The 70,842-nt window shown below is 31.2% G+C and overlaps 7 protein-coding genes across 12 annotated transcripts; 5 read left to right on the top strand and 2 right to left on the bottom strand.

Moving 5' to 3' along the window:
* The first annotated feature begins 11,371 nt into the window (after positions 1–11,371).
* On the top strand, positions 11,372–16,228 carry LOC107425381 (chloride channel protein CLC-c). The gene is made up of 7 exons (XM_016035383.4): positions 11,372–11,766; positions 12,570–12,770; positions 12,990–13,167; positions 13,319–13,581; positions 13,833–14,102; positions 14,507–15,635; positions 15,927–16,228. The coding sequence occupies exons 1-7, from the start codon at positions 11,600–11,602 to the stop codon at positions 16,017–16,019; spliced, it is 2,301 nt and encodes a 766-aa protein (XP_015890869.2). The 5' UTR covers positions 11,372–11,599; the 3' UTR covers positions 16,020–16,228.
* A 1,614-nt stretch (positions 16,229–17,842) lies between these two features.
* Positions 17,843–33,101, top strand: LOC107425373 (dynamin-2B-like). Of its 3 annotated transcripts, none has more exons than XM_048478975.2 (23): positions 17,843–18,262; positions 19,409–19,459; positions 19,574–19,694; positions 19,855–19,947; positions 21,141–21,202; positions 21,771–21,888; positions 22,035–22,374; positions 22,952–23,099; positions 24,019–24,120; positions 24,276–24,395; positions 26,289–26,372; positions 26,468–26,595; positions 27,109–27,193; positions 27,394–27,526; positions 28,269–28,345; positions 28,893–28,949; positions 29,934–30,075; positions 30,236–30,384; positions 30,675–30,788; positions 30,903–30,970; positions 31,397–31,569; positions 32,346–32,402; positions 32,567–32,705. In XM_048478975.2, the coding sequence occupies exons 1-22, from the start codon at positions 18,116–18,118 to the stop codon at positions 32,354–32,356; spliced, it is 2,523 nt and encodes an 840-aa protein (XP_048334932.2). In that variant the 5' UTR covers positions 17,843–18,115; the 3' UTR covers positions 32,357–32,402; positions 32,567–32,705. The 3 variants fall into 3 exon arrangements, with proteins under 3 accessions (XP_048334932.2, XP_048334930.2, XP_048334931.2); XM_048478974.2 differs by lacking the exon at positions 32,346–32,402 and adding an exon at positions 18,527–18,738 and having other exon boundaries at positions 18,122–18,262; positions 32,567–33,101; XM_048478973.2 differs by lacking the exon at positions 32,346–32,402 and having other exon boundaries at positions 17,845–18,262; positions 32,567–33,101.
* An 823-nt stretch (positions 33,102–33,924) lies between these two features.
* Positions 33,925–41,826, bottom strand: LOC107425382 (uncharacterized). 2 transcript variants are annotated; one of them, XM_025076655.3, is made up of 12 exons: positions 41,659–41,826; positions 40,929–41,075; positions 40,646–40,810; positions 39,643–39,737; positions 39,322–39,520; positions 38,313–38,434; positions 36,709–36,775; positions 36,499–36,549; positions 35,771–35,823; positions 35,420–35,630; positions 34,699–34,869; positions 33,925–34,263 (listed from the first exon to the last, which is right to left on the bottom strand). In XM_025076655.3, the coding sequence occupies exons 1-12, from the start codon at positions 41,722–41,724 to the stop codon at positions 34,204–34,206; spliced, it is 1,407 nt and encodes a 468-aa protein (XP_024932423.3). In that variant the 5' UTR covers positions 41,725–41,826; the 3' UTR covers positions 33,925–34,203. The 2 variants fall into 2 exon arrangements, with proteins under 2 accessions (XP_024932423.3, XP_015890870.3); XM_016035384.4 differs by having other exon boundaries at positions 39,643–39,725; positions 41,659–41,820.
* Positions 41,827–42,699: 873 nt separating this feature from the next.
* Positions 42,700–45,988, bottom strand: LOC107425383 (NADPH-dependent pterin aldehyde reductase). Its single transcript, XM_016035385.4, has 5 exons — positions 45,623–45,988; positions 45,364–45,433; positions 43,882–44,075; positions 43,121–43,293; positions 42,700–43,038 (listed from the first exon to the last, which is right to left on the bottom strand). The coding sequence occupies exons 1-5, from the start codon at positions 45,842–45,844 to the stop codon at positions 42,969–42,971; spliced, it is 729 nt and encodes a 242-aa protein (XP_015890871.2). The 5' UTR covers positions 45,845–45,988; the 3' UTR covers positions 42,700–42,968.
* Positions 45,989–46,102: 114 nt separating this feature from the next.
* Positions 46,103–50,220, top strand: LOC107425379 (serine/threonine-protein phosphatase 7 long form homolog). 3 transcript variants are annotated; one of them, XM_048478977.2, is made up of 8 exons: positions 46,103–46,263; positions 46,868–47,262; positions 47,386–47,508; positions 47,587–48,234; positions 48,316–48,479; positions 48,559–48,646; positions 48,829–49,123; positions 49,378–49,511. In XM_048478977.2, exons 2-8 carry the CDS (start codon positions 46,888–46,890, stop codon positions 49,401–49,403), a joined length of 1,719 nt encoding a protein of 572 aa, XP_048334934.2. In that variant the 5' UTR covers positions 46,103–46,263; positions 46,868–46,887; the 3' UTR covers positions 49,404–49,511. The 3 variants fall into 3 exon arrangements, with proteins under 3 accessions (XP_048334934.2, XP_015890866.3, XP_015890867.3); XM_016035380.4 differs by having other exon boundaries at positions 46,105–46,263; positions 48,829–49,263; positions 49,378–50,220; XM_016035381.4 differs by lacking the exon at positions 46,103–46,263 and having other exon boundaries at positions 46,873–47,011; positions 47,085–47,262; positions 48,829–49,263; positions 49,378–50,220.
* A 1,204-nt stretch (positions 50,221–51,424) lies between these two features.
* LOC107425372 (putative F-box protein At3g21120) lies at positions 51,425–52,979 on the top strand. Its single transcript, XM_016035373.4, has one exon. It carries the CDS (start codon positions 51,488–51,490, stop codon positions 52,769–52,771), a length of 1,284 nt encoding a protein of 427 aa, XP_015890859.4. The 5' UTR covers positions 51,425–51,487; the 3' UTR covers positions 52,772–52,979.
* Positions 52,980–57,318: 4,339 nt separating this feature from the next.
* On the top strand, positions 57,319–62,472 carry LOC107408288 (uncharacterized). Its single transcript, XM_060819105.1, has 8 exons — positions 57,319–57,440; positions 57,601–57,643; positions 58,104–58,164; positions 59,898–60,019; positions 61,543–61,609; positions 61,788–61,838; positions 61,992–62,025; positions 62,129–62,472. The coding sequence occupies exons 3-8, from the start codon at positions 58,153–58,155 to the stop codon at positions 62,191–62,193; spliced, it is 351 nt and encodes a 116-aa protein (XP_060675088.1). The 5' UTR covers positions 57,319–57,440; positions 57,601–57,643; positions 58,104–58,152; the 3' UTR covers positions 62,194–62,472.
* The last annotated feature ends 8,370 nt before the right edge of the window (positions 62,473–70,842 follow it).

The following is a 70,842-nucleotide window of genomic DNA, read 5'->3' as shown; positions in this document are numbered from 1 at the left end:
TATTTATATACAATTTTGATATGATAGGAACTCCATGCTCATGTTAAAGCTCGTCATATAAGCTACTATATAGGAAATAAAAATTCAATAAATATAATATTTAATAATGGATCTCATACAGATTTTATATATCATTGTTTCTCTGTTTAGTTTTATTTTAAAAAAATTTAAATAATGTCATTATTCAACTAATGGTGATGTTGCTCTCCAAAATTACTTGTTGAGTTTTATAATATCAAAACTATATATATACGTGTTTATATATTTTTTACATAGGAGTTTTTATATTTGTTATCATTTGATAATGAATACAAGTAGAATTTATTATAGAAATAGAGAATATTAATAGAATGTATTTAATTATATTTTAATCTTTTATGTTAAAAAATAATATAAAAAAATAAATTTTTTAAGTAGCTCATAAGATAATAGCATGACATATGATTTTTACTAGTAACTATTACGGATATATTACATTACATATTTAAAAAAAAAATTAATTACAATTAGATATCTTTATGAAGTTATAAAAATATAAATACAAAAATATCCAATTATAATAAAAAAAAAACTTAAAAAAATATACAATGTAATATATTATTTATTAACCATGGCAATGAAAAAGAATTTTCTTTTATATATTATATTATATAATATATATATTTGTATATATATTTTATGAGAATGATAATTTTATATAGGTCAAAGTGGGCTCGAGTATGATCATTATTAAGAGAGAAATGAGTGGTTCTGGTTGACGAAGGCAAAGCGTGCGAACGTAGCATGTCACTTGTGCTTAAAGTCTAATATTTCGTCCTCCTCAGCCAACCGACAGAGAGATGGCTACTCTTTGATAGGTGGGAGGTATGTATAGAACTCAATTACATCAAGGTAAAAAGTGGGAAGGATATTAATAAAATGAAAATGAATTTATTAGTTGTGTGATTTTTGCATTTTGTCAATAATGCTGTATTCTTATTAGCCTTTTCACTAATCAATTTAACAGTTAACGTATAAAAAAAAAATTTACCAATTAAATGATTTATAATTATTGTATTTATATTGTTTGGAATATATAGATTATTTGATGGTGGTTGATAATTTGATATAAATGATATCACTACTCAGAGTTGCTTATTTAATTTTAAATACCAAATAATATGATTTTTTTTTAATTATATTTTTCTGAACAGATAATCTTATATACTTATATTTAAAGACAGAATCAGAATCTCAATATTAAAGGGTCAAATATTAAAAAATATATATATAGACAAAATTATTAAAATAAAGTTACATAGTTTCCTAATGTAAAAAGTTAATCATAAAGTCAATATACATCAAAGATGATGAGAAGAAAAACTATTTGGTTTGTTTATCATTTTTCAGTTGCAGATTGTAAAGTGATATAAGTGAAGGAGAAAAAATATAGTTTGTTTATGTTCTAAAGTAACAAATTAAAATTGATTGGGATATAATTTTAATAATAAATTTTTCAAATGATAATGAAGAGTGATGCAAGTATGGAAATCAATAATATTTGGGGAGCCCATATTGATAAAGTGCTGCAACAGCATAAAAAATAAAGTAAATCTGTGTGATTAGCTGAATATTACATTCCTCGAGAAGATTAAAAGGAAATTGGGGCCGCCACTTTTTCGCACAAACTCTCACACTGTGTGACCCAATCAGGGGCTGCGGTCTCCGTTGGACCAAGTCTGATCTGATTGATGTACGTTATGTTTTTTTACTTTTTCTTTTATTTATTTTTTCAAAAACTTTTTTTTTTTTGGGGATAAAGCAGTGAGTTTTGCTTAACCAATGCAGATATTTTTCCTTCATTTATTTATTTTTCAAAAACTGCTCTTTTTTTTTTTATATTTATATGTATATATATATATTTTTATTTTTTTTTCTTGCTTGATACAATAAAATTCATAGAATAGATATAAAAAATAATTCTAATATTTTTACTTTTTTAATGTTAAATTTTCCAATAATTATTTTAATAAATATTATTATTTAACTTATGTAAATACTATTGTTAATGACAGTAACATAAATTAATTTAATATAACACGGATAATGTAATTATTTAAAAAATAACTATGATAATAAAAAATTTAATTTAATTTATTTTGAACAATATAATTATTTTAAAAAAATAAAGTGAATAATGATAAAAGATCAATATATATATATATATTATAATGTAATTATTTAAAAAAGTATGTGAATAATAATAATAATTTTTTTTTGTTAAAATTAACTTTTAAATAAAAAAAGTTATAATACAGTATAATCATCCACCAAACAATATATAATATTAATATATTATAGTTTAATACAACACAATTTAATTCAATATACTAACAAAATTAATATATTAAAGTTTTGCGCACCAAATCTAACCTCATGCCACGATGCGGTTCTACTCTGGCTTATGTCTCACTTATTATCAACTACTAAGTCCCTGCTTTATATTATTTGGGTTCTAAAATTTAATTATCATAGTAATACTCATAATCTTATTGCTAGGCTGCTTTTATATATTAATTTCTCGCACCATCCTTAAAAAAATGTTTGAAGCCTCCATAAGAGTAGTTTACTAGCAAATCTACTATTTTCTTCCAATTTCAATTTCTCCTGCCCGGTATAAAGAAAAGAAAAGGACAATATTAAAAGGGGGTTACGGGTTGTTTAAACATAATGAAGCCGGCATAATGAATTTTAACCATTTTTTTTAATAAAATTTTATTTGGAAAGTTTCAAAATTGAGAAAAAAATTAATTTTCAGGATTTAATTTTTTAGGATTTAATTTCCTAAGAATTAATTTTTCTCTTAGTTTGTTTGGTGAATAATAGAAAAGTTGGAATCCATAAGTAATTAAATTTCATATTTTATAATAAATTAAAGGTATATGTATTTAAAAAAAAATTCAAAACTTTTATTTTTATTTTTAAAATGACATCTATATAAATAGGAATAATTTTTCCATGTATTTTTCTACGTTAGTGGAAATCTAATTCTTTAGATCCACATTTTTCAACTTTACAATAAATATCAAAATAAAAAAAATTATTACTTTTTCAAAAAAATTAAATTTCTACTAAATTTATCTTTATCCAAATATACCATAAAAAAAAACTAACTTATGGCCAAAAGAATCATAAAAATTTGAAAATTAATTATATTTAAATACTTTTTTAGTTTGAAAATTTTGCAATTTGGGCATTCAGTTTTAAACTTCATCATTGGAGTTATCAATTTTCAATTTGTTGCAAATTACGAACCATGATTAAACTCAAATTTTAAAATATTTTTATTTATAAAAAAGCAACGAGACCATCCCCTTTTCAAAAAATTTTAACTTTCAAATTTTTTTAATAAAAACAGTCAATCATAGCTCAATTTCCAACAAATCAAAAACTAAAGATTTAAGATGGTAAATTTTAAAAATAAAGACTAAATTTATAAAAATTTAAAACTAGAATACCAAAGTGCAACTAATTCAAAATTATAATTATAAAAGTTCAAGAATGAAAAGATTTCAAACAAAGTTTCCCAAAAAAAAAAAATACTCTAATGAGTATAACGAGACTACCTTAAACTACTCGTAGAATAATTTGGAAAGAGTTCAAGATTATTTATCTTTCCAATTGTTGCATATCGATAACAGACAAAATTATTATTATTATTATTATTATTATTATGTTATTATTTATTTTTATTGGCAGTAAAATCTGCCACAACGAATAGGCGGTAATTGGCAAAACGCAAGAAGGGCAAAACCGGCTTTCTCTCTCCTTTCTCCTCTCTCTCTCTCTCTTTGTATTTTTTAATTTAAATAAAGGGTATTTACGACATATTAAGTTCATACATGGTCGGTACTTTATTTCTGAACAACCATAGCTATAGGAGTACTCTATTATTTTTTATTATTATTTTTTTTTTTTGGGGTTAACATAGGAGTACCCTAGTTATAATTCATTAATGCCTCCCTTTAGTGTCAACTATCCAAAAGTAAGAGATAAGACATTTTTAAACTTCTAACTCAATACTAAATCTGAAACTCTTTTTTTTTTTTTTTTCCAAATCAAGATTGTGTTATATGGCTTTAAAAAGAATCAATTACTCTGCTTTAATAAAATCATCTTGTTATTAGATCAAATCTGTATGCAATCTGGGTTCTTTAGTGGTGACCTTGTTAGTGACTCATAAGTTGCAATGCAGATGATTAAGGATACTAATGTCTGTTTGGGTGCAAACTGATTCCCAATGGAAGACATTTAGCATTTGCCTTCTTTAAATGGAAAGTGGACAATTTAAATCTTATGCATGTGGCTGACGAGCTAGCTCACCATTCATTGCTTTCAAAGATTGGATCTAATTGCACCCCCAAAATATCTTTATACAATCCCGTACATTATTAAACTAAGATACTCTTAAGCATTTTATCTTCCTTATGGGACCAAAGCCCACCATTTATCTCCTCAAAAAATCACCAGCAATGGCAAGCATCATCATGAAAAGTTTCCTTCAAACTGAAAATACTCACAACCAAAAAGCTGTCTTTTTTTTCTTTTTTTCTTTTTTTTTTTCCCCCCAGTAGAATTTTGTTTTAAAAAAAAAAAACGCTGGCCGGTGATGGAATGTTGGTGGCTTATGGAGATCTACCTCTGGCCCTCCTTGCATGCCGCTGACATTCCTTCCCACCAGTGGCTGATGGTTACGGTGGAGGAGGCATAATTTGAAATTAAAAAAAAAAAAAGTTATTTCTATAAATATATATATATATATATATGTTATAAAATTTAAAAGTTAAAAAAAAAATCAAATATTGATCTGTTGGTAAATCAACTTAAAAAGAGGTTATATACAGTTCATTTCTTTGATGAAGGACATAGTTGGCTTCTTCACGCTATCCATGTATGTAATGATGTTATTTCTCAATGAAGGATGTTTCTTTTTAATATACATGTATATATGAAAAATATTATTTGTTTGGTGAATGATTTTTATTAAGATTTGCATATCAAATAGTAATTTGAATGATTAATATTAAAGAGTTTAATTATAGCATTTTAATATAAAAAAATTGAATTAAAAGTTTTAATTAAAATTTATCATATAAGTTGTCAGTCATCGTTATTAGTGACAAATAGCAAAACTATATATATAGTGTTAGACTCAATTAGATCAATCTAATTATTTTAAAATCAAGTATTATTTTATTAGTTCTGTAATCATTTGAAAGGTTGAGATTTAAAAATCAATTAATATAATTTATTAATATATAAAAATCTTATTTGGAATAAATAAATCCTGTAAAGTCTCAAACCATAAATGTATTTTTGAAATGTAATTTTCAAAGTAGTCATTGATTAGTGCTAATTTCTTTACAAAATTTAGAATTAAAAATAAATTAATTGAATGATGCTAATTAAATTGCTAATTGATTACTCCTCAGGTTAAAAACAAAACAAAATATAAGCAAACTAGCATATAACATATTTCCATGATAATTATTTCTTTATTATGTTTAGAATTAAATAATAAAACAAGTTAATCTAAAGTTAGAGTATATCCAATGGAAATATGAATTATGAAAATAGAAAATGATATATAAGTAATATGAATAGTGTCTTAAAAAATTTCTCTCAAATAATGTCTAAAATGATTATCAAACTAATATGATCTAAATAATGCTATAGTGCATGTCTAATTTAGGAGATTTTATCAACATTTGAAAGTATTCTTAAAACAAAATTTTCTTTCAAAAGTTAATTTTTTTTCAAAAACAAACTTTATAAGAATATATAATTAATTAATAATCACAAATAATCTTCTTTATACTATATATTTATGCTACCTAAACTATAAAATATCAATTTTTAGATCATAGACAATAATCCATATAGACATGCTCTTAACTTTCAAGATCTTTGCCTTTACAACATGTATAACTCATCAAATATGAACTTTGAGGATCCAGTATGTGTGTGTGTATATATATATTTAAGTTAGAATTTAAGAATCTAAAAGTAATGGTTGTATTTGTACAGGGAAGCAAAATAACTTTCATGCATCTCCTCAAGATTCAAGATTTCACCCTGACTTTTTCAAATATAGTACTTACAAATTTATGTACAATTAGCTCTATATATACAATACATATATAAATATGTTATATATTCTACCAACTTTGCTTTTAATTTATTTATTATTTAATTGTAAACATAATTAAAAAATAATTATCATGAAATTGTTATTATATCAATAATGATATAGTGGGCTATCTACTCACTTTATTATTGATTATTTAAGGCTAAGAATGAGAAATAATATATGAAAATATTAATTTATAATATATATATATATATATATATTTTTTTTTTTTATGTGTTAATACTAAAAATTTTATAGAGGAAACCTTTTAACGGAAATTTATTAAATTATTAGATGATATATAAATAGTACTGAATTTTCGTTTAAAATAATTATAAATTTTCTACATTTCCTTTTTGTCTCCATTTAGCATTTCGTCACATAAATATCATGCACTATAAAGTAAATTAGGTAGCCCTGACAGTCAAACTAATTGTTGTATATTATTTTGATTATATTTTGCAATTGTTTTTTTTTTTCCCCTTAAAATTAATGAATTAGCAACTCAATTCTAGATTGCATGTTTTATTAAGTTATTTTTAATTTTAAGTCATATCAGAAAACCAACACCGATCAATGATTAATACCAATAGATTGTTTCCAAATTAATGATGATTACATAGAATAACTCTAACCATCAGGTTTAAATAATTAATAAGTTATAATTTAAGTTAACCCAAATTGAGATCCTTCCTTTTAAATGAAATGTAAAAAGATCCTTGTCCAGAAAATTCACAAGGCATTAATATATATGTATATATATATATATATATATATACCTAAATTTTTAATGATCTAAAAGCAATTAACCATTAACTCATTCGAAAGTTAAGATTATTTCTCTTTCTTTGTAATTTTAAAAAACTTTCAGATATAGTTAGTTTTTCAATAAATATATATTAAATACATAAGTAAATAATGATCAACTGCCTATTAATTATAAAAAAAAATAATAATAAAAACAAAACTATGGAATAATAAAAAGTGTTTTAAACATTCATATGAATTTGAGAAGAAATATTTTCTCAAACTTCTTTTTGAGTATGAGTGGCATGATAGAAGGAGAGACGGGTTCAAAAACCTCAAAAAAAAAAAAATAAAATATATATATATATATATATAAAATTCAAACTGAATGAAAGAATTTTTAAAATTTGTCTTAAAAAATTTGAAAACATATTTGTTTTCAAAAGAATAAAAATTTTAAAATGTGTAGAATCACTAAATTAATGTTTCCAGCATAAATTAAAAATAATTACTCATAACTAACTTTAAAGTACTCCATTTTAAAGTGCACTTTTATTATTAAAGAATTTTTTTAATAACTATAAAATGTTTAAGTATTCAACGTTTTTTATATTTTATAACTTTTTATTAGATAATTATATTCATAAATATTATTATTATTACATTTTTTTAAAAGTAGATTCTTGATTAATTTTATTTTTATTTCTATCCGTGAACCTTTAAAAGAAGTAAAGAAAAAAATTGCATTAAAGGCTAAACTTATGCATTTATTATTAAATGTTCTTATTTGAAAGTTAAACTAAAAAGAAAGAAAAATATTCTTGACCATACAATAGAATGTCCGGCGACATATTATTATGCCTTTAAAAGTTTAGGTAAAATTCAAATTAGGAGAGGATCTATATCTTTAATATTAATAAATATTATATTGGTGGCCTATATTTCAAGTATCGAGGGAGGGAATTAAATAGAAGAATATATATATATATTTATTATAGTGGTGTTTATCTATATTGATATAGATGTTTATAGGGAGTATAATTAATTTAGAATTTAAAATTTTTTAAAAGAATTTAAAAATCTAGAATATTCGATTTAAATTTTAAAAAATTTATAGAAATTAAGAATTACTAAATTTAAATTTTATTGAATTTTATAAAAATTTATTAAAATATTCGTACATTTAAATTAAAATTTTGTATAAATCTTTTAAAATATAAAGATATTTAAAAAGTTATTAACTTTAAAAAAATTTTACAAATCATAGATTTAATGGATTTAGAGAATTTTTATAAATGAAATTGTAAAGATAAATGTGAAATATAGCTTTAATTCTAAAAATTTCATTAAATTTTTATAAATTCTATATAAAAACTATGAAATTCTATAATAATTTATTAAATTATTTCAAATTTATAATTATTTTTAAAACTATTAAATTCTAAACTGAATTCAACTCTTTTAATGTCAAACAATATATTGTGGAACGAATTTATCAAATAATAACATATTCAACAATGTTCTTTATTTTGAATAGTATATATTATATTACAGATAGCATCTTGTATAATATTTAAAAATAAACTATAAAACTTATAAAACTACTCCATCAACACTTTTTAATTTTTTGAATTTGCATAAATAGATGTAAAATAATAATGGTGCATAGAAAATGTAAGAATTTTCTCTCTCTTTTTTTATTGTTTTAATAAATATAAAATGATATTGACGTATAGGAAAATGAAATATAATAATTGAAAACATTCAAATTTTAACTTTGAACAGTGAGTTTAACTCTCTAGATTTAAAAAGTAAAACCCACAATCTATTTTAATTTGTAAATATCAAAAGTTTGTTGGAAACTTAAAAGTAAGAGTTAACTTTTTATTGAAGAAAATAAAATGAATAAAAATTGCATTGAAACTGTTCTAATAATATATTATTTTGACAGTAGATACCCATATAATAATGACTATTATAATGAAAATTACATATATACACATGTACGCTCATACAATAATGGAGAATAGGTGGCTATTATAGTAAAATGACATATACGCGCGCGCATATACACATACATGTATGTGGGTTCAAAATATTTTGCCAAAAAATTGCTCATGAATAAATGGGATTGCAGGGAAAAGCAACCTGTGGTGTAGCACAAGATAAATAGAGAGAAAGCTAAGTTTCTTGTTATTATTTGAAAAATAAATAAATAAATAGAAGAAAATTCTAATAAAAGAGAAAGCATTGTTTCCGATTAGAGAAAAGTAATGCATTCTTTTTTTTTTTCAAGAGTAAAAAGGTCGAGCAATGTTGACCATCTATCACGGCTACAACTACATGACCGAACCTTTGATGTGATGCTTGAATTGCTATAATATATATAGTTCTTGTATTGAGATTTTTAATTAATGTTTTTAGTAAATAATTATGATAATTAAAATGACGTAACCTAATAGTATATAAGAGATAAGAGGTAAAAATCAGTTATTAATTTAAAATTTTTAATTTGCTATTTTTTTTTTTTATTCACCATTAGATTAAACTGTTTTAATAGTTATGATTATTTGTTAAATATATTTGTATGAAAAATCTTATCCATATATAACGAGACCAATGCTAGACATTTTTTTTTTTTTGACAACTTTTAAGAATATTGCAACAATATTGTCCAATAAGGTGGGAGACAATAATGACATAAAACCGCTAAAATTTTCAGGTATAGAAGAGGCATGTCCAAAACACAATCAGGGCTGTCAATGTCATTGCCGATCGAAAATCCATTTAATTTAAAGTAAGATGCCAATGTGCCAGAATTAACTAAGCATCACATTCAGAGTGCACTACACTAGATCTTTTAAATACATAGATTCAATACATAATTCCAAAAATTATAACTATATATATATATAAATCCAAAAATAATAAAAAAGTTATAAAGTAGTAATATATATATATATACACTGTGAATAAAAAAATGAGTTTCCTAGTAGGTATCATCCAGGAGATCTAGGGCCATGGTCTATGCTTTTGGAAAAAATATTATTTGTTATATATATATATATATATTTTTTTTTTTCAATCTATTTACCTTCCATCGGAAACTTTTTAATATAATATTATTTAATTTAGTAAGTTTTTTTTATTATCTTTCCTTATAGATGTTTCAATTAATTTCTCAGTTTTAAAATATTACGTTAAATAGTATGTAATTTTATAACATTTTACCCTAATTTAAACAACCATACTTCTACCATATGAATACATACATTTTTCCACCCCTTTTTCATATACCATTGACCTCTCCATTAACATCTTGCCTCCACCCCTACGCATACAACAAATGCCTTTTGGATGCAAATTGAACATAACTGATGAAATTGAAAAACTTTAAATATGTTTCACGTTGTTAACGTGAACTTACATATGTTTTACGTGGGTAACGTGGCATACTCTATATCCTACCAGAAAAGCCGATGTGATGGATTAAAGTTATAATGGACATTAGGTAATATTTTGAAATCATTTTACTAATCTAATATTTGATTAATATTAGTTGGAATGGTCTATTGAAAGAAGTTTCAATTAAATTGCAAATGACTTGTTTCAATATTAATCTAATTAATTGTTATTTATAGGTACAAGATATTCATAAAATAAAGAATCTTAAATTAATTATTTCTCAAGATGCAATTATTTATCCATATTTAGTTTATGTAAGTTTTAATCAATAAAATAATGACATCACATATCATTACATTTATATGTGTAGCATCTTATATACGATATTATCATGTTTTGGATAAAACAATTAATTAGTCTCCTACAAACTCGATTTGAAGATAAAAACTAAACAAATTTTAATTTGGTGTATACAGCTTTTATACATCCATTTTTTATTATATTTTGGATAAAACGATTAGTTAGTCTCATGCACGAACTGTAATTCGGATTTATAGATAAACATTAAATAAATGAATTTGGATCACAGCAAATAACAAGAACCAAAAAAGACTAAAACAAGAACTAAAAAAATCTTTTTAAAAAAAAAAAAAATGCTGTAATCAAGCCACGCGGCAGCATGTGAACGGGCGGTCAACTACCTAAAGCTGCTGAGCTGGATTACTAGCCAATCATGTGCAAATAGCTATTCGGTGGGCAAGAAAGGATGGATACGACCACGTGACTTCCCGTAACAAATAAACCAAACCGTATTCGCATGAATCCATTTACTTTCTCTGATCCAGTGGTTGCGTCACAACTGTCTAAACCTACAAAAATGATCGGACGGACGGCAATCTACCACTTTGTCTCCTAGTCCATCAATGATTATATATATATAAAAATAATAAATAAATAAATAAATAAAAACCGGGGTTTTTTCATATAGTTCACACAAATTTTATTTTATTTTATTTTATTTATTTAATTTGAAAGAAAGTATTATTATATTACTGTTTTTTCGCATGGAAACATTTTAATTACGTTTCCTATGGAAGAGGAAAAAGGGAAGAAAAGGAAAAGTTAGACTGAAGAAAGAGAGAGACAGGTTTTCCTGGAAGAAGAAAAAGGAATAGGTAGAGAGGATAGGATTGAAGTGGGAGTAGAAGAATCTTGAAAAAGGGTTGTTTGGATGAGAAGAAAGCTTTAGAGAGAGAAAGAGAAGAAGGTTGAAGGAGGATGGATGAGAATGATATTGAGGTACAGGGGTTTGAGAGGGAAGGATCAGGAGCATTGGATACAAAGAACTCATTGAAAGAGCCACTTCTTAAGAGTAGGATCAATAGTACTTCTCAACTTGCCATTGTTGGTTCCAAGGTCTACCCCATTGAGAGCCTTGATTATGAGTATGTTAAACCCTTTTCATTGTTTTTTCTTTTTGTGATTGCTTTTTTTATTTTTTTATTTTTTAAATTTGTTATGGTTGATCAGCGTATTAGGTTCTCTTTAGTTGATGGAAATTATTGGAAAGAAGTAAATTTTGATACCTTCTTGTTTGTTATGTTTTTGTTTCGGATGAACAGTGAGTTGGAAGTTTTGCTGATTAATTGTTTTTAGTTTTACCTTTTGCATCGGGGAGGAAAATTTATGGAAAAGAAGCATATTTGTTCTTGTGTTTTGTGTTGTTTATTATATGTTTTGAAGGCCATAAATGAAAAGAAAAACTATTTATTTGTTTATATTGTTATTATATAGAAATATTGTTGTTATTTTATTATGATCTATAATCAACATAATTGGTATTAAGTTCATGTAGTTTTTTGTTATGGTTCTTAATTTGTTCTCTCCTTATGATTTGCTTTTTTTCAATAGCTCTTATTCTTTGTTTAGAAAAGCAGACAAAAATGACAGAACAAAACAATTTCTGTTTATTTGTTGTTTTGGTCTATTTACTACATCGTTTTTCAGTGTAGTTTCTGTTTGATTGCCAGAAAAATGTTAAAAAGATAGTTCTAATTGTTATGTTCTACCGCTCCGTTTTTAGTCAATCTTCATAATCATATAGTTATATTGGCCTCTGTTGACTGCAACTTTATTGTGATTCGATTCTGGAAATGATATTGCTTAATAGCTTTATATGTGATATTATGTTTTGCCTAATTTTTTTTTTTTTTTTAATTTTTTTTCCTCGCTCTTTTTTTTCTTGTAGGATTATTGAGAATGACCTCTTTAAGCAGGATTGGAGATCTAGGAAGAAAATTCAGATAATCCAGTATGTTTTCCTAAAATGGACACTTGCTCTCCTGATTGGGTTGTCTACAGGACTAGTTGGTTTCTTTAATAACCTTGCTGTTGAAAATATAGCTGGTTTCAAACTTCTTCTCACCAACAACCTCATGTTAAGGGAAAGGTAAGGCTATCTGACACTCCCCGAAGTTTTTTTAGTTTGCTAGTGCATGAGTTCTTTATCTACTTTATTGTATGGATCTCTATAATCTATATATATGTATGTATGTTTGATACACTTGTTTTGGCTTGTTTACTGAGATAATTCATGCTTGGGGCACAGGCATGTTTATAAACTTGTAAGAAATTGAGTAAATATGGCATGACTTTAACTCTAGTGCAGGTATTATCAGGCATTTGCAGCATATGCCACTTGCAGCCTTGTTTTGGCCTCTGCTGCAGCAGTCCTTTGTGCTTATTTTGCCCCTGCAGCAGCGGGGTCTGGTATACCTGAAGTGAAAGCATACCTCAATGGTATTGATGCTCATTCTATATTGGCTCCAAGTACTCTATTTGTAAAGGTGAGAAGTTTTCTAAAGCACTGTTGTTTCTGTGACAATTGAAGTATAAGTTTAGTTAAATACTGAAACATTGGTAGTTGGTGGCCCTCTGCCTGAGCAAGAAAGTACGTTAGAAGCAAATTTGCAATGATATTTGTTCTGAATTTGGCAGATTTTTGGTTCTATTTTTGGAGTTGCTGCTGGATTTGTTGTGGGCAAGGAAGGACCTATGGTACATACTGGTGCTTGCGTAGCATCTTTGTTGGGACAAGGTGGTTCTCGCAAGTATCACTTGACATGGAGATGGCTTAGATACTTCAAAAATGACCGAGACCGAAGGGATTTGATTACTTGTGGTGCTGCTGCTGGTGTAGCAGCTGCTTTCCGTGCTCCAGTTGGTGGGGTCCTTTTTGCACTTGAAGAGGCAGCTTCTTGGTTTGTCTTTTTCTTCCTCTGTCTCTCCATGTGTGTGTGTGTGTGCTGTGTTTTGTATATGCGCAGTGTATGCTAGATTTACATGGTCAGCAGCTATAAATTTTTCACTGGTTTGAAACATAATCACTGTTTTTTAAAATTTTCTCTCGCTTTTGCATATTTGGGTTGCTGAAAGCTGTATTGACAGCTTTTCTTCTACTGCTATATTTTTATTGCTCTTATCTTTTATCTGTCTTATCTGTCTTCTGAAGGTGGAGGAGTGCTCTTCTTTGGAGGACATTTTTCACAACAGCTGTAGTAGCAGTGGTGTTGAGAGCTTTCATGGGAATTTGCAAGGGTGGTAAATGTGGACTATTTGGGGAAGGAGGTTTGATCATGTTCGATGTTAATTCAGCAAACACCATTTATAGCACACCAGATTTACTGGCAGTTACCTTTCTTGGAGTTGTTGGAGGCATTTTAGGAAGCTTTTACAATTTTCTGGTGAACAAAGTCCTCCGCTTTTATAGCTTCATTAATGAGTAAGCCCCTGACCTTTCTCTAATGGTTGTATGTGTCGCCGCATTACTGTTAATGAAATGTACATTGGTTATTGATAAATAAATTGTTCCATCATACATAAACCAATAATTTGCTCTTTTTTTTTTGTGGTTATACATATTGGAAATGTTGTGGTTAGTTGAAGAGTGAAGTGCTTGAGATTATGAATAACGAACAGTGGTGTTTTTTATCTTTTATTTCTTCATGTTAAATTATTATTATTATTATTATTTTCGTAATCACTTTTTAAATTGTCATTATTTGGTGAAATGTTTCAAATTTTGGTTTGGCATAGAGTTTCGTTTATTAGTCAGCACAAAACTTTATGCATACCTAAACTACTCTGTAGTATTTAATGTTGCTCAGTATTGTGAATGAATTGCAGGAGAGGTCCTTTATTCAAAATTCTTCTTGTCATGGTTGTTTCCTTATTGACCTCCTGTTGCTCGTATGGCCTCCCATGGCTTTCACAGTGCATTCCTTGTCCCCCTCACATGGAGGATCAATGCCCCACCGTAGGTCGCTCTGGAAACTACAAGAATTTCCAATGTCCACCTAACCATTACAATGACCTTGCATCTCTCGTTTTCAATACCAATGACGATGCTATCCGCAATCTATTTAGCTCCGGCTCTGCAAAGGAATTTCATCTCTCTACTCTTTTAGTTTTCTTTGTTGATATCTATTTTCTTGGAATAATCACTTATGGAATTGCTGTTCCCTCTGGTCTCTTCATCCCTGTAATACTTGCCGGAGCCTCTTATGGACGCCTTCTTGGCACTCTCCTGGGTTCACTCTCCAGTCTTGACCCTGGTCTCTTTGCCCTCCTTGGTGCTGCATCCTTTCTTGGTGGTACCATGAGGATGACTGTTTCTCTTTGTGTAATACTTCTTGAGCTTACTAATAATTTATTGATGCTTCCATTGATGATGCTGGTTCTCCTTATTTCAAAAAGTGTGGCTGATTGCTTCAACAAGGGTGTTTATGACCAAATTTTGGTACTGAAGGGACTACCTTATATGGAAGCCCATGCAGAACCATATATGAGACAGTTGGTTGCTAGTGACGTTGTTACGGGTCCACTGGTTACATTTTCTGGGGTTGAGAAAGTGGGGAATATATTTCATGCTTTGAAGGTAACAAAGCATAATGGATTCCCTGTAATTGATGAGCCACCCTTCTCAAATTCCCCGGAATTGTGTGGTCTTGTTTTGAGGTCTCATTTACTAGTGTTGCTTAAAGGAAAGAAGTTTTCGAAACAGAAATTGATGACTGGGTCAGATATTATGAGGAGGTTCAAAGCACATGATTTTGCAAAGGCAGGATCAGGTAAGGGAATCAAGCTCGAGGATTTGGATATCACAGAAGAAGATATGGAGATGTATGTTGATCTCCATCCTATTACAAATACGTCTCCATACACAGTAGTCGAAACAATGTCTCTAGCTAAAGCTGCAGTACTCTTTCGGGAACTTGGCCTAAGGCACTTGTTGATAGTGCCAAAGACAACAGAGGTAAGATGCATTCTTTCTTTATTTATTGATGCTTCTATTTGAAACATGCTTAGAAAATAGGATAGCAAACAAGAGCAAGAACTTATCGATTCGTGTATGTTGTCTTCTAAGTAGAAGTGGTGCAGTGTCCATGATTGTCATTCTTGTTCTTGGATAACTTCATTGTTATCTTCATTATTCCATGTTGTTTCTATATCATCTCTAAATTTTGCCCCAACCTTGTCTGTTTTAATGAAAGTTCTCCCCAAAATATGTGAAAGCTAATGTTGTGAAGCTGTTATAATTTTCCAGAGGCCTCCAATCGTTGGAATCTTGACGCGGCACGACTTCATGCCCGAGCATATTTTGAGTCTCTACCCAGACTTCCATCATTCTTATAAGTAGATACATACCAGCTATGAAGCTAAGCATTTTGGCACATTCTGGTATTCACTTCATATGAGTTTTACTGTGTAATTATATATAGTTATGAATCTTATTATGGTAATTATCACATATAGATTTAGGTTGGAGACATAGAAGGGATGTTACCCGAGAAAGAAACAATATTGATAAGAAAATTATAAATGAGTTAAATATAAACTTTTGTCTTCCTTCTTGGCTCTCTTGTTGGTTTATAAATCTTTGGATCAGCATTACCATGTTCACTTATTTTTTTACATTAAGTAAACTTTATTTTTATTGCATTTGAAGAATTATATGTTGCCCATCTCATTGTATAAACAGGGTTCAGAATTGTCTTTGCTTTTCTTCCATTTTTATTATTGTCAAATGCATGTGTATCTTCTTAATAGGATGATCTATAGACAAAATTTGAAACTTTTGGATAAATCATTTTTCCATTGGCTAACATAAAATAGCTTAAGCACGTTCCACAGGTTTTTACAAAATTAATCAAACAAATTATTGTAGTGCAATGAAGAATAATACTTTGCCTCGAAATTGTCACCCATGTCATTTTGTCCTCCAAATTGAAAAAGCAAAAAATAAAAAATAAAAATACATTATCCCATTTTCTTTTGATCTTACTCAAGTCATGTAAATTTAACTGAAGTAATCTTTCAAACCTTATGAAACTTATAAAACTAAATAGTGAGTTAATTTAACATAAAAGAACAACTTAAGAAACAATAATCCTATTGCAGTCACCAAAATTTTAATTGAGATAAATAACCCTACGTTATTTAGTATAAAAAAATTTAGTAAATAAATTTGATTACTTTATAATTTAAGAAAACAAATTGTAATTAACTTTTATTTTTTTAATTTACAGCACAAGGACATAACTGAATTTATCTGCACTTAGATGATGTTGAGAGACCATTTTAGTGCGATGACCCGGAACCAGTTTGTAACGGGTCTAAATTGCCATTGTGCGTGCTGCGTAGGACCTCAAAATGTCCCTATAGAATTTAGATTTTTTTTTTTTTTATATGATCATTTACAATGATTCCCCAAATTCTTATCCATCTCTTTATGTCACTAACTTTTGGATTTTTATTGATTTCTTTCTGTCATTTTTCTGAATATGATACATGTACCGTCTGAAGGGATAGTCCGGTTGTTAAAATAATCCAAATTTGAATTTGAGAACTTTAATATAAAAAAAAGAAAGAATTTGAGCTATTTCTTTAGAAAATTATAAATGCAAAAAACATTTTTATTTCTCTAATTTTCAACTATAAGATGTTTATTTAAAAATAAAAAAATCCAGCTCTTGTACTATTTTTGGATTAGGATTTTAAAATAATATTATAAACTAAATAAGGAAAAAATCTATCATTTTTATGTCATTCGATAAGGTATTGGTTTTTATTTTATTGTACTTAATTGTTTTATAGTTTTTTAGTATTTATTATTGTTAGTATTTATTGATGATAATTAAACATTCTAAATAACCATAACTTTGGAAAAAAATAATATTATTTAAAATTGCTTTTTTATTTTAAACTTTAATTGAAATGCTCAGTAAATTTTTATTGATAGACAAATTACATGCAATTAATAAAAAAAATATAAAAAAACTGATTTTTAATCTAAAAATATAAAAAATGAATTTTTATTTATAGGAAAATATTTAAAAATGAAAGGACTAAGATGCAAAATAGCATAGAAGTTTTTAGAGGGAGAGTGAGGAAGAGAGAGCGAGAGAGAGAGAGAGAGCAAGGTTTGATTTAGAAATTTCTCATTCAAAATAACCAAAAAAAAAAAAAAAAATTCCTATTTTCCTCATCATTACTGCAGAGGAGAAAAGGAGAAAAAAATAAAAATAAAAACAAAAACCACCACCCTCTCTCTCTCTCTCGTTGTTTTTTTCCAATTTTTTTATTTTTATTTTTATTTTTTGAATCTCCGTTTCGTTTCCGTTCCTTTCCTTTGCCGGAAAGCCCTAATATTTCTTCCCATTTTCAGATCCATTTTTTTCTTTTCAATTCCAATCTTTCTCTTTCTCTTTCTCTTTCTATCTCTGCGCTAAATCCATGGAGGCGATCGAAGAATTAGTAGAGCTCGCTGATTCTATGCGCCAAGCCGCTTCTGTGCTCGCCGATGAAGATGTCGATGAAAAGTCCTCTTCCTCTTCCAGACGCCCTTCCACCTTCCTCAATGTCGTCGTGCTTGGCAATGTCGTAAGTTCCCTTTCTAACATGCATGTATTCGATTTATATATATATATATATATATATATAGATACATCTGTGTGTCTGTGTTTTTTGTATTATATCCGTATGGGTTATGGCAGTTTATGTAGGTTGTGATCCATTGGTTATTGAATTATGGATGCCGATGGATTTTTCTCGCATCGAAGGCAATTTTTTTTTTCATTCTTTTTTTTTTGTTGTTGTTGTTGTTGTTGTTGTTGTTGTAATTGTTGTGGTTTCGGTGCGTTGCAGATTGATTGGCTTCCTTTGGAAATGACAGGGTTTTGTTTATTGGTATTCGATGTGCAAAAATTAGAGCTTGTTTGATTTTAAAGTGAGAGAATAAGAAATATACGTCTAGTATGCCAAAACCAGTTGTGTGTTGCGATCCACAAAAGATGCAGGATTTGCAATTATTGTTTTCTCCCTTGCCTATATTCTGGATGGTTGCGTCGGGAAAAATTGTAAGAGAAAGTATATGGTAAAAAGGCCCATAGACTTGTAGAATCGAATCCTGTATTATCATTTGGAATTTTACATTGGTAGTTCGGTCATAATAAAGAATCATGGTAGGAAAAACATTGATTGAAGAATCATAAGTTAGTTTTATTTGTGTGAGTTCTGTACTTGCGTTTTTAAGAAGAAATGGAATAAAATTATTGTGCGCATATATGTCATTGACTAGGAGATAGCTCCAATTTTTTTGGCTTAAATTTTTTGTATTATAATTGAGAATGTTGTATATATGTTCATATTCGTATTCAGGCTTATATTTGTATCATATTTTATTGCCTGGTTGGTGATGCTTACACTTCAAGGCTTAGTCATTGTTGTAAACTGCAAGACTGTTGCAAGGTCAATTCAAATTGATGCATTTAGTTGGTCCTTCTCAACTGAATCCAGATTTGGTGAGGTCACACATAGAACTAGAATTGTGTAAGGTTTTTCTTCCGTGAAAAACTAGATTGGAAAATATATCTTATAAAGTATAATTTGAGATTCTTTATGGTGGCCAGATTAGATATTGACTCTTTTGTCGGATATGTTTGTATGATTATTATTCTTTTATAATTTAATCATCTTTTTCACTGTTAATATTATTTTTTGGTTATTCTTTGTGAACACATTGTCTAGGGTGCTGGGAAATCTGCTGCTTTAAACAGTTTAATTGGGCATCCTGTTTTGGTGAGTTCTCATTTATGCTTCTTCATTCAAATCTTAATTTCTTCTTGACGAGTTTCTCTAGCCATTGCGTTTTTCTTTAAAATGGTTTATTAATCAATATTATCTCATTTACAGCCAACTGGTGAAAATGGTGCTACTCGGGCTCCCATAAGTATTGACTTAAATAGAGATAGTTCCTTGAGCAGTAAATCTATAGTCTTGCAGATTGACAATAAATCACAACAGGTTTCTGCAAGTAAGGCTTGATCACTTACTTGAACTGCTTCTTTGTTGCTTGATACTTTGTTTTGCTGTTATGGAATTGTTCCAAACATATAGCTTCATGGTAGACTTCATTAATTTGGTCTTGTAATTTCACTTTTTGTCCTGTGACTTATCAACTTAGTGCATTGTAGGTGCCCTGCGGCATTCTTTGCAGGATAGACTGAGCAAAGGTTCATCGGGCAGGAGTCGTGATGAAATATATCTAAAACTCCGTACTAGTACAGGTAGCCACTCGTTTTAATTTGTATTGATTAAAACAATAGAACTAATTTGGGTAAGTTAAGTCTTCATCGCTATATCTGACTTTGTCACATATGGCAACTAATGAGATAACGTCTTCATTTTATTTTATTTTTTTCTCTCTTAATGTTTGGGACCTTTTCTCCTGTAAGTTTTAGATATGGTCAGTGCTCACATTGTGTGGTTGATGTATATGATTTATATATTATGAATTGAACTGGCTTGTCTTCATTTGGATAGAATGACTTTAAATTAAATATATTTTTTTAAAAGAAAAGCTGAAATATATCTACAAAATGTCTTGAAAAGATGATATTTTTGTTTCCTATCCATAATTTTGTCTTCGTCAGCTCCCGTTTCAGTGAAACACTGTATGAGAATCATATGCATATGTGTAAAAGTTTCAAAAACAATGTTTTTTTTTGCCCATGGGCACCAATTTCGACTTTCCATGTTATAAACAAGTTGACTTCTTGATCTTAGTTCATTGTATTCATATGTCTGTTAAATTGAAAGAACAAACCAATATTAAATCTGAAAGTCGCGGTATTTCTGAGAAAGTTTTCACTGCTAACTTATCCTTCTCATCAAGGGAATTGAAAACTTGGAAGTGTTCAAGTTTTAGTATTGAAGACTGACCTGTGACCAATGTACAGACTGCATGGGTGATTGTGCCATGAATTTGGTATATTTAGCCTGCCATTTTATCATTTGGATCATATGAATACTCTTCGTATCTTTTAGGATCTAATCAGAGCTTGAATTTATATCTTGTATGGCATAGATGCTGTAAGTTTTCAAGGATTTATTCTTAACTATCCCACATGTGATATTTGAAGAACAACTTATAAGTACGCGGTGGTTTTAATAAAATTGCGTAATAAACCTTTAACTACCTCTCCCTCTCTCTTTGTCTCTCTTACACACAAGCACACACTGTTTAGAAACATTATGCATACCCACACCCATGCACACACAAAAACATACATTATTTCCTAATATAGGCTATCTTTGCTTATCTTTATCATGAATGTAAAGTCATGATGGTGCACATTTTCTTTGTTTGTGTTTCGGTGTGTGCTTATTTGATTATATTATATATATATATATATTTTTCATTCTTGAACCCATGAGATTTACTTTGCATTATTTATGATGGACTATTTTATATGTACAGCTCCTCCATTAAAATTGATTGACTTACCTGGACTGGACCAGAGAATCGTGGATGATAAAATGGTGAGTTTTGAGTATATTTTGTTCGGATGTTTAAAAACCTTTTTTATTTTTTATTTTTTAGTTTTGGTTTTATTGTTTTCTAAAACAAGCCAGTAGAACGGCATTTCTTGACTTCAAAACCAGTTTTCATTAAAAAAAAAAAAAAATTGGAAGAGACCATAATTTTCTCAATCCCAACTATCTTTTTTCGCTAACTTTTTATTTTTATTTTTATTTTTTTTTATTTTTTTAATCTCTTTCATTATTTTCTTTAAAAGTATTGCCTACATATTTTGTAAGTTTACAAACTTGAAAATGCCAAATAATTTCCAATTTCCCTGATTATCACAAAGCGATCTTGTTTTTTCAAATTAATAAACCATATTAGTTTTCTTTTAAATGATGAACCAAAAGCACCCTTAGATTTTTATATCTTAATAGAAAGAATTTACGGCCATTACCACTTGTCCTGTTGGTAAACCATTGGTATTACCTTTTTGTAAGATAAACCAGCAGCTGTGTATTAGTTTTATGCTTATGGCACTCAATAGTTTAATTATGTTATTCATTTTAACTTTTCTTTTTGCAGATAAGTGAATATGTTGAACATAATGATGCTATTTTGCTAGTAACAATACCTGCTATTCAGGCACCAGAAATTTCTTCGTCACGAGCCCTTAGAATAGCAAAGGAATATGATCCAGAGTGTAGGTTTCCTTGGGCTTGCATCCGCTTGTATCCTTGTCAAAAGAAATGTTATAAACTATTATTCTGTTGAATGTATTCTATTTGTTAGTTGCATCCTCATCATGATATTTTTCATTTGATGTTTCCTTTCCTTATTTTGTTGCAGCTACCAGAACTCTCGGCATAATTTCTAAGATTGATCAAGCTGCTAGTGAGCAAAAAGCCCTTGCTGCTGTTCAGGCTCTTCTCTTGAATCAGGGACCGCCCAAAACATCTGATATTCCATGGGTTGCCTTAATTGGTCAATCTGTTTCAATAGCTTCAGCTTCTGGAAGCTCTGGATCAGAAAACTCTTTAGAAACCGCTTGGCAGGCTGAGAGTGAAAGTTTAAAATCTATATTAACTGGAGCTCCACAGAGCAAGCTTGGTAGAGTAGCTCTGGTGGATGCCCTCGCAGGCCAGATTCGTAATCGCATGAAACTCAGGCTTCCAAATCTCCTCACTGGGTACTTGACTCCCTTTTGGCTTCTGATTGAACTGTTTGTTTTCCATTCAGTTTTGATTCTGTATGTTTTTGCATGCCTTATTTCCTTTTACATTTTTGGCCTCGAATGAATTGAAACTTTTTTACAAGTATAAATTAGATTACAACCTTCCAACTCAATAAAATTAGAAATGCTGGATTATCCTTAAACTCCGATAAAGAAGGTTGGTAGTCTATAGATATTGATTATTGTCTTCGAAAACCCTTCCTCTTTTTTTTTTTCCCCCCTTCTCTCTCTCTCCTCCAGCCATACTGTTCAAAAGAAAGCTATTGACTCTTTTTGACCTTTAAAATTACTTGTCAATTGAGATATCAAGAAAATTCTTTAATATGTGATTCTTTTTGCTTTAATGTTGTGTGGCTAAGTTTATTGTAAACTTCTTTTAATATCCTGTTTTATGCCTTATGTATTAATTGGACTTTTGAGTATAATTTATAGTTCTTTATGATATATTTACTTTAAACTCACGTACAGACACATGTCAGTATATTTACACTGTTATCATTTTTTTTATTTTTTTTTTCTTCCTTTATTGCAGGCTTCAAGGAAAGTCTCAAATAGTGCAGGATGAATTAGTAAAGCTTGGTGGACAGATGATTGAAAGTGCCGAAGGTAGTAGAGCTCTGGCTTTGGAGCTCTGTCGTGAATTTGAGGACAAATTTCTCCTACACGTAACTGGTGGTGAGGTTGGTAGCATCATTTAAAAAAGTGTACTTCTCTATTAATATCCAGCAGAAACACAAAGACAAGCATATTTCCATATTTGTAAAATGGATTGGAAATTTATGGTAAAGGAAGTGAGTTTGAAATGTAGTCTGCTAGGAGTATATGTGGTTGTTATTTACGTACTAGGCCTTAACAATGGATGACTACTTGCTTCTCAGTTTTAGGCACACCTTTCAGAATGGGAAGTCCACATATTTGATAAACCCCTAAATTTAGTCCTGGTCCACACTCCTGTCATTGCTTGAACTTTAGAAGCTAAAACATCTGTGTTAATATTTATTAATATAAAAATTTACACATTTTATGCTCATTTTTAATATAAATATAATATTTTTAGAATATAATAATTGTATAAGTATAAATTTCCCTAAATAAAGGAATATATATATAGAGTAATTTATATATAATTTCTAAATATTAATAGCCTTGACAACGTGGATGGAATTCTCAATAACGACAAGTAGATTGCATTTTTCTTTAAGTTTATACGTGCAGAATTACTTTTATGTGCACTTTAATACTGATTTATAATCTTGTATTCATCAATGTTCTACTGCCATATAGGAACCTAGAGTATTTGTATTGTTTGTGGTATGATGGAATGTAATGATGTCCGCTGGGGAAAAATGTCCTAAATATGAAAAATGGTAGCTAGTGATTTTCTTATGACCCATACCCTAGAACAATTTACTATACTTTATTTTCCCTCAACGTGTTATACTGATTTTTGTTCCGTACAAGAGTGGTTGTAGGTTAATTATTTGTCATTCATGATTTCTTATGTCATAATTTGATTTCTCTTGTTATTATGAAAATTGTCTCTAAAATAATTTAGGAATTCCGTTTTCAATCAATACTTATGTGAAAATTCTTTTACAGGGCAATGGTTGGAAAATTGTTGCTAGTTTTGAGGGCAATTTTCCTAATAGGATCAAGCAACTTCCCATTGACAAACATTTTGACATTAACAATGTGAAGAGGGTAGGTTTTCTCTATTAATGTCAATTCTTTTGCCTACCTAGTACATATAATGATTTTACATTCTTTTCTTTTAAAATAAAAACAGCTCTTTATTTTCTTATTTATAATTCTTATCTCTCGCTTTTTTTTTTTTTTTTTTGGGTGGTTTCTTGCAGGTTGTCCTAGAAGCTGATGGTTATCAACCTTACCTTATATCTCCAGAAAAAGGGTTAAGGTCTTTAATTAAAGGTGTACTAGAATTGGCAAAGGAACCATCACGTCTATGTGTTGATGAGGTATGCTAAACACTTTAATCTGAGACTTCCATCACTTTTCTAATGCCCTCTTTGGGATACTTTTATTTTTTTTCTTTTGTGGTTACTTGTTCCTTGTTACTTTTAAGCATAATAGAAGTAGAAGTTATTGCTTCACAGTTAGTTCTTTAGAATTTTGTGTTAAAAGGGTTTTAATTGGGCAATAATGGTATTTGCCATTTTTTAATGGTTAAACTAAGAATTATAAAAGTTTCGTTTGAAGTTTTTTACAACTTCTCTTGTTCTCTATGAGGAGCCTTGTAGATGAGTTCTAGTTTTGGGCCTTTTGGCTAAAAGCTCTTTTGAGAAATTGGTCAAACACTCCCAAAAACTGCTTTGAGCCCTAAAAGCCAAAAGAAAATTTTAAAAGCCATGCTGAATGGGGCCTAAGTATTACAGGGTTTTACCTTCTTTCTATAAAATAAAGAATTGTTTGAGCGCGCACACACACAGTCACAGTCACATTGATAGATTATATGAATTAACATAGAGCACAAGGATGGATATGCCAGTCTTGATGGAAGGCAATGGTGATGGAAACATCAGGAAATTCTTTGGAATGATAGATATTTGGTTGAAGATTGAAAAATTTTAATGAAACATTAGGAATTGCTAAGTTGATAAATAATGCCTCAATAATGCTAGTAAACTTTATAAATGGTGCATTAATGAAAAATCTTTTATTAAGTAAACTTGAAAATTGAACACCGAGGTTAAAGAATATCTTTATTTCATTAATTTTCGTTAGTTGATAGTGCTCATTCACTTTAGGTACTGTCTAAATAATACTAATTAAAAACTAATACGCCTCAGACAACAGAGAAATAAGTTGTAACCTAAATAATATTATTAGAAATTTATTTTACCTAAACTACTGTAGAGGAATTTAAAGGTTATCCATTTTTACTCCATGTTGGAAGGAGGTCTGGTAAACAGTAGGAATGCTACCTCCCTTTTTTTTTTTTTCTTGGTTTAGTTGTTGGTCTTGAGGATTCTTCATCCTCTCAAGACTACCTGAGTGATCTTTTTGTTAACAAAGTTTCCTTTCTTATAGAAAAATGTTATGGAAATAATTAAGGTGAAAACTTACCTCAAGTTATGCACTGAAAAATGAGAAAAATGGGTAGTCTTTGAATGCCCAAAAAGAAGTGAACAACTTAATTTGATCCCAAAGGTAATTAATATCATGAACTTATCCATGAAAATCCTTCCATTTCTTTCAAACCCTAAAACGCAGAGAAAACTGCACATCTCCATAAAGTCTTCGCTTTCTTATCACCTCTGAAACATGATAGACAACCAATGAATAAAGAATAGCAGCATCTAGGATAAACCCAACTTCTTTAAAACTCTAGCCCAAAGAAATGCAGCAACCTCACAATGTAAAAATAAATGATCAACGACCTTGCTGTTTTTACTGTGCATGATACACCATGAACTGGACAAGCTAATATGTGGCTCTCTTCATTCTAACAACTCAAGAGGTACTAATATTTCCATGAGGTAATGCCCAAATGAAAACAGACATGCTTTCCATATGATTTTGGATGGCTTGCAAACCAGGAAACACGGATGATTGGTAAAAAAAAATTAAAAAAATAAAAAAATAAAAAAATAAATTGCATGAAAAGATGTCAAAGGAGTCTAAGAGAGCATATTATTGCATGAAAAGATATCAAATGAGTCTAGGAGAGCATATTATCTTATCAGAAGTATTAGGAAGAGGGATTGCTAATTGTTCTGATTTCCTTTTTTATCATGGAAAATGTTTCTACATATTTATTCTATTTCCTTATGTAACTGAAAGGATATCACTCTACAAGTGATTCTTCAGATACACTTTTTAATTGAAAATTTGAAATTCTAATAATACAGGTGCATCGCGTACTCGTGGATATAGTGTCAGCAGCTGCGAATGGTACACCTGGTCTAGGAAGATATCCTCCCTTTAAAAGAGAGGTAAAAAGTCTGTCCAGACGTCGATGTAGATATTTACTTCCTAAAAATTGTGCATATCAAGTCTGTTTTTGTTTTTTTGGTCATTTTGTAATCAGATTGTGGCAATTGCTACTGCTGCACTTGACGTGTTTAAAGTTGAAGCCAAAAAAATGGTAATTGCTCTTGTCGATATGGAGCGTGCCTTTGTTCCACCTCAACACTTCATTCGTTTGGTGCAGAGACGGTATGCTTACGACAATTTATTATGTGTTGGATTTTTTTATTTTATTTTATTTTTTAGAGCAGCATCTAACTTACCTTTTGGGTTTGCACAACCTTTAATTCTGAAGGTTAAGTAATAATCACTTGGTGGAGTTTCTAAATGGCCATATGCAACCATGCTTAATTTATTAGAATTGTGTAAAATATCTTAACATAGATTCTTTAATTCATGTCGCCATGCTTTCATTTATATTTTTGTAGTTAATTTATTGGAGGTTTCTTTGATGATCCTATGTTGTTTCCTTTGTTGTGCGTTTTTAATTAAAATTTATCATTTGGATAGTATTTTGTGTAAAATATTTTAACATAGGTTCTTTAACTCATGTCGTCATGCTTTCATTTATGTTTTTGTTGTTAATTTATAGGAGGTTTCTTCAACGATCTTTTGCTGTTTCTTCTGTAGCGCATTTTAATTAAATTTTATCATTTGGTTAGTATTTAGTATGTCTATTTGATCCTTATTTCTTTTCAATAGAATGGATAGGCAGCGACGTGAAGAAGAGCTAAAGCATCGATCTTCCAAAAAGGCTACTGAGGCAGAACAATCCATGTTAAATAGGGTGTGGCTTCTTTCTGTTAATAGTATGACTATTGTATCTTATGTGTATAAGGGATTTAGTGTCTCAATTTTTGTAACAAGCATGGTCCTGTTTTGGTTTTATTTATTTATTGATTATTAAAACAATGTCTATTTATTGCATGGTGAAGTCTTTTTTGATATGGATGCTGTTCCATTCATATTTGCCACTTCTTATAATAGGCCACAAGTCCTCAGTCTGGGGTTCAACAAACTGGAGGCAATTTAAAATCAATGAAAGAAAAATCTGGGGAGAAAGACGGACAAGAAGGATCTGTATTGAAGACTGCAGGCCCTGGTGGTGAGATAACAGCAGGTTTGTTCAAAAAATGGTTTCTATGATTGAATTTCAACTTTTGTGGCTTGTTTCATTTTTAGGTTGGACCATTTCTATCCGTGTGCTAGAATTTATATATTCTGTATGTAGCTTAACTGTGGATTGTGACATATTAGATGGCTTGTATGGTTGATGCCTAGGATTTCCATTTAAAAATTGTCATAGTTGAGCTTGAATGCATTAAGAGTATAAGTGTAAGCAATTACAAGAATATTTCTAGTGGAACATCTTTCACAATCCCTGGAGAGATTAGCTACTATCAAGAAAAAGAATATAGGTGTATTAGTATTTGGGTTCCTGGTAGGGAGTTGTTTGTTGGCCTATAAAAGAAGCACCAAAAAATTTTCCTTGTATAGGCCCTTTGATCAAAATATATAAATGTTCCATTTTTTGGTATTAAATTTATTTGCTGTATGCCACATTTTACGACCAATGTTTTCTTTGTATATGTCCAAATTCACTAATTTCATTGGAGCCCTTGAAGAACAGCAATTTGTTTTTCTAATCTAGACTTTTCTGTTTATATTATAATCAAATCTTAAACAACTTAGCATCAACATATGTTTTCGCTGCTTGTGATATCATGTTTGACCTATTTATATACATGCTTATGTTTAAATCCAAACTCACATGTGCATGCATACATGGATGCAAAATATATAAATACATATATAGGTACATTGATATATTTATAGATATGGATAAATTTTTGTTTATGCAGGATTTTTATTGAAGAAAAGTGCAAAAACAAATGGATGGAGTAGGCGATGGTTTGTTTTAAATGAAAAAAGTGGCAAGGTTAGTAGTATTGGAGTGCCTTGATTATGAAATAGGAATAGTGTTACCTTAAACCTGTCAGTCCCTGTTTTGATGTCAAATGTTATAGTTGTACGCTTTTTGAAATGGGAGAAAACATTGCTCAAGTTTTGGTGAATAGCATTGTTGCTTGGGATTTCACTATTGGTGTTGTGCCTAAACTCTGACTGCTTAGCACTGTGTGAGTACATGACTGCAGATTAGAAATGGACAATGATGCTCAATAGGAATGAATGTATGTAATAAAGTAATCTTTAAGCCTCCTATTATAGCAAATTTTTGTTGACCACTGTGGTTCAGTTGAAGACATAAAAGCATGTTATTGATAGTTACGATGAACAAGCTTATTGATTTATTTTCCCAGACAAATATTGATGTGTTTCTTGTTTTTATTTGAGGAAATGATATATTTTCATTATGAGGGCTATGATGATACTGCTTATTTCTATGATTTCCACTCTTTTGGTAATGTAATACATTTTAATTGAAGTCAGCTTTTTGTACCTTTTTTTTTTTTTTTTTTGGGCAGCTTGGGTATACGAAAAAACAAGAAGAAAGACATTTCCGTGGTGTCATAACATTGGAGGTATGGAATTGTGGATGAAATGCAGAACTTATTTTGTGCTAGGAAGAATATCCAAGAATCGTCCATTTTATTCTTTTCTTGTTATATTAAAATTTGCTGGTTTAATTCCCATTTTTGTAGTTTAAATTTCTTTGGTTGAATAGCTGAAATTTTGTTAATTTCTACATTAGACCATAAGTTGCTCTGATGTTCATATTGTCGTATGTATTTCTATAGTGAATGTGTAGCTGACAATATGATTTCATTTGACAATGCTATAAATTGGTGTAGCATTCATATTGTTGTGTGCATGGCTAGAGTGTTTTTTGGTTCATCCTGTTGCATGCACATGTGTTAATGGAGTGAATCCTCTCTTTTGGTTCATAAAATAAATTTAATAGTACCTCGTATAAAAACATATGTGAATAATACAAGTTACAGTTTGGTTCACATATTCCTAAAGAAAGCTATCTGCTTCTTCTTCTTCCTTCTCCCTCTCCTCCTCCTCCTCCTCCTCCTCCTCCTCCTCTCTCTCTCTCTCTCTCTCTCTCTCTCTCTCTCTATAGAGTGACTAAGACTTTTTTTTGGAAATTTTATCAGTTAAAGTCTGGTAGGCTTGTATACCTGTAATTATTGTTGGGTGAATTAATTATAATTAAATCTTTCTAAGCGTAGTCTGTCTTTTCAACTTGACCTTTCTTTTGGTATGTATAACAGCACTTTTCTTGATGCATAATATCATTTTCTTCTTGTTTTGAAACCAAGAAATATCATGTAACCATCGTCGTCATTATTATTATGGTTATTTATATTGTTGTTGTTATTTCTCTTAACCATTGTACCATATGATATTGCTTCTTGAAATGGATGAAGAGAATTAATTTACAGCTACTTGGCCTCTTTTCTCTCTTTAGTTATATCTTGAGATTCAAAATTGTGCACTTGCATCATTTTAAACCATGTGATATGCTGATGCAATTAGCTATCCATGGATAATTTGATCAGGAATGCAACATTGAGGAAGTTTCTGAGGAGGAGGAGACCTCTTCAAAGAAGTCGAAGGATAAAAAGGCAAATGGACCAGAGAAAGCACCTAGCCTTGTTTTCAAACTAACTAGCAAGGTTCAATACAAGACTGTTTTAAAAGGTATTAGTGGTCATGGTCAACAATTTTCTCTTTAGAAAAACACTTACTCTATTCTGTTTGCAGTTTTTTCTTTTCCCTCTTGTTTTTATTTTTAATTATTTTTATTTTTATTTTTTAATTTCAACCTGCATATCTCATAATTTTCATTGAATTTTTGCAGCTCATAGTGCTGTTTTGCTGAAGGCCGAGAGCATGGCTGATAAGACTGAATGGTTAAACAAATTAACGAGTGTTATCCTGGCTAAAGGAGGTCAAGTAAAGGGGGAACCTGGTCCCCCCTTGCGGCAAAGTCTTTCTGATGGTTCTTTGGTGCGTCTATTGCATGATGCCAATTGAATGTTCTTGTCCCATATGATACAATAAGTAGATGAAGATCCTCTCTTGAACTTGCTTTAGATTTTCCCAATTCACTTCTTGCACATTGGAAAATGAGGTCCTTGTTCATTTTAGACATCCTTATTAGATGCACAATTTTCTAGGATGATTTTATGATAATTTTGTGTTATTTGACATATGAATTTCAATGAGACAAATAATCGATTCCTGTTATTTGTTGGCATCAGGCATGTTGTTGACCTTTTTGTTAATATCATTCATAGGATACAATGGCACGAAAACCTGCAGATCCTGAAGAAGAGCTGCGGTGGATGTCTCAAGAAGTACGTGGTTATGTAGAAGCTGTACTTAACAGCCTTGCTGCCAATGTTCCAAAGGTCAATTCATTGCTTGAGTTCCAATCATGGTTTTAATTATGTTCCTATATCATTATGAGTTTTTGTTTCTAAAAGAAGTAAGTAATTTAGTTGTTTTCTATTCTTGTTGAGCAGGCAGTTGTCCTTTGCCAAGTAGAGAAAGCAAAGGAAGACATGCTTAACCAGTTGTACAGTAAAATAAGGTTAGCACTATATTGGATTCCTTGGTGTTTTAGACTTTGAAGACTAATGCAATAACTTTAAAATATAACAATACTGTGCAACGGTTAATTGTAATGAATTTAAAATATGACAATACTCTGCAACGGTTAATTGTAATGAAGATATTTGTGATTTTCTAATGCTTTGATGTGCTCTAAATGCATTGTAAAATATACAGGACAAATTTATGTCAATTTACCCCTATACCAAATTTGTTGAACATTATAGTGGAGAATGGAACCTGCTTGCTTATTATATTTATTAAATTTAATTTCCTATTACTTATGTTAATTATGTAACGTTGTAGCATAGTGGTAGTTTCTCAATTGTATCTTTCTTTTTTCTCCATGGATAAATTGGTTGTAATAAATTAAGTGATAAATTTACACTTTCATTCGTATGGTTAGTGCGCAAAGCTCAGCAAGGATTGAGGAGCTCCTTCAGGAGGACCATAACACTAAGCATAAGAGGGAGAAATACCAGAAACAGTCTGCTATTCTTTCAAAACTTACAAAGCAACTTGGCATCCATGACAATCGAGCCGCTGCTGCGTCTACCTGGTCCAACGGTGGTGGAGCAGGTAAATATAGCTACAAACATTGGTGACCATCTTATGCTTTGTATGTTTTTGTTGGGTGTCTGAATTTGAGATCACATAGCAATGGGACACTAAGGTTTCATTTGGTAACATGATTAATTTTTGGTTTCTGTTTTTTTATTTTTTTCTACTTTAATTGTGTGTAATTTGCTTATGTCAAGAGCTAAGTTAGACATTCTAAACAACTATAAATTTGACCCAAAAAAAAAAAAAAAAAGAAATTTTGTCACATTTGGTGCTTTTATTTATTTATTTTCTTCCCTAACTTTATAGCCAACTTAGATGCCTAACAAACTCTAATTACAACTAACAAAGACTTGACATAAGCAGATTACACGCAATCAGGTAGAGAAAAATAAAAAAACTAAAACTAAAAATCAGCCATGTTACCAAATAGCACCTAAATGGTTCCAAATCAATTTCTTAGGGTTGACAAAATAATTGTTTGTAACAGCATATAAAAAATATTTGCTTTTAGGACTAAATTGGGGCAGCTGTGTTCATATGATTATTTGAAAAAAATTTCCAATTTTGAAACGTGAAAAGGTTATGCATTGTTGAAAGATTCAGTTTGCAAGGCATTCATATAAAGTGCAGAACCTTGCTGTACTCCAGGCCCTTAGGATTTTTAGGTCATTCATTAAAATCTTTTACCGGTAAGAAGTAAACTACAAAAAGGGTTTCTTTTCTATCGAGATTTTTATGTTAAAAGTTTTGTTGTTGTGATTTTGTAATGTATTAGTCTTGTTTAATGATAGAGTTGGGCTGAAAAGTTAGCTCTTCTGAAGCTTATTCCTGGGCAGCATTATCTTCTGGTAAGCGACTAGTATTTGGGATGACAAATTGACTAGTGCAACTAGACTTGTGCTTGGTGACAGCATGATATTGTTTTACATCATGAATTAAGAAAATTCATTAATATTTCCTTTTTTATATTTCATTAATGTTTTATTTGTTTTTCATGAAACCATTTGTACAGATAGCAGCAGCAGCCCCAGAGCTACTTCATCTGGTGATGATTGGAGAAATGCATTTGATGCAGCAGCTAATGGTCCTGACCCCTATGACTCAAGGGGTCACAACCGACGGTACAGTGATGATGCAGGCTCAGGTTCTAACTCAAGCAGCCGCCGCACACCCACCCGCTTGCCACCTGCTCCTCCGCCACAGTCAGGTTCTTATAGATATTAGACGAAGCAACCACTTCAATAACATTCATACATTCTTGTCCAAGGGTGATTTGTTCCAGAAGCGTTTAGCAAGGGCGCATTATGATACATTGCATTGTAAGAGTGGGAATAGGATTGTAGATAGGTCTTGCAGTTTACAGAGATTTGATTCTAGGGTGGGTTTTACTCCTACATGTCATCAAGAAATTTTCCTTTTTTCTTCCATATTGGAATAGTGAGGAGGAGCTTTTTCCATTTTTTCCCTTCTCCAACACTAAGATGTATTTGTTGTATTAAATTTATTTAGATTTATAAATAGATACAACAGGTATGCTAATTCTTTTAGCCTGTGCTGACAATTTATGATTTAATAATGGTTGCTCTTTTTTTTTTTTTTTGTGGTTTTCATTATACAGTTAATGTTGCTACTTTTATCCTATTTATGACTAATCTTTTAATTCACTTTTAACACTGCAACCTTAACGTAGCATGTAATTTGATTTTTATTTATTTATTTATTTATTTATTTATTTTTTATTTTTTGGGTGGTGTGTGGCAATAAAAAATCAAAAGCGAAATCACAAACAAGGATTTACCATAACGGGAAATATTCTAATGGGAAATATTTTAATTGAGGAATGGTTCACCACCGCAAAAAACCGTTCACACTCAACAAATTTACTCATATTAGCCCACTATAAATGAGAATGAAAGTGAATATAATATTAATTATTTATAATTAACTTAAATGTCATCATTTTAAGTATACCCATTATTACATGTAATTGTGGACATATATTCAGAATTACAATTAATAATTATGAATTATATATTAATGACATAAATAATTTTAGTTTCATCAAATATAACGAAAGCCAAAAAAAAAAAAAAAAAAAAAGTAAAATAAAAGATATGTTTTTATTAACAATAATGTTTCCCACTTACTCGTATCTCAAATGAATCACCTTCCAATGGCAGATGTGAAATAGTTTATTGACTAAACCAACCTCAATTAACGTGTAAAGTAAAAGATATATTATTATGATTTATTCAAGTATAAATACTACAATGAGGACTTAAGCGCGCAGGCAACCAAGCGACAAACATGATACTGCACACAGACGACTTCTTTCAAAGCAAATAGATAGGTTGACTACAAGCATACATGTGCATGCAACAGATAGATAGGTTCATATTGAAGAACATGAGAATACAAATTCTTCATCCTTTGTTGCTTAGTTATTTCGTTATCACAGATATTTTGCAAGTTGTTACATTTCAAAATTTACAAATTGTTTGGAATTTTGTACATGATTAATTTGCAATATATCACTGTAGAGTGATTATATTTAAGCAAATGAATAGGAGAGCTACAAGAATACACAAACAGAATCTACGATTTGGGATGAACCAATATGACTGGACTTCAACAATGTATATCAATGATTTAATGTATACCTTCCTTTAAGGGGCCAGAATCTTGTAACATTTTCATAACCAACTTAACCTGCAAAAGAATTAGAAACAATTATATAATACATATCTTAAGTGAAGTCAAATGTTTAACCATGAGATGGAAAAAGAGTACTAAAAAACCATTAAACGATAATAACTTCTGGGCGAAGGTAATGGTATCCATACATATATTCATACACAGAGATTCTCTTATCTCCATGGAAGGTATTAACTTCTGGGAACACGTTGCACCAATGATGTTGTGAAGAAAATTTTTGTATACACTGTATATTAACGTGACATGTATTATATATGCACATGCATAAAATGCTAACTTGATAATGGCGCTGAGGAAGAGAGAAAGAAAACAGTGCAGGACAATCAGTTTCACTCCCTAAAAAACCATGGACTTTCATCATGGATTAATATTGAAAATTTGCTTTAAAAGCAGATGTCTACCAAAAATACTGCTATATAAATTTACTACCTGCGATGATTCACGCTCCAGAAATTCTTCTATGGCCTGCCTGAAGGCATCATTCATGAGGTAATGGCAGCTATAAGTTGTCACGGGTAGATAACCACGCTGAATCTTATGCTCACCCTGAGCTCCTGCCTCTACTGTGTTGAGATTAAATTCAATAGCTGCCTCAATTGCCTACAATGTGGAACAGAGTTTAACCATAATTTATGCATTATTACACATCTATTAACAGTTCTGTTGTCGTTTTTCACATGGTAAAAACTATCGCAGTATCATTATAACTTCCATTATTGCTTGTGGTAAAATAGTTTATCCATGATCAACAATCAATGTTGTTTTTCTTTATTATGTGTGGAACAATCACACAGGTATTGAACCAATCTACAGAAACCTTCCCAAACTTATTTGAGCATGAACTTAGTTCAATCTTTATCATCTTTCGAATTTGATGCCCAAAATGAAGCCAAAAACTTCATTCAATCGCAGATTAACCGATCTATGGTCAGTTGATTGTTTTCTAGGACTCCAAAACTTTAACAGACAAGCATATGATCCATAACTTAAACATCAAAAAAAGATAAATAAACTGTACCTCAATAAGATCATTCATAGGTAATATCAAAGGTGACGAGGAGAGCAATGTGCCTCCTTTTAAATGGAGGAATAAGTATCAAGATCAGTTTGCTCCAAATATGCTCAGAAAATGGTTCAGTAATATGCAAACCTGGTAATAGCAAGCTTCAAAATGTAAACTCGGATAGTATGTTCGTGGATGACATCCCCATAAGCGCCCGAATAAAGTATCTCCACCTATTAGATTAAGAGCTCCTGCAACAAGCTCATCCCCTTCTTCAGCAACAACAAGAAGTACCTGATCTCCCATCTTTGAGCCCACGGTATGAAAGAAATCCCTAGTCAGATAAGGGCTTCCCCACCTATAAATGAGTTGACACCATATTTAAGATGCATCAATATTTTCCGAATAAATTTCAAAGCTTATTTGATTATAATTATCTTACGATTCAAATTGCATTTAAAGGTTAATATAAAGAGGTTTTGATATTAGGAACTAAACTTGTTATTTGTGGTGTTTCTGTAGAAACTATAGAAGGAATCCCAGTGGCTGGCCTGCCAACACAAAATAAAATAAAATGTGAAGTTGATTACAAGTAGAAAATAAAACATGTAACCTTTGTTGCCACAATTCACCAATAAGCATTTCTTAGTTAACGACCAAAGGGGTGTAACAGTGATCACTAATTTTCTAAACATAAGTAATAAAAAGAAACAGAAAGGGGTGTAATAGTGATCACTAATTTTCTAAACATAAGTAATAAAAAGAAACAGAAACTAAGTATCATATATTGCAGCCAATTCATGGATGTAATCCAGTGCACCAATTTTATTGGGGCAATCAAGCAGCTATGAAAAGACATCTTGAGTAACAGCAGATTATTCAAAACTGTTTGAAGAAATTCTAGGCTTCTCTTTCTTGGCTTGCAGTAGCTTGGTTTATAATGATTGTGCAGACTTCCATTTTTCAATAAGAAACACTATATCTAATTAATTAAGCAGTTACTATAAAACTATTCAAGAGCAAAAGAAATCCTCCAATTTCTTTTAATAAAACGAACTCCATTTTACCATCCATAACTCCTTTCATTGATGGCCATATGCACTTGTAGATTCAACAAGATTACCAAACTGTTAAAGGGCATAGTTCATCATGTGTGTATGATAATGTGCTAACCTAAGGGTGTCTGTCACCACCAGTCATTGCTGGAAGTTATTTAAACAAAGTACCTTTATTTCATAACCTCGAAGACGTTTCATGGTCAAGTTCTGCTGTGAAATCTGCACACAAATAGTTCACATAATACTTGATTAAACAAAGAAAACTTCTACAAACCTTAAGATTTTCTTAGAATTTTTGGATAAGTAAATTAGGAGCTATTCTGTAATTGAATTATATATCAAACAAAAAGTAGAAAACTCAGCTTCTAAAGGACCAACCTTTTTGCGTTCTTGACGAATGTTTTTCCTTTTGCTTTGCTTCATGTCCATCAAGAACTCATCAAAACTACATAAAAATTGATAATAAATTTAAATCACAATACAAAAATCCTGATGATAAACAGCAACATAAGATCCCAATCATTTTTCATATTGCAGTTCACATCTGAAAAATAATCTGCCCATGCAGCGAATATCTATGACTAAATTACTACAACTTGACATCATCTTGAGCCTGAAATTTGGACTTGGAGTAAAGGAGAATGTCCGATCGATAGGTGCAACACAAGACGATTTAATGTATTTCTACATGCCGGCATAAAATTAGAAATTAGGGATCAGAGTAGACCTCTGCTTCAAACATTTGTGCGAGAAACATTCACTTTGGTTTATAGGGATCAGAGTAGACTTTGCTTCAAACGTTTGTGCAAGAAACATTCACTTTAATAAACCAATGCACTTGCATTTTACAGTCTGTTAGCGTGTGCTTCTATTAGCTTGATATGCAAAGTTGGGCATACTTCCAAACAACATAAGCTGTTGGAATTGATAATAACATAACATAGTATCGCATTTTTAGTAGCCTATTTTTCCTTGTGTTTGAATCTTGGAGAGCCCTTTTTAAATGGTTAAGAACAGAGGCAAAAAATGATAAGATTCTTACCACCCCAAAGTGATGGGAAAACTGAAAATATTAATTGAAGCTAGAGGAATCTCTTGCAATTCTAGTTGGTAAACACCCCTAAGCACTGGGAAGGACCTATTGCACAAGTATGAATAGATTATAACTATTCTGAAGACTGAACAACCAAAAAAGACCCCCTGAAAGTGAGGTAGTATATATATACAATACAAGACAGTCAGCCAATGCATCTGTATGTTTTGTCCCCCTCTAAAGCAGGTTGAAATATTCTCAAACGTGAAAATATGGCTGATGGAATGAAAATATGGTTGAAAATTGAAGAAAGAGAAAAGAAGAGGGAGGGATGGAGCTTTGATGTCACAGATTTCTATCCATAGTATGAACAAAAGGCAGAAAGAGTCACGAGTCAAGTGAGTCTCTAGGGAAATAAATGTTAAACTGCAAATAATTATGTATAGAAAGAAAGTGTACTAATTAAAATAAAATATAGGATTTTCCAAGGAGTCAAAGGGAAAATTTATTACAAAAAGGGCGGGACCCATCCTCTTCTTCTATAAGATGTTTATGAAAGACTTACCAATTCCTCTGTACATGTTTTATGAAGTGTTTTTATGGAAGTGTATTTTATCATTTCTAATAGTGTTTATACATTACATATCTTTCCCTTAGAAATCAAAGCTCCAAAGTCAATAAGTATTAGTTGATTCAATTCTACTTGCATCAACCCTTGAGCTTGCCAACTATTGATTAATTTTATGTAAATATCACAATGGGAAATGAAATGAACTTCAAACACTGCATGCTTGTATAAAAGCAAAATAAATAAATACCAGATACCATAGACTTTCTCATAATTTATCAATGCACATAGATTGAAAATGGATTAGAAAGTTATCATAAAAGAATGAGATAAGAATTCAGCACCTGGAGGTAAAATGCGCAAGCAACCATGATCACTCACCTCTTATAATTACGATTTTTCCAGTGGTATTGCATTCCAATCCTCCGTAGAAAACCTTGTTCACTCAATTTGTGCCACTCATTTTCAGATGGGAAGGTAATATGCAATGAAGAAAGCTGGAACTGTAAAAAATTATAACACTGTAATTAAGATGATTATTTATGAATTCAAAAGAAGTAAACTTTAAGTAATGAAATAGATAATTGCTATAGTGATCTAATACACACACACATACACACATTTACTTTTGTGAACACGTGAAAGTTTAATAAATTTAATTGACCATAAGTGGAAGATTTTTCTTAATTAAGTTCCTATGGTATTACAAGCACAAGATAATAAGCGATATTGAATAATCCTTCCAACCAAACTACATAAAGATAAAACCTTCCATGGTATAGCCAGAGACATGAATAACATGGTTGCTATTGGGGTCTCAAGTTCGGAGAGAAAAGATAAGTAAAGAAGGGGAAGAATACGTTCAGCCCTTGTGTCGCACACATAAGCGCATGTGTGAGCATGTGTTTGTGTTTCTATACGTTCATTTGTTCACACAAACATACAAAATATACACATATCTAATATACCATACAGAATTACATAAATAGCAGTATCTTACAACTTAACAATAGACCTCAAGCAGGAGTATTCATAACTATTATTCAGCTTTTTACAAAATCAGTTATGTTACATTTTAGGTTTTTGAGTTGGAACCCAAAAAAAAAAAAAAAAAAAAAAAAGATGACAGAAAGTGGGAAGCAACATTCAGCTTGTGTGCTCTCTATAGAAGTATATATAGAAAGTTATTCAAAATTTATAACTAACCCTATCGTATAACTTAACAGGAGCTTCACACCAGTGCAAGAAAGAGGTTGCACTAGATAACATGGATGGAAGCAAAGTGATTTACAAAGATTACCAACATCTGAACATAGCTTGGCATGCAATCACAAGTAAATGAAACAGAACAACAAATATAACAACAATGTGACTAATCCAAATTCCAAACCTTGGCTGTCAGATTCTTTAGAGCAGAAACCATAATTTCAAAAACTTGATCTCTGGATAAGGTATTACGGATTAAAATTCTTGGACCAGTAACTGGAGTGAAAGGTACACAACACTGCAACTTTGGATAGTATCTTGATCCAAAACTGTAGTAGGCATCAGTCCAAGAATGATCAAATACAAATTCACCATACGAATGGCTGCAGATCAAAATAAAAGAAATAAGACGGAGTAACACAATAAATGTGTTAAATGAAAAATTTTGACTTCAAGAGGAAACTGTGACAAAACTTGTTGCTTGGACAGCAGAGCTAATGATAACCTTTTCAGATATAGTGGAACAACACCAAGAATATTTTCACTTTTATCCTTAGCAATAACATGGCATGGTGTCCATCCTGTTTCCTGGTACAGATACTAAAATGCATTATTAAAAAACAAATGGAACCTTTAGCCTTTAGGCTTATTTTCATCTAACAGAAACTGAACAGTATTATTCAGAACAGCTAAGGAGAATAATAGCAAAACTGAAGAGTATCATTTGAAACAGCTAAAGGCAGCTAATAGCATGTTGTCGAAAGAGATTACAATCTGTCATCATGCACAGAAATATCTGGTAAAGTCAATTTTGATAAATAAAATCTGTCATCATGCACAGAAATATCTGGTAAAGTCAATTTTGATAAAATGTGACTTTCAAAAATATATACGTTGGAAAATGGCTTGAATATTAACCAATTAAGAATGTGGTTTGAACAAGCCCAACAACATTTGAACAATGCTTCATATGACTTGCTTGTCCAATCAATCATAAGGAGCTGGCTCATTCCTAGCTTGCCTAAACAAAGAAGGAAATCTCAAAGAGCCAGTTTTGCTGACCAAGGTTTGTTAGAATGAAGGATTCCCACCCTAAGTAGCTGATTTAAAAAAGATCTTTGTTCACTTAAATGAGACCTTAGCTCATTCGAAAGAGATCTTAGCTACTCTCAGACATTGCAAGAAGATTGCTGTTTTGGGAGGTTGACTCCTTTCCTTCTCGAATTATCTGCAGTTTAGAAATTTGGCTCATTCCTAGCTCATTGGAAAGAAGGAAACTCCAAAGTGCTTGTTTTCTAGAGCGAAGACCTTTCATCCTTAGAAGCTCATCAAAACAAGAACTTAGCTCATTTAAATAGGATCGCTAACACATCAAAACAAGACCTTAGCCCCTGAGTGAGATACTTGAAAGGAAGATTGGTTTTTTGGAAAGCATGTTTGGAATTTCATCCCAACTTATTTACTTCTGATGGACTAATAGATATGGGAGTTAAAGCAGTCAGTCTAACCTTCACAGCACAACCGGTTTCCTCCAAACTTGAAAGAAAAGCATGAGTGAGAAATGGGTTAAATTTTTCAGGGCCTGTTGCGTCCAGAGCACATGCATCCCAATCGCGAGATGCAACATCTGATATTGAAGAAAGAACTGAAACTGATATTGTTTCTGAGACTCCCTGAAAATAGAACACATTTTATACAAGTTTATAAAACGTTGGGAACAACCCTGCTGGATATACCGAACAACATAATGCTTATCTCAGTTAAAAGGCCATTATAAGAGAACAGAAACACCTCTGAGCCTGACCCTGTCAAAATGAAATCCCCGAGGGAAAAATCTGTTTCTAGTGGCTTCACGGCCTTCTTGGGTCCCCAAAACAGTGAATTAATTCTAAGTGCCTGAAATGACCTCCAATTAACTTGTCTGGATTGTGATTTTCCCTACATTTTTAAGAAACATGCGCCAGTTTTCCATTAGAACTGTCAATATAAGCTGAACTAGTAGAACAAGTAAAAAAGCAATGTTCATATCCATCTTCCTAATGGTCCAAACTAAAGCAGAAAAATACATGAAACATGCAATAATTAGGGCAAATTCTTTCTCAAATATTCACATACACTATATGTTTACACATATACGCTTTTAAAACAATAAACCTTGTGAAGCAAAATGGCACTACTATTAGATATCTACCCTTTCCAATATAGAAAGCAAAATTTTCACAATCCCATGCTAAAAATCAATACCCAGAAACCTAAATGTACTTCTATTTGCTTTTTCCACAATAGAATTAAATTTACAGGGTTTTATAGCAACCCAAAAAAAAAAACAGTGAACACTACTTTATTTTAGTATCAAAGTCCAAGAACGAAGCAAAAAACGAATACCCATAATCATATTTGTTTAAAAGTAAAATAAAATGAAAAAGTATAAGCTCACTTATATGAAGTAGCATGGTTCTTATCAATTTACACAACATATCAAAATTCAGAGAGAGAGAGAGAGAGAGGAAATAGGGCTTACGAAGTGGAAAGGAGGGAATTCTCCCAGAAATGGCGAAGACTTGCAGTAGCTGGTTGCTACCGCCATGGCCGCCAAACCAAAACTCCTGGCTCTCTCTCTCTTCTTCTCTCTGCATCATGCAGAGCTTCTAAACTGGAGGAGCAAGGACCAAATGTATGCCACGTGGCATAATATATGCCCAGATATTTTTCGAGGCCTCTTTTTTTTTTTTTTTTTTTTTTTTTTTTTTTTTAAGAATAAAAAAGAAAAAGCAGAGCCTGCACATTGTTTCTATACAAAAAATTATTTTGAGAAAATATATATTCTAAATTACTTTAGGTTACAGATTTCAATTTATTTTGTACATGTATATTAACTGATTAATCTATTTCAACATATAATATATAAATCTAACAAGTATGTCAATTTTTTATGCTATAGCATTTATCAAAAATAATAATAGTTATTAGTAAATTATTCAGTTTTTTAGGCTGATATTACTTAGACAAAATAAAGAATTAAGTTAATCCACGGTCTAAATATAATTTTTTTTTTATAATTATCAATATGTTTATCATACATTCTCTTATTTATTTATTTATTTATTTTTGGGGTGAATATTGTGTTTATCACATACGTGGTTATAAACAAAGATTGGAAATGCTGTTATATTCTTCCGTTTTTTTCCTTTTTTATTTTTTGGAAAAAAAAATATTGAAAAAAAACTAACCGTTCGTTTTTAAAACATAGAACAACTGTTCATGCATCATGAAAACAGCCCAAACTACAACGAACAAACTCTTGTTTCCATTCAAAAATAATCCAAATAACAATTAGTATTTGCTGATAAGGTCTAAATAAAAATTTTATCCTCACGATTTAACACTTGCACCCCCCCCAAAAAAAAAAAAAAAAAAAAAGCCTTTAGCAACATCCTAACATATGGTTGATGTGTTTTGTGTTGTAGGAGCTTCCATGCATAATTCTCATACTATTAAAAATTAGGCTAAATTTCTTCATGGCCACAAATTATAGGACCTTACTTCGATCCACTCACAATGGTAGAACACAAATTCACAATATCCCTTTATAAGGTTTTCAGTAATAAATTTTACAGCCTAAACCAGACTGCAAATCATTCCATACTCTATCAAGATTACATTGACCTAACAACAAAATTTTCTAGTAAAATATAGAACAGATTAACTAGAAGAATTTACAGTACTTCAAACTAACAATAGGAGGGGGAAAAAATGGTTAGACTTGTGGAGCGCTTCTCATAAATGGTATTTGCATAAACGAATTCCACTATGTCAAAAAAAATATTTTCATCAAACAGTGAGAGATGCACCATTGTCTGCCGTAGTTAGATTTAAAATCATCGTTGCTGCCTTAAATGCCCTGATAGATACAACAGATATAAGAGAATGTTTTTCTTTCTTATTTCTCGGACTATGAGTTAAAAAATGGAGATATTTCATACCATGCTTCAGGTGTCTGGTACAGCGCAGCTGAATTGCCAAAGCATGATGCAAGCATGTCAGTGTTTATCACACCAGGATTGAGTGCAACAACCGCCATACCTTCGGGTAACTCCTTTGCCACTGATTTTGACAAACCCTCAACAGCCCATTTTGAGGCACAATAAGGTGCAACCTGTTAAAAAAATAGTCAGATGTAAAATAATGTTTCATGCTAATTTAACAGTGTAAAAATGCTAATATCAGGTTTGTCCATAATTCAAATGACCATAACAACCTTGGCATTTTAATTAAGAAAAGGGGTTGCATTTAGGAATTACATAACCTATGAGCTGAGAAAAGTTAAAAGCATCTTTACTTGTGCTTGAGTTTTATCTGTCTGCCAATTAAAATTTTAAGATTCAACCCTCACTTCAGTTTACATGCGCATCCCATTGAAAACACATCTTCAGTTGTTGTTGTTTATTGCCGCTCCTGCTGACTTAATTTAACTCATTAACATCGGTTTGTTGGAACTTTTCCATCATCTTGATTTATTGTCGAAAGTTATTTATTAGAGATTGCAGCATCTTCGACCATATAGCAACGTAACATTAGCTAAAATACTTGCTGGCAATTCCAATATTTTAGAATAAATTTTCACTTTTATATGCTGACTACTGAGTTTGTATTAGAATGTTTTATGTAAAAGTATTAATAAAATAATAGGGAACAATGGATACTATTTGAAGGCAAAAGCATGATTATGGCTTTGTCAACTTACCAGTGCTGCACCTGATCTTCCCCACCCAGAAGACATATTGACTATAATTCCTTGCTTGTTTGTAAGCATCAATGGGATGAAGTGACGCAATACATTTGCTAATCCTTTTACATTTGTATCAATAACAGTGTCAAACTCTTCAACAGGAACCTCCCAAATCTTGTTATTTCTATTTATTGTTCCTGCATTGTTCACTGATGACGATACCTTTATTTTAGTCCAACATAAGTATCAGTTTCACAATAAATTGAAAACAACTGAAAAAAAAAAAAAAGAACAAAAAGAAAAAAAAAAAGGCCCTTAAATCAAGACAAGTTAAGTGACAAAATAAGAACACTGCATTTTATTCAATGTTGAACAGTTATAAACACTTTCATTGGGGAGGGGGGAAGATACTGACAGAACCATAAAGTCATGCAATGCCCAAAAGAAAGTCTAAATTGTTTAATAAAGAGATTAAAAGAAAAAGAGAAAAGAAAAGATTTCAACATGCATGAAACATGGAAACCCTTTTGTCTCATGAACCATTGAGATCCTAAGACCAATCATGCATCAGCTAGTGTCATCTAAAATGAATGTTCAAAAGTCTTAAGACTAATAAGTTTATACAAAAACATAACTCTCGTTGTTACAAATGAAGTGTAGTCCACAATTGTACCATGCCAAGTTAGCCTAGACAAATTCGCATAGCAAAATCAAATGTCAAGAAGCAATTTAAAGCATGATTGAGAGCTGGTACCCTTCAAATGCACAACACACAAAGTCGAAGCTTCAAGTTCTTTCACTTAAATAACATATTAATATCTTCAACCACATAAATGGAGCAGTTTACATGCCATATAATATAACTTATGCTTAAATGAACCATAAATTGTGCTTACACCACGAGGACCTTTCTTGGGTCCGATGATTCATGATACACTATAAGAAACTACTAACTGGAGCCTGAAATAATTTGTTTTCTTAGTTTTTTTTTTTTTTTTTTTAACCGAATTTTCCACTGTAACAATATGCCTTTCTTTTTTTGACCTCTACACAGTATATAATCCTACGGACACGTCTTGCAAGTCACAAAGCTTGCATCAGAGAGCTTGCAGAGCGAATGCCAGCATGCCAAGCTGACTCATTAACTCATTATTAGGGCATTGGCGTCCAGTCTTATCATTATATTTCAAAACCCTTAAAAACCGTTTTCTTTTAGCATTCTCAATCAAGGTACAAGGGACCAAAACACAAGCAGCTCCATTAAACTTTTAAGAACTCCATTTTCACCCGAATTTCCTACATGAAAAAATATGAAATCCCTTCTTTATTATTATTATTTTTTATACATCCTTATATCTATTATGGTTGGACATGTCTTTGGCAAGTGTAGGTTCCCAACAGATCAAAATTGTATATATATATATATATATATGTATTTGAAAACAGTGGAGTAAAAGCAGAAAATGAAGAAGGAAGAAACCACATTGAAAGCATTACCTATGATATCAGGAACGCCTTTCTTTTCCACTACAAGACGAGCCAGCTCTTCCACGCTACTATTCGACCTCTACAACCATTTAAAAAAAAAAAAAAAAATTCAGGAAAGCACTTCCATTCCATTTGCTTTTGAAAGCAAACCATCTTATACTTTTTTTTTTTTTTGGCTAAAAAATGTAAAAAACAAAAAAAAAAAAAAAAGAAGCGAAAATTCTAATCAGCAAGTGAAAAAAAAAAAAAGAAAAAAAAGGAAACAAACCACGTCGGCGTTGAGGAACAAATGTCTGTCAGAGGAGGAGGAAGAGGAGGAACCATTTGGGTCGGAATTGGAAAGCTCTAATTGGAGGGCATTGAGCTTATCCTGAGCTCGAGAGCACCCGATCACCGTGTGCCCTCTCTTTGACAATTCCACCGCTAAGGCCCTCCCTAGCCCTTTGCTCACCCCCGTTATCAGTATCGTCCGCGAACCCGCCGCGTTCATTGCGCTATGCAACGACGTCGTTTCCCACTCTCTATCTCTTCTCCAGTTCAAAAAGCTTTTTGCTTGTGGAGCGCGAGGCTCTGTCGCAGATTAAAGATAGACGCACGCACTTTTTTTATAGGCGGTGATACGAAGTGGGTATGGCTGACCCGGAACCTGTTCATTATTTGCGGGTTGTACCCGAATCCAGCGGGTTATGAAAGTGCTAGTTTAATTAACGAACTCTAAAGAGAAGGTGATTCTGAAACCGCGGGTCTCTAAGGCCTGGTAGACTGCGGGTTTCTTAGGTTGGATAACGGACACTCGTCATCAGATCTAGCGGTTCTCTCGGTGAAAAAAAAAAAAAAAAAAAAAAAAAAAAAAAAACTCTTTCTCCAAAATTTTCAACCCCAAAAAAACCGCTGGGTTTTCACACCAAGGTATACTAATTCGAAAGTATTTCAATCATGCTTCTTTTACGCTTTGCTTTCTTCTGCTTCTTGTTTCTTTTGGATTTGTGCACAAGCTGTTTGTTGCTTGGTCTGGCTGAAAATTAGAAGAATATATGAAAGAAAAGGATGAGAATAGGGAAAAAAAAAAAAATATCTCTTTGAGTTGTTTCAGCCTTTTTTTTATATTTTTCCATCAATGCTGTCGAGTCCAATATGCATTAAGGATTCTTTATTTATGAACAACCCAGTTCAAAGAAAAAAACCTAGTGAAAATTAGAAACGATAGAAAGGCAAAGGAGCTACTTTTTTGTTTTGCTTGACTCGCTTGAGCTACTTTTTTGTTTTGCTTGACCCACTTCTTTTTTTTCCCTTTCTTTTCTGGGCATTTTGATGGAAGATTTTGATGTTTTATTATTTCAGAGAAAAGAAATCAACTTTTTTTTTTTTTTTTTTTTTCCGAAGGAACGAATAGTTTCTGGGTAATTTTGTAATCACACTGATCAGAATAAAATGGTTTTAACTATCTGATTGTATGTAGTTCTTTAAGGTGTATAATAATGAATGTAACAACTAGAATTTTCTGTTGTTTTAGCGAATGGGAGGAGTTTAGGAATGGCCAGACAGGGTGCTACACTAATGTGTTATTGGAATGGAAGAATTACTAGTGGACCTCATGGCATTTCTTATGAGGGTGCTACACCAAAGCCCATTAGGGTCAGCTTTGGAATTACACACAGTGAGTTGCTAGACAAGGTATATGGCGTAACCGGATTTGACAAACAACGTTGTAATTTGAAGATCATTTGTAGGTATCCAGCATCTCGAGAGTACATACCTGTACCAATAGATGATGATGACTCTATGGACATCATGTTTGATGTGGTGCGACAGCCCACAACAAACTGTATGGAACTGTATCTGGAAAGAGAGCCAGTTTGCAGTGACAATCAATCAAATGTCAGAGCACTGACCCCAATTGATCAGCAAGTAAATTCCAAGAAAACCAGTTTCTTGACTCTTTTTTCTTGTTTGCTTCTTCTATTGCTTCCTCGGTTTGTATTTAGTTATCATCCACTTTAACCCTTCAAGTTGAATCTTTTGTTTTTCCAGATACCTAGAGAGATGACCACACAGGACATGCAAGTTGATAGCTTTCTAGATCCAGGACCGACAGACAATACCGTGCTTGTCCTGCAAAACCAGCATAGGTCTGAAGCCATATGGGCTGGAGAGGTTGGCGTGGCCATTGTTGTCTATTGATTACTCTGCATTTCAATATAACACATGCATCTAATACTGTCTAAACTACAGGATCCTGGTGTCTTGACCTGTAGACAGAGATTGGCTACAATGATGCGGGAGTGGCAGTTAGATCATCGGATTCGTAGGTTTGTCATCCAATCAGGATTCTACGGCATATATAGAATTGGATTTATACAGATTGATTGGCCATTGATCACAGCACTGGTTGAGAGATGGCGACAAGAGACACACACCTTCCATTTTGTTGTAGGGGAGAGTACTGTCACTCTACAAGATGTAGCAGTTTTGTTAGGTCTCCAAGTACATGGTCATGCGGTGAGTGGCAATTCTGATCTCCAGTGGGATGATCTCTGTGAGGAGCTGTTAGGGTTGAGACCAGATCGTAATGTACTTCATGGTTCAGCCCTCAAGCTTAGTTGGTTACGAGCTAATTTCCAGAGGCCTCCACAAGATGCAGATGAGTCAACCTTGCAGTGCTATGCTAGGGCATATATCTTAGGTTTGATGGGTGGTGTTCTCTTCACTGATAAGTCTGGAGCAGATGTTCAATTGATATTCCTACCTTTGTTGAGGGATTTTTCTCATGTCAAGCAGTTCAGTTGGGGTAGTGCTGCACTAGCTCACTTATATCGGGAGCTTTGTCGAGCAAGTAAAATGGGGGCTAGTGAGATTGCTGGCCCTCTTATCTTGTTACAGGTATATTCATTATACAAAGCAATATAAGTGAAAATATGTATATCTTATGCTCATACATTTGTGATTTTCTGTTGCTGACAGTTATGGGCATGGGAGCGAATGTGTATTGGTCGCCCTGAGAAATTTGGTGCACGAATGCAGGATCCGATTGTACCAGATGATGAAGACACAAGTAACATAGCACCTGTTGTAGATGGTACAACAATAGATGGTGAACAACAACCTGTAGATCCATTAGGATGCAAGTACGTATCAGTAGTTTGGTGATTGATGAGCCAGATTGTGATAAGACATTCTTAGTTTATTAACTTGTTTCGTTCTTAGGTGGAGATTTCCTGTCATCAGAAGAGACAATCCTCAAAGGGCACTAATATTTTATAGGGACCAGCTTGATCAACAAACAGATGAACAGGTTTTCTTTGAAAACTGTTGTCTGTGCATTATGCAGCACGTACTTATGATGACATGTCTGCATGGATATGTTTCTGTGTCATAATATTATTTTTAGTATTTTGAATGCAGATGATTATGATGACATGTCTGCATGAATGTGTTCCTGTGTCATAATATTATGTCTTAGCATTTTGAATGCAGATGACATGGCAACCATATACTTCTGAGAGAATAGCATCACTGCCAGATATTTGTATCAGAGATCAGCATGTTTGGCAGACTATTGCACCACTTGTCTGCTTTGATATCGTTGAGTGGCACCAACCAGATCGGGTTTTGCGCCAGTTTGGACTTCATCAGGCAATTCCTGTGCATTGTGACACAGAGGTGAAACTTCATGCAATTGATAGGAGGGGGAGGCATCACTATGATTGGCAAGCATATCATGGACGATATATCCAGCTATGGGAGGCACGTGAGGAGAATATTGCTACAGGTGAGCCAGAGGGACACACAATGCATTATCATGACCCATACATGGAGTGGTATCGTAGCATCACTCGTCGTCTGATTACTCCTCTAACTCAAAGACCACACATGCGAATTCAACCTTCAAGTGGAATGACACATTTATTAGTATGAGTTCATCAAATCCATTATGCTTTTTCATTTTTTTTTTTTTTTTCCCTTCCCAGTGATGTTTTGGTTGCTTAATCAAAATTAATGAGATATTTGTATTATGAACAACAGGTCCAGAGCTTGACCACTATTCATAGTCAGTGCACCACAACACTTGGTGCTTTGACAAGTCAGAGTGCCACCAGAGCTCTAACAGATATTCAGATCATGTGCACACGTGTCTTAGAGATGATTGGTGAAACCCGCCACCTTGAAGCAAAACCATCACCTGCAAAGCTCATCCATGAGGAAGGGGAACCTCTACAAGCACCCCTTCCTAGCCTGGACAAAGCTCCATCGTTTAGAGGGCGAGGCAGAGGAAAACAACGAGGTAAAGGGCGTCGCATGCAATCTCTGAGATCAGCATCATCTCCACGTTCTTCTCCACCACTTGTAGTACTGCTGCCAACAGATCCCCAACGTGGCAATGATTTAGAGGAGCCAGCATACCCGGATAAGGAAGAGATTGCAACACCAGCTGAATCAGTTCCAAATCAACCAGTGGCAGAACCAATGCACATTTTGGAGGATGAGAAAGAGGTGGAGGTAGCAGCAACACCACCAACAGAGCCAATGGACATGTTAGAGAGCATAAAAGAGATGGAAACAACACAAACTCTACTACAGGAAACCTCTAAAGGTGGGTTGTCTGAGCTTGCTGAACTGGAACTTCCTTATGAGGATAGACCAAAGAAAAAAAAGAAACTCAGAAACCTCTAATTCGTTTTTAACCATGCCTTTGAGGTCTCGTTTAGATTACAGGATTTGTTTATTTTGTATATGATAGAAAACATGGCAAGTTATGAGAGTTACTAACTAGCGTACCAGGTGCTAAATTATATACTTACACTATATTATTATATGTACAGTTAACATCTTCATTCATGTATATACCATTTTGCTCTTCCCTAGACATCTTTTCGGAGTCTTATTGTTTCTTTTTTATCTTTATTCCAATGTTTTTGTAGCTTTTTGTTAGACAGGTAGATGATAATGTATAAAAGTTTATTTATGTTATTATTATTTGGACAATAAGGAATTAATATGCATGTTTGGGGTTGATTCCTAGGTTTGAAATTTGAATCACAAGATGTTTGGGGTTGATTTTTAGTTTTGAAGTATTGAGTTGCAGCACATTCAAAACAAAGAGTCTTAAAACTTTTTACGTTTCGAAGAAAAATCATTAACAAATTAAAACTTCCTTTGCTCCATCCATTAAAAAACTATGAAAAAAAGTATCATTCATTAGTTATTTTCAGTTTCGGGTCTGTTGAGCAAGTTTAGATTGTTCAAGCATTTATTTCCTGACATATGATTTCGCAAAAATTACTGGTAAACTTGGTTGCATCCAATCGACAGTATAAACTTTAACCCTATGATTTTTTTTTTTTTTTAATAATATCATCCACGCCTATTAGAGAGTTTAAATTGTTTTTATACCCTTATTTAAATTAAATTATTTTTAAAATTTTATTTATTTATTTCTCATAATAATTAAATTGAAAATTTTAGTAATCTATTTTTAATTAATTTTATTTAAGCTAAGTGTTAAAATTTTAGTCTCCCCAAAAAAAAAAAAAAAACGTGAGTTTAACAAAATAAGTATTTTTTTTAACCAAGTTATAATTTGTTAAATATATTTTACAAAATATATTATAATTTGTAATATATATTAAACTAGATATATTATAATTTTCAAATATATTAAAGTAAATATATTTATCAAATTTCCATCTTGGTTAAAAAGCTTATCTAATTAAATTATCATAATTTTTTTTATAAAAAATGGAAAAAATTATGACATAATTTAAATGCAAGTTAATTAAAAGTATTAAAAACGGGAGAGAAATAAAAAAAAATTGAAATTAGTTTAATTAATTTTCTTTAATAAGATGTAAATGATATTTCTGAATAATAGTTTTATATTTACCCAAAACTTCAGATAAATATAAATTACATATTCACCTTTCAAAAAAGAACTTTTAGGGCGAAACTGAAATTTTGCCGACGTAGTAAACAATTTTAACACCAAAAAAGAACCGACAAGACATAAACAGGGCCGTTAATAAGAAACCCCCTCTAAAAGAAACCCCTTTGCTAAAACTCTTAAACCTGAAAGAAACATACATTATATTATATTATATTATATTGTGGTGGCAAGTAGAAGATAAAAAAGGTAAAGATGATGGGTTTCAGTGGAGAATCAGAATCGTTTGTAAACCTGGCGGAAGATTTGGTGATTGAAATTTTGTTGAGATTGCCGGGAAGATCTCTGATGCGATTCAAGAGCGTGTGCAAATCATGGAATTCCATAATCAACAGCTCTTCCTTCATACACAAACACTTCCTCATCGATCGGGATCCGTATATCGTCCTCACAAGCCACGGCGGAAAGTTTGGAACTCGCTTTCTTACTTACGACCATACTCTCGGAGCAGTGGACGTTGGAGAGAAAATATGCGGGATAGACAAGAAAGGAAGCGGAGGAGTGCCTTGGGACGCCACGGAATTGTCACCCACACAACCTCGTCAAGGTCATCTTGATAACATTAATAAATGGTTAAAACTGGATTGCTATTCTTCTTGCAACGGTCTCATATTTGTTAAATACGCTAACATGGGCAATATGGCTGCGTGGTATAAGTATGCCTTGTGGAACCCTGCAACTGGAGAATCAAAGGAAATCCCAATTTTTCCTGACCCACCAAGGTTTGGATATGGATATTCGGATGAAGAAGAAGATTATCCTCAAGATTTTGGAATTGGGTTCGATTCCAAAAATAATGAGTACAAACCCTTCTACACTTGCAGCGACATCGAGCTGGATGTTATGGTAATTAAGATATACAGCTTCAAGACAGAGCGGTGGAAGATCATAGAATGCTCTGGTATTATTTCGCATGGAGTACTTTTCGAGGTTGTGAATTCCGAAGCCGAAGGAATGTCACACTGGATAGGATTCAGCTCCCTTGTTGATAGAGAAGTGATTGTTTCGTTCGACATAAACACTGAATTGGTTCAAACCACACCCTTTCCTGATGATATTATTGCTACTTATACTTATACTTATTCTACTTATTATCCCTGGATTCCTAGTTGTCCTTATCCTTTGCGTTTCAATGAATCCCTTGCTCTTGTGGTTACTCAGCTTCACAGCAGCTTTGTGGTAGGAAAAAGTTTTGATATATGGGTTTTAGGTGAATACGGCAACAAGGATTCATGGACTAAGCTATTTACTATTGGACCCCTGTCTGCCAGAATTGAAAGAGTGGTGGGATTTTGGAGCCAAACCAAGATATTCGTGAGCGAGAATAATGACAAGGAGGTTGATGGTAAGGAGGTTAAGCGCACGGTGTTTAAGTACTATGATACAGTTACTAAACAAGCGTTAAAACTTCAACCCGTTGAAAAATATACAAATACAAGGGTGCTTATTTGCCGACAGAGCTTATTTCCTATCTCATGAAATGACTGATCGGAAATGTGCATTATTATATTTCTTTGTTTTTGTTTTTGTTTCTAATTTAGCTATATGTTATTTGTTTCTTTTGTTTGTTTGGATTTTTCATCTTTGACGTTTTAGTGAGGTCAGAGATGGTAGTTATGTCTTGTTCATCGAACTTTTTTGTATTTTTTTATTTATTTTTAATTTAATTTTTACTTGTTTGAGCTGATTTGTGTCGGAGGTGTCAGCATAGTTGGAATGTCTTAGTTTTCCTGTTCTTTCAAGTGGTTTATTTTCATTTGTATGTGCATTATTATTTTGGATCGTTTTAATAAGTTTCTGAACCAGCTTTGTATCAAACACAACAAATTATCTACACTAATGTTAACTTTTTCCCATCTGTCTCTTATATGATTGTGTTTGTGTTCTGACCCGTATGCACCATATGTAATGAGTGAGAAAAAATTGTTCCCTGTAAAAATTGTTATCTTCAATCCAACAATTTGAAATTAGAACCGAAAACAGAAAACAGAAAACAGAAAACAGGGTAAGGATGCTGCTGAAACAAGAACGCATGCATTAATTGTCTACTTCATAATGAGTGAGAAAAACTCAATTTGACAATTGTAAATATAAATCTTAACCAACTGGAGAAGGTGAAGAATTTATTATATTTAGTACCATCTGGAACATGCTAGATCATCATTTGTTCACTTTGCTCTGTTCTGGCATTTCCCTCTTGCTTTCTCAAATTTATTGCTAGTCCACACAAGGTATAGAACCTTAAAAATCCCATTGAAAACCAAAGCTTAAAAACTTAGTTCAAAAATATATCTCGTGGGCTAAGGAGCAAAAGGAGGAATTAGCTTGAACAGGGGCTTGAGTCTGACTAGCTAGTTGGAGAGGCAATAGCTTACCACGACGATGATACGAAATAAATTATCTACTCCATCCGACTAGTTCCAGGTTTGAGTCCAGACAATCCATTCTAATTATTCTATCGAAATCATATATATCTAAATTAAATCCGAATTTTAATCTAATTTTTTAACTTATTTATTTTTATTCAATTTATTCAAAAAAAGAAAAAAAGAAAAACCAGTGGATGAATGTGGATAAATAAAAATTTTGATGTATCTGTAGATGTTGAATATTGGTTGACATGGGTATACAAATCATGTTATACAGTTGAATAACAAGCCTTTGATTATCTATTCAAAGAAAATTCATGTGCAAATTTCAAGATATCGTCTTTGAGGAAGAAAATGTGGCTTTTTATGTAAAGCTAGGAAGACAAGCCAATTGCATGTCAATTATTATTATTATTATTATTATTTATTTTTATTTTTTTGAAGTAATGAAATTGGGTGATGTTCAATTTTTTTTTGGCATGTTGCTTGGTTAATTAGTTTGGATATCAATCCATATGAAGATAAGAGTCGTAAATACAATTTCTGCTATCCACACTACGTTGGAGACAGTGAGGACAGTTTAGATTTTGAGCTTTCCACCAACCTTTTACCTTCACCACTTCATTTACACATTCATTACTACTGAAATGTCTTTTATCAGATCCTATATGCTTTTCATTCATCTAGTATATAATAAACACGGATGTTACCATTCGATGTTTGTCTTCTAAATTAAATAACGGCATTTTTATATTATTTGGTCATCTAATATATTCCCTGTTTGTGTATAACGGAGATATCACCAAACTTCTGGTTTATGTATTTGCCAAAAAAAAACTTTCTGGTTTCGGTAAGCTAGAAAGAACAACCATTATTAATCATAAAATGTTAGCGCTGGCTAAAAGAATTATTATACCTGTTGTATGTATCTATAAATCTAAATAAATTTAATACGAACAAATATATCTATGGTGTTGGGAAAAAAATGGAAAAAGCCCCTCCTCACTACTCTAATATGGAAGGATAAAAAGATAAATAAATAAATAAATAAAAATTCTTACGTAAGAGTAAAACCCACCCTAGAATCAAATCTGCAAGACCTATCTACAAGCTTATTCCCACTCTTGCAATGCAGTGTATCATATTGCGCCCTTGCTGAATGTTGTGGAGAAAAACCCATTGGACAAGAATTTATGAATATTATTGAAGTGGTTGCTTCGTCTAATATCTATAAGAACCTGACTGTGGAGGAGGAGCAGGTGGGTATACAGTCTGAATCATCACTGTACCGTTGGTTTTGACCTCTTGATTCATAGGGGTGAGGACCATTAGCTGCTGCATCAAATGCATTTCTCCAATCATCACCAGATGAACTAGCTCTGGGGCTGCTTTCAAGAAAAACAAACAAAATATTAATGAATATGAAAAGTGAAATATTAATGAATTTTCTTAATTCAGGATGTTAAGAATTCCTGACTATTTAATGGGAAGATATTTCTTTTTCGAGCTTTAACAATTAATAGACTGGTTGAGGCATTTGGGCTTTTATTTTCAAATCCCTTTGTTTAATTTTAAAATTATTTTTGTTTTTCTATTTTATTTTTTTGTATTTGCTGCTCTTGCTTTTTTAAATTATATTAAGATTTCGCTCCTAAAATTTCCCTAGGAAAATTGGGAAATTGTTGCTTACATGCATGTATTGTGTTATAAAAACTATATGTGCTTTTTAACCATTCAACTCTATTTATGACACCTTTATTTATATTTGTGATGATCATATCCCTTACCTCTACCTCCAGCTGTTTCAATCTAAGCCTCCCTATAAGTTTACATTTCTTATGTTATTTTTAGGTAGAAAATTTTTCCCTTTCGGTATAAAGACAATATTTTAAAATAAAGCAAAAAAGGAATTCTCAAAAACTGTAGTAATGAAAAAAAAATTACACAGCTAACATTCTTGGCACATGACACCCTTCTTCTCATTTCGATGCCATCAACTTCATTTGAACCATGCATGTCTTCTTATTGAATCTTTTATATAGCCAACAAACACAAAAAATCTGAGTCACCAGACCTCAAGAATAGGAAAGCTAGTTAATGCACATGTGAAAGATTAGAAGAACAATGCTGGAAGAATTTGAAAACTTCACGAAAAATTTTCTTGGTGAAAGTAGAAGCATCTGAGGGTGCTCATGGTGACAACAAAAATATTGTCAGCTTGCCTTAGTATAGTAAGATTTTTAATTCCCATCTCACGTCTATTAGTATTAGTTTATGTGCAATTGTTGCAGTTGCTTCTGTGACTGCATGTAAAAAGAAAAACCAATATATAAATGAATATTAGTTGGTATGTACGGCTCTGAAATTAATGGTCATTCACAACATTAAAAATTATTGAGGCCATCAAAGAACTATTGTCTGAAGGTATAGCTCAAATGGTTTTGTATATATTGCTTATCCTTTATTACTTCTATGAGTTGCATTGAGATTTGACAATGATGTCGAGTGTCTATATTTTATGTTTCCGTACATTAATTGGTGCTAATTAATTTGAATTAGAACTCATTTTTTAATTTTATTGATTAATTTACAAAGATTAAGAGAGAAACTTATTGTGTACCTTTAATTAGTGCTTATTTAAATTAATTTAATTAGACTTTGAAATTTAAAGTATTAATATAAATTAATTAGGAATCTTATACCTAATTAAATTATCGGTAATTACCTTTAACTTGACTTCAATTTTTATTTTCATTAATTTGCATTAAATTAAAATGAATCAAACTTATTTTCTACCTTAAATTAATACTGATTAATGATAATTCAACTTCATTTTTAAATTTTATTAATTTACGTCAAAATGAAAAGAGTCGAACATGACTTGTACCTTAACTTAAGTGTTAATTAATTTGAATTTTACACCCCATGAAATTTTATTACGTCGCATTAAACTACAAAGAATCAAAAACTAAATTTGTGTTTTAAATTGTTAATAATTAGTAATAATTATACTTAATTCTAAATTTCATTAATTGCATTAAATACAGATTAATCAAATTTAATTTTTACTCTGTTGACAATTAATTTTAATCAGATATAAATAATTAATGAATTATTTAACTAATTTTTTTGACATTTAGTTAGGGACTAATTAGCAGTGTACTAAATTAGTAAGTTATTAATCAACTATGGCCTATTTACAGTACTATTTGGGTTGGATTTTATCATTTTTTCAATCTAAATGATATAATTAAAAATGAAATTTAAAATTTGATTTTTAAAAAGTTAAATCATCTTAATCTAAAACTAATTAAAGGATATATATATATATATATATATTGTGTGTGTATATATATATATATATTAAACTTTGTTAAAAAATAGAAAAAAAATTCATTTTTGAAAGGAAATTAACCCTGCCAATAATAATACTGGCCCAAAAAAAAAAAGAGCAAATTAATAACCTCTTTACCGATGAAATTATTATTTCGTTAATAAAGTCATTTAGAGATCATGTATTTCATCTCGAATAACAGCATATTCAGTTTACCAATAAATTATAAAAATACGCATATTATTTTATTATTGATTTATTTCTATAAGATATTTAAATGATATGAATATGTAGGTTTATTACATAGGAGAGTCTGGTAATTTTCCCTTTTTTTTTTTTTTTTTTGATTTTGTGGGAAAGAGTCTAGTAATTTTGTTAAACCCTAAAAGCCCTTGTTTCGTCGGACAACCTTTTTTCTATGGCGGCAGCTCCATTTCTGTTTCCGGTTGGTTTCCTTCGTCTCTTCTGATTTTCTTCTTCTTTTCTGCTTCTTTTCCGGCTTTCATTTTCTTTTCCGTTTCCGGTTGTTTCCTTCGTCTGTTCTGATTTTCTTCTTCTTTTCTGCTTCTTTTCCGGTTTTCATTTTCTTTTCTTCTTTCTTGCAGGTTGCCAGTCGCCGCCGCCTTGTCGTTGGTCGTCGTTCTTCAGGTTCGTCTTTGAAATTTGGATTAATTTGGATTTTTTTTGGGTGTACATTTGGGTTATCTTTTTTCTGCGATGAACAAAATAATAATAATAATAATCTATTTTTGCAAATGAATATTCACTTCCCGTTAACCCAATTAATCTCTCATCATTCCAAATGAAAATGGAATAATCCTTCTTGTTTCTATGTTCTGGCCATCTCTCTGTCTCTCTGGCTCTTCAAGCTTCTTTTTTGGGTTTTTATTTTCTCACAAATTGAACTTCTTGGAAGAATCTGATTAAAATAAACACAAAAATAGTTGGATTTTCTTGAAGTTTGGCCATGTGGGTAAAAAAAAAAAAAAAAAAAAAAGGGTTGGAGAGAGACAGAGAGATGGTGCTTCCAGGCTTCAGTGCAAAGCTTGTTTGATTTCTGTGTTTTCTTCTGTTTTTCTTTGTTAAAGCTGTTTTTTGTGGTATTTAGGCTCAAGAAGGACGGTGGCTTGCATCCCAAGTACAGGCAGTTCATCATCATGTTTGCCCAGGTTCTCCCTATACTAAATCTTGTTAATAATTGTTTTTAAATTGGGTACGTTTTATTGATTTTAATATCTAGGTTTCTTTTGTGTGTGTGCCTGATATTTGGGTTTTCCTTTTTTTTTTTTGGGGGTGAATTGGTGGTGTAATAATTTTTACCATCAAATTTTCAAAGTTTGTGCAAACTTTGAATATTTATTGGGCACTTTATTTTATATTTTAAATTATGGATGAGGAAACAATCTTCGTTTTGTTGCTGTCTTTTTCATTTGGTTGATAGTTGCTTTGTCTTTATAGGATATGAGGTATGAATCATTTTTATTGGATGCCTAACTGCTCACATATTTATTTCTCTGTATTTTTAATATCATAATCATAATGTTTCTCAATTTTCCTTTTGACACAATGGCAACTGGTATTGACCTAGGATAAATTTTGCAGCTGTAGAATGTGTCATATGCTTTCATTTAGCGAAGTTGGAAAAGGTAGCAAAACTGGGTAGACGGAACCAAGAAATTCATTTGGTGCGGGCCATTATGAAAAGGTTGTTACCATTGCTTAGAATATTTTGCTATAATGAATTACTGACCATAAAATGAGTATTTGGATTAGAATGCTTCATTATCAATATTACATCATGTATTGAACTTTACTAGTCATCTTGACAACAAATCAAGATGATGGCAAAGGTTCAAGAACAACAACTTGAAAGTAGTGTTTTCAATTGTATGATGGGAGCTGTACATAAACTAAAATGAGGGTTGAATCTTAAAATTTTTATGGCATTTGTTATTCTGTTTCACTTACCTGTGATTGCATTCGAAGCTATGTTCAGATGTTGTTAATCTTTGTAAATCACTTTGCTTCCTTTCACGTTATCTAGCTAGTATGAAGCTCCTGTTAAGTTACATGATGGGGCTAGCTGTAAATTTTGAATAACTTTCTATATAGCTTCTACAGACAGCACAGAATGGCTAAATGTAGCTTTGCACTTTCTGTCAACCCTAAAATGTACGATAGCTGAATTTCCGAAAAAACTGAATATGAGATATCAATGCTTCTGCTTGACATCAAGTGTTAAGTTATAAGGCACTGCTATATATGCAATTCTGTATGATATATAGATATGTATATATTTCGTATGTATGTATCAACTATGAATGAATGTATGTATAGAAGCACAAACACATACTCACGCATGCACTTATGTATGTCACACAAGGGCTGAACATATTCTCCCCCTTTCTTTCTTATCTTTTCTCTTTAGAGCCCAATAGCAGCCATGTTATTCATGTCACTGGCTATTCTGTGGAAGGTTTTATGTTTTTGTAGTTTGGTTGGAACAATTATGCAATATCACTGATTATTTTGTGCTTGTGATAGCATATGGACCTTATTAATTAATAAAAATCTATTCCACTTATGTTCATTTTAATTTATTAAACTTTCACATGTGTTCACAAAAGTAACGATTTGTGTGTATTAGATCACTATAGAAAATATATATTTCATTTATTTCATCGCTTATAAGTTTTGTTATATTTCCCTGCTCGCATGCAATGGTTGCTAGTTTTTCTACGAAAAAGCTAGCTAGCATTTTGTCATTGTATGTAGATCATATGGAAAACTTATTGGATATCTTCTTTTGCATTTTATGCTCATGAAAATTGAGAATGAATTGCATCTTTTGAATTTATAAATTGTCATGCATCTTAATTACAATGTTACAATTTTTTTACAGTTCCAGCTTTCATCATTGCATAATACCTTCCCATTCGAAAACGAGTGGCACAAATTGAGCGAACAATGTTTTCTACAGAGGATTGGAATGCAATACCACTGGAGAAATTGCGACTATAAAAGGTGAGTAATCATGGTTACATGCACATTTTACTTCCAGGTGCTGAGTTATTATCTCATTCTTTTATGATAACTTTCTGATCCATTTTCAATCTATAAGCGTTGGCAAACTAAAAGAAATCAATGGTATCTGGTATTTATAATTTATTATGCTTTTATGCAGTCATGCAGTATTTGAGGTTCATTACTGTGACATTTACATAATCAATAGTGAACAAGCTTATCGTTGATGTAAGTAGAACTGAATCAACTAATACTTCAATACTACAGAGCTTTTAAAATATGCGAAAAACCCAAGGGAAAGATATGTATAAATGCTATTAGAAATGATAAAATACACTTCCATAAATACACTCTTTCATAAAAACATGTAGAGAGTCTTTCAGAATCATCTCATAGGAGGAAAGGATGGGTCCTGCCCTTTTGTAATATATTCTCTCGTGACTCCTTGGAGATCTTATATGTTATTTTACTGAGTAGACTTTCTTTCTACATATAATTATTTGCACTTTACTTTTATTTCCCAAGAGACTTCCTTGACTCGTGGCTCTTTCTGTCTTTTGTTGATAATATGGATAGAAATCCATGACATAGCTCTGGCCCTACCTCTTCTTGTCTTTTTCTTCAGTTTTCAACCATATTTTCATGTTGAACTCTTTCATTCTGTCAGCCATATTTTCACGTTTGAGAATGCTTCAGCCTGCTTTAGAGGGCAACAAAACATTCAGATGCATTGAGTGACTGTCTTGTATTGTATATATATACTATCTCACTTTCAGTGGGTCTTTTCTGGTTGTTCAGTCTTTAGGATAGTTATAATTTATGTCTGCTGCTGCAATAGGTCCTTCCTACTGCTTGGGGGTGTTTAGCAACTAGAATTGCAAGAGGTTCCCCTAACTTCAATTAATAATTTCAGTTTTCTCATCGCTTTGGGGTGGTAAGAATTTTACCATTTTGTACCTCTGTTCTTAACCATTTAAAAAGGGCTCTCCAAGATTTAAACACAGGGAAGAATAGACTACCAATGCTAAGTTATTATCAATTCCAATGCTTTTTGGAAGTAAGCCCAACTTTGCATTTGAAGCTAATAGATGCACACGCTAACAGGCTGTAAGATGCAAGTGCGTTGGTTGATTAAAGTGAATGCTTCTTTGCACACACTTTTGAAACAGAGGTCTACTCTGATTCCCAATTTCTAATTTTATTCCGGTATGTAGAATGCATTAAATTGCCATGTTGTGTTGCGCCTGCTGGTTGGGCATTATCCTTTACACCAAGTCCAAATTCCAGGCTCAAGATTATGTCCAGCTGTAGTAATTTAGTCATGGATATTTGCTGCATGAGCAGATATGAAGGCTAGTGTATCATATTTTTCAGATGCGAACTGCAATATTTATATGGAAAGTGATTGGGATCTTATATTGCTGTTTATCATCAGGATTTTTGTATTGTGATTTTTTGGGTTTGCCTTAATTGTTTTATACTTCTCCATATACTGTTTTAATTTATTATCAATTTTTATGTAGTTTTGATGAGTTCTTGATGGATATCAAGCAAAGCAAAAGGAAAAACATTCATCAAGAGCGCAAAAAGGTTGGTCCTGTAGAAGCTTGATTTTCTACTTTTTGTTTGATACTTGATTCTGTTGCAAACTGGCTCCTAATGTACTTATCAAAATAATTTAAGAAAATCTTAAGGTTTGTAGCATGTTTCTTAGTTTGTATGATGCATGAGGTGCTAACCAACTATTATGTGAACTATTTGTGTGCAGATTTCACAGCAGAACTTGACCATGAAATGTCTTCGAGGCTATGAAACAAAGGTACTTTGTTTAAATAACTTCCAGCAATGACTGATGGTGATAGACACCCTTAGGTTAGCACATTATCATACACTAGGTTTGGTTTCTTTTGCATTATTTTGCATACGATGAACTATGCCTTTAACAGTTTGGTAATCTTGTTGAATCTACAAGTGCACGTGGCCATCAGTGAAAGGAGTTATGCATGGTAAAAAGGAGTTCAATTTATTAAAAGAAATTGGAGGATTTCTCATCCTCTTGAATAGTCTTATAATAATTATTCAATTAATTAGATATAGTGTTTCTTTTAGGAAAAATGGAAGTCTGCAGAGTCATTAGACCCCCAGCTAGTGCAAGCCAAGAAAGGGAAGCCTAGAATTTCTTCAAACAGTTTTGAATAATCTGCTTTTACTCAAGATGTGTTTTCGTGACTGCTTGATTGCCTCAAAAAATTGGTGCAGTGGATTATACCCATCGAATGTGCTGCAATATATGATGTTTAGTTTCTTTTTCTTTTTATTTGTTATGTTTAGAAAATTAGTGATCACTATTACACTCCTATGGTCATTAACTAAGAAATGCTTATTGGTGAATTGTGGCAACAAAGGTTATAGATTTTATTTTCCACTTATAATGTACTTCACATTTTATTTGATTTTGTGTTGGCAGGCCAGCCACTGGGATTCCTTCTATAGTTTCTACAGATTACTTTAGTTCCTAGTATCAAAGCCTCTTTAAATTAACCTTTAAATGCAATTTGAATCTTAAGATAATTATAATCAAATAAGCTTTAATTTATTCACAAAGCATTGATGCATCTTAAATATGGTGTCAATTCATTTGCAGGTGGTGTAGCCCTTATCTGACTAGGGATTTCTTTCACATCATGGGCTCAAAGATGGGAGATCAGGTACCTCTTCTTGTTGCTGAAGAAGGGGATGAGCTTGTTGCAGGAGCTTTTAATCTAATAGGTGGAGACACTTTCAGGCGCTTATGGGGATGTCATCCACGAACATACTATCTGAGTTTACATTTTAAGCTCGCTATTACCAGGTTTGAATATTACTTTTCATTTTATGAGCATATTTTGAACAAATTGATTTTGATTACTTATTCCTTCATTTAAGAGGACGCACGTTGTTCTCCTTGTCATCTTTTATATTACCTATGAATGATATTGTATTGGGGCACAATATTTTTATCCTTTTTTTTTAGTTTTTATTTTTTTATTTTGGGGTAGTAAAAACATTGGGGTAGAGTTAGCTAGCTAAGGACCATTTGACACTGCCCTAGCATAAAAACACATGTAAGTACCAGATGGATGGTTTTGTTCCACCTGTCAAGTGGGCTATGAGGTATGAGACATCTAAGTTATGTATCATATGCATGTCTATTAAAGTTTTGTAGTCCTAGAAACCTATAAACTGACCATAGATCAGTTAATCTGTGATTGAATGAAGTTTTTGAAGTTTTTGGCTTCATTTTGGGCATCAAATTCTAAAGATTATAAAGCGTGGATTAATGTTCGTGCTCAATTTAAGTTTGGGAAGATGTTCTGTAGATTGATTTAATAGTTGTGATTGTTACTCATCTAATAAAGAAATACAAAATTGATCGATGATATATTGAGATAGTACTAGATGATTCTCGGAAATACCATACCATTAATTTTCAAATGGATCAGTAGTTAAGGCAAGTAAAATTGCTTTCACAACATCATGAAAATTTTTAATAATGTTTCAACAAGCTATAGAGTGGTAAGTAAGAGGAGGACTAGCAAAGCAAAAGCTCTCACAATGGCACCAGAACCCAGCAAAGATGAAGTTAAACACTTCTTAAAAAGTATATTTGTAGAGAGCATGTTTTTGGGGGCCTTTTATGTAGTTTAAAAGTCTTCTACCATTTGGAGAGATACAGAATTTAACTTCTATGAGTTGTTTTGTTTTCTGAATCTCATATTCATTCACATGATAGTGCCTGCAAGCTATTTCTGGTGTATATCTTATCGCATGTTCAATTCTAAAGATTTGTTATCTGTCACATCATAATATTTTGTAAGTATTCCCTCTAGTCTGAATGCGGTATTTAGGCCGACTAGATGATATAACCTCACTATGTTACCCAAATATCGACGCTGTGACCAAATATGTGTTCCACATCCTCAATGTTTTTTCCACTCATATTTTCAGAATTGATTCGTTCGGTTAGGAGATAGGGATGGCTAGAAAATCATGAAACTTACCATTGCACATCTAGGAAAAAAATAAATAAATAATAAACATTCATTGATTATCAAAAAGAAAATAATAAAGAAAAGAGAAAAAAAAAAGGTTTAGAAACACACCATGTGCCTATTGTATAGAATTGTATTCAGACATTTTGTACAAGTTTAGGCCAAATGAAGGATAAACCGCTATGATGCATTCTTACAAGTAATGCACTTACAGTAAGTCCCTGGCCAGGTAATGGTAAAGATATATATCTTTGGGATAAGTTTTTGGCCTATTTTGTTTGTTTTTGAGGGATATGTAACTATTGGTAATGGTAAAAAATACCAATAGGAAAAGTCAAAAAGTTATTTTGCGACATCCTAATTAGGTTGTAGACAGAAGTGGAGATTTTAAACATTAGAAATATGTATTAGTTTTTTATATAGTTGTTCAAGAATCTTTGAATAATATAAATAATTTCATGAACAATTTCTTTGGCAATGATTTAGTGATGATGTTTTTCTAAAAAGCAATTATTTTTCTCATTATTGATACTAATGATCAATTTAGAAGCACATAACAGATACATACAATATCATGATTAAATCAGATTTGTTATTGTTATTATTATTTGTTTATATAGTATCAATACATATATAAATTAGGACCACAAGTTACGATCAAGATTATTTATATTATAATATTTGCGTACCATTTTATCAAAAATAATATAAATAACGGAAAAAAAAATTTAATTGTTCTATTAAATTCAAAAACAATCATAAAGTCCTAAATGTATATCTATACATGCACAACTAACATACATTCTCCTTTCCTTTTTTAGATGCTTGAATGTGTGCCAGTTGTGTATGTATAGGTATACGAGTAGGTGTTTATGATTGTTTTTGAATTTAATAGAACAATTGAGTTTTTTTTATTCTTATATTATTTATAATATTGTTTTTGGTGAAATGATATGGATATTTATAATAATATAATCATTTTTATCGCAACTTGTGGTCCTACTTTGGATATGCGTTGATTATTATATACACAAATAATAATAATAATAATAATCTGGTATAATCATGATATTGTATGTATATGTTGTGTGATTTTAAATTGATAATTAATATTTGTAGTGAGAGAAATAGTTGCTTCTTAGGAAAATATTATCACTAAATCATTACCAAAAAATTGAACATGAATCATTTATATTGTTCGAAGGTTTTTGAACAAGCATATAAAAAACTAACAAAATATTTCTAATGTTGAAAATTTTCATTTTGTCTGCAACCTAATTGGAATGTCGCAAAATAATTTTTGACTTTTCATATTGAAATTTTTTAGCATTACCGATAGTTATATATCCCTTTGATACATACAAAATACGCTAAAAAATTACCCCGATGATATATATATATCTTTTCTATATCTGGTCAGAAACTTACTTCAAGTGCATTATTTGTAAGATTGTGTTTGAATACAATAACATATAATAAACATACAGTGTATTTTTAAACTTTTATTTTATTATTTTCGTATTAATAATCAATGAATGATGTTTGGTATTTATTTTTTTAGATGCGCAATGGCAAGTTTCATCTAATGAAGATTTTCTAGCCATCCTTATCTTCTAATGCAATGAATCATCAATTCTAGGAATATGAGTTGAAGAAACATGGAGGGTATGAGACATATATTTGGTCACAGCGTTGATATATTTTAGTAGTGCAGTGGGGTATAATTTAGTTGACCTAGATATGACATTCAAATTTGAGGGAATAGTTACAGGATATTATGTTGCGGCAGATATCATTTTTAGAATAGTACATGCGATAGGATATATATTAGAAATCGTTTGCAGGCACTGTCATGTGGATGATTAGAAAACAGAGCAACTCATAAAAGTTAGATTCTGTATCTTTGCAAATGGTAGAAAACTTTTTAATTGCATAAAGGGCCCCAAAAACATGCTCTAAACGTGTATACTTTTGAAAGAGTAACTTCATTTTTGTCGGCTTCTGGTGTCATTCTGAGAGCTTCTTCTTTGCTGGCCCTCTTCTAACTTACCACCATGTAGCTTGTTGAATCATTATGAGAATTTTCCATGATGTTGTGAAAGCGTTTTTCCTTGGCTTAGCTACCGATACATTTGAAATTTAATAGTATAGCATCTCCAAGAATTGTCTAGACAATTATAGGAAGTAATAAAAGGTTTTGAGTATCTAGAAATATTTGACCGTAATGGCTGTAATTAAGCCAGTTACTTGGATATGTTGGTGGGTTAAAAAAAAATTGTTGGACACGTACAAACCGACTTTACTCCCTGTACAGATTGGACATACCAGATTAGCGGTTGCACGTGGATGCGACTGAAATTAGGGACTTTCAATTGCAAAGTTATTATTTTTTATATTAAGCTCATATAGTTATAAAAGTTTAAGAGAAGTCTTTTTATTTTTATAATTTTTTGGTGTAATTCGGTTTTCTGTTTTTTTCTTATTTAGATTTAAAGTTATTTTACTGGTTTTTTTGTTTAGTGCTTGTTTTAAATATTAAAACATGTCTTTCTTGTTTTTCCTTTTCGTTGAAAATCAATCTTTGTTCTCTCCTGGGAGGTCATGGTGAATGTAAGCGCTTCTCAAGTTCTAAAACTGCGTTTTTTTTTTTTTTTTTTGGGTTCTCCTTCCAACTTAAAAATGAGTTTTATAAACCAAAAAGGCAAGCAAATCAAAAAAGTAGCAAGCTTGCCAGGAGTTAGCACTATAGCCTCTCTCCTGGTTCACCAAAGAAACAAAATAATTGCACCATTAATCTGGAAATTAAGAGCGCATTGACTAACAAAATGAGCTAAATGATTTGCGGTTATAGGAACTAAAATTGTTGGAAATAGTTAGTATTATTATTATTATTGTTATTTCAATTATTAAACATCATATTATCTCAAGTGTAATTCAAAGGGAAACATTAATGGACATTACAGCTTATGAGGAAAAATCTTGCAACCTTTTGCATATCACCAGCCACTGCTTGCTTCTTTGCACGTGGATTGTCGTGACTATGAATGGAATCGTTTATTATTATTATTATTATTATTTTGCAAGAGACAGATAATATGCTCATAAAACCATATATATAACATTGAAATGAATAATCAATTTTTTTTTTTTTTTTTTTTTTTTTGTGGATAAACAATGCATAATGCAATTTATTGTGGTATTATTTTTCCTTTATTTTTAATATGTATTTTGTTAATCTCTGCTTTATTCCTCTCTTTTTCACTATTAAATTTTTATATTAATTAGAGAGCAGCAAAATCGCTCAAACCCCAAACCCAAACTTCCAACACACAACACCAGCAGCAGGAGGCTTCATTCCCATCCAAACTCTACCTCTTTCTGAACTCATCCATATCCATAATCAGATTTGATTCACAAATCGAAACCAACATAGTCGCTTGCCCTTCTTTGTCCGATCTGCTCAAACATTAACTGCTATATTATTTCTGAGACCCACCAAAACACCCCGCCACCCCAATTAAGCAGATTGAAACTGAATGCCATGTGTATTTCTAAGAAACGGAGCAAAAGCATCTGATCTGAGAAATTGATTACTATTTACCTGATAAAACTAGATGTTGGGTCTGTAAAAAATTTATTTTGAAGATAGCGTTGGTTTTAGTGTTCTGATTAATTTTAATAAATATTAGTTAGTCTTTTTCCCTAATGATAATGATGAAAGATTGAGAAAAACTGAAAAAAGAAGGGAGGGTAGCTGAAGATGGAGAAGGAAAGTTAAAGGGTTTGGTAACATTAGAAGGGTGGCTTTGTTGTTTGAATGGTTTTGGCCACTATCTTACGTGAAAAAACTTGTCCACATGGCTTTAAATCAATGGAAGGAGTTATGAATATTCTGTGCAATGGGAGTATTAAAAGTTCTTCCTCTACCAAGTTTTTTTCTTTTTTCTTTTTTTCCTTTTATTTTTTAATGGAAGAAAATAAAAGCACCTTATTATATCTTTTAGATTGGGCGTATAAAACTTATTAAAATGTTCTATCGTGAAAGAAGGTGTACTTTGAGACAATTAGACCAAAATGAAGCTTTAATGAAGGCAAGAAATTTAGGTGAGAACCTTGTTATTCACCTTTGGGTGACTGAAACAAGGAACATGTACTTGGTACGCCACTTATTGTTATCAACCCTTTGCTTAAAATGTAAAATATAAAATGTTCTTGTTTTCAAAAAACATAAATTAAATTGAAATGGAGTGTTTAGATTATTGCTTGTAAACAATAATTTTACCATTAGATTTTTGAGCTTGCCACTAAATTGTAGACAAATAGAAGACATTATTAAAATCTTAATAAAAAAATCAGGTGTACTTGGGCCACTTATTTTTACATTTTTTTCCCCTATAAATTCTTGATTCATGGTAAAAATTAATTAATGTGATTTTAAAATGATTAATGTGATTTAATATTTTAATATTTTATTATTATTTTTACCACATGTCAAAAAATTAATGAAAGAACTATATTGTAGAAATAGATGATTCAGAGTTAATTGATTTTATCTCAAATATTAAATTGAGCCTATAAATTTGTTTAAAAAGCTTTGACATAAAAGTAGGTGAATTTCTAGATCAAGTTTCCTTTTCATAGACAACAATAATTTTAGGGATTGATTAAAAAAAAAAAAAAAAAATTGAGATGGAAAATGGCACTTTAGATAATTTTTCTGATTTTTCTTTTTGCATAATTTCTGTAAAATGTTTTTTTTTTTTTTTTTTTTTTTTTTTTTTTTTTTTTTTTGTCCTTTGGACAACTAGTTATATTTTGTAAATTAGAAACTCTAAATGAGTTTTGATTTTTCAACCTAGCCAAAGTAGATTTTTTTTTTTTAATTGCTTTTTGTCATTAATGCTAAATGATCACCAGTGAATGTAGTTTTAATTCTACCGAACTCAAATAATCATTTTTCTCCAAAAATTGCCTAATGAACTATAGTTTTAATTCTACCGAACTAGAGGAAAAAAAATAGAAAAGCAGTAAATACTTTTTAATATTCTCCGTTCCACCAAATTCTAAATTGTACAACTTGCAATTTTGAGCATTACTCAATTCCTTAATTAGTTAAAGTCATTATACTAATTAATTAATTACTCACTTCCTAAATTGCATAGGCACCATCTACTCCAAGTTGCTATATATATTTGATTACAAAGTTGTGATTTTAAGGTGGTTTTGTATTGGTTGGACTTGAAACATGCTGTTTGGAGATTAAGGGAATGTCTAGGAGTGTATTTTTATAAGCACTTATTTAACATACCGTGTTTGTGCCATGTTTATTTTATTCAATTTATTTTTACACTTCTAAATACACTCATTTTTTTATATATATAAGTAATGTTAATTAAAAAATGTATGTATAACAAATATAAAAATTAATAATATTAAAATTAATGTGGTAATATTATTTTTTTATAAACTATTTTTTTCTATTTTAGCACATGCATTTAATTCTTTAAATATTTTGCAAAATAAAAAATGAAAAATAATATTTAGGAAGCAAAAAAATAAAATAAAATAATGCATCAATTAATGGTTTATTTATTATTCCAAAATAGAAAAGTTTATTTATTAATATTTAGATTATACAAATTTTTCAACCACTAAAATAATCTCCTTATTTGCTAAATCATTTGTTTTACATTAAAATTGTAAACACTTAACTTATTTTTATTTTTATTTTTTGCTGAGAGCACAGTAACCTTTATTTTTATAAATATAAAATATTCTACATTTTATTAATACTTTAAAAAAAAAAACATATATGTATTTTCAATTTGGCTCACTCATTCGATAAAAAAAGACATAGGAAAGAGAAAATGGGGTTCCATCATGATCTCTGACGATATACCATAAAGAAAGGAAGTAACATTTTTTTTATTCAAAGAAATAAGAAAATCTCCGATTATAAACGTGAATTATTGTTTAAATAGTATATAAATTCAATGATAATATGTAAAAAAATATTTTTCTTTTTTAAAAAATTAACTTTTTTTTTTTTAAATTTACTTTTAAAATTTTTTTATAACATTTAATAGAACATCAGAAGTAGAGGGTCATTTTAACAATGTACATATATATATATATATATATATATATATATATATATATATATATATATATATATATATATATATATATATATATATATATATATATATTTTTATCACATCAATTATTTTCTGTATGGGGCTTTAAATTATGTGTGTTTTAACTTGACACATTTCAATTTTCTCTGCAAGCTCACGATATCGTTATTTAATTTTCATTTTTTTCTTTAATACTATGTCAAAGTACTTCATGATAGTCGTTCGGAAGATTATTCTTCAACATGGGAAGCTTGTAAGTATAAATATGCATTGTAATCCTTTTCTTTTTTGGAAAAAAAAAAATTGATATAATATATGTGCAGAATATTCCAAAATATTTTGTATGGAAAAATGAAAGAATCCTGAAGAAGGAGTTGATAGTGCTTAAGGTTGGAGGAGGTGAAATTGGAGAAACAGCATGATGGAAAAGTTTGGTTATAATATAAAGGTACTTGGAAAGATTTTGAAAAGCATTATTCCATAAAAACATGGACATTTTCTAGTATACAATATAAGAAAAAATAAAAAAAACATTTCTGAACTTGTATGTATGATGTTGAAAGATTTATTCGAGGCCTGTATGATATCACAGTGTCTTTAAGATGAATTCGTCCCACCGGTGCAGATGGTTTCGTGATATTTGTTTTCCATGATA

The sequence above is a fragment of the Ziziphus jujuba genome, chromosome 7 (genome assembly GCF_031755915.1).
Source record: "Ziziphus jujuba cultivar Dongzao chromosome 7, ASM3175591v1".
Classification (NCBI taxonomy): domain Eukaryota; kingdom Viridiplantae; phylum Streptophyta; class Magnoliopsida; order Rosales; family Rhamnaceae; genus Ziziphus; species Ziziphus jujuba.
This window is presented reverse-complemented; position numbering and strand designations above follow the sequence as displayed.

Bases quoted from the DNA above. Each gene is read 5' to 3' on its own strand.
- LOC107425381 (XM_016035383.4), top strand. From the start codon at position 11,600: ATGGATGAGAATGATATTGAGGTACAGGGGTTTGAGAGGGAAGGATCA. The intron at 12,771-12,989 runs GTAAGGCTATCT...ACTCTAGTGCAG, and splicing joins AACCTCATGTTAAGGGAAAG to GTATTATCAGGCATTTGCAG. The intron at 13,582-13,832 runs GTTTGTCTTTTT...TGTCTTCTGAAG, and splicing joins CTTGAAGAGGCAGCTTCTTG to GTGGAGGAGTGCTCTTCTTT.
- LOC107425373 (XM_048478973.2), top strand. From the start codon at position 18,116: ATGGAGGCGATCGAAGAATTAGTAGAGCTCGCTGATTCTATGCGCCAA. The intron at 22,375-22,951 runs GTACTTGACTCC...CCTTTATTGCAG, and splicing joins CTTCCAAATCTCCTCACTGG to GCTTCAAGGAAAGTCTCAAA. The intron at 30,971-31,396 runs GTTAGCACTATA...TCGTATGGTTAG, and splicing joins CAGTTGTACAGTAAAATAAG to TGCGCAAAGCTCAGCAAGGA.
- LOC107425382 (XM_025076655.3), bottom strand. From the start codon at position 41,724: ATGGCGGTAGCAACCAGCTACTGCAAGTCTTCGCCATTTCTGGGAGAA. The intron at 39,521-39,642 runs GTTATCATTAGC...TTTGATCTGCAG, and splicing joins GTTCCACTATATCTGAAAAG to CCATTCGTATGGTGAATTTG. The intron at 38,435-39,321 runs GTTTGGAATTTG...AATTTTTTACAG, and splicing joins TAAAGAATCTGACAGCCAAG to TTCCAGCTTTCTTCATTGCA.
- LOC107425383 (XM_016035385.4), bottom strand. From the start codon at position 45,844: ATGAACGCGGCGGGTTCGCGGACGATACTGATAACGGGGGTGAGCAAA. The intron at 43,294-43,881 runs GTAAGTTGACAA...TTTTTTTAACAG, and splicing joins GAAGATCAGGTGCAGCACTG to GTTGCACCTTATTGTGCCTC. The intron at 43,039-43,120 runs GTATGAAATATC...TGTATCTATCAG, and splicing joins TACCAGACACCTGAAGCATG to GGCATTTAAGGCAGCAACGA.
- LOC107425379 (XM_016035380.4), top strand. From the start codon at position 46,888: ATGGCCAGACAGGGTGCTACACTAATGTGTTATTGGAATGGAAGAATT. The intron at 47,263-47,385 runs GTAAATTCCAAG...TTGTTTTTCCAG, and splicing joins TGACCCCAATTGATCAGCAA to ATACCTAGAGAGATGACCAC. The intron at 48,647-48,828 runs GTTTTCTTTGAA...TTTTGAATGCAG, and splicing joins ATCAACAAACAGATGAACAG to ATGACATGGCAACCATATAC.
- LOC107425372 (XM_016035373.4), top strand. From the start codon at position 51,488: ATGATGGGTTTCAGTGGAGAATCAGAATCGTTTGTAAACCTGGCGGAA.
- LOC107408288 (XM_060819105.1), top strand. The intron at 60,020-61,542 runs GTGAGTAATCAT...ATTTTTATGTAG, and splicing joins AGAAATTGCGACTATAAAAG to TTTTGATGAGTTCTTGATGG. The intron at 61,839-61,991 runs GTACTTTGTTTA...TGAATCTACAAG, and splicing joins TTCGAGGCTATGAAACAAAG to TGCACGTGGCCATCAGTGAA.